This window comes from Triturus cristatus, chromosome 12 (genome assembly GCF_964204655.1).
Source record: "Triturus cristatus chromosome 12, aTriCri1.1, whole genome shotgun sequence".
Taxonomy (NCBI): domain Eukaryota; kingdom Metazoa; phylum Chordata; class Amphibia; order Caudata; family Salamandridae; genus Triturus; species Triturus cristatus.
Window position 1 is genome coordinate 708,101,905 of NC_140595.1, and position 72,089 is coordinate 708,173,993.

Below are 72,089 nucleotides of genomic sequence, written 5' to 3' on the forward strand. Positions count from 1 at the left end.
GCCTTCTTGAGTCTTCTTCTTCTGTGAAGCCTGACCCCCACCCTCTTTGGTTTGTTGGGGACCTGTCGAAGACTTCTGGTCATTTTGTTCGTTCTTGTTACCCTTTTGGTCTGCTTTCTTCTGACCACCCTGGTTCTGATTCTGGTTCTGCTTGACCCTTGTTCTGACCCATCTGTCCGCCTTCTTTCCCAATTCTTGGGGAGAGGTCAGATCCGAGTCGACAAGGTGCTGATGCAACAATTGGTTCTGACAGTTATTTAAAATCTGTTCTCGCATGATAAGATTGTACAATCCTGTGTAATCAGTAACCTTGCTACCCAGCAACCAGCCTTCCAAAGCCTTAGTGGCACAATCGACAAAGTCAGCCCAATCCTGAGACTGAATTTTCTGGGTGTCCCGGAACAGCACCCGGTACTGTTCCGTGGTTAAGCCGAACCCATCAATCAGTGTGTTCTTCAGGACTTGGTAGTTGTTAGCATCCTCAGCTCTTGTAGTGAGGAGCTTGTCCCTTCCTTTACCTTCAAAGGAAAGCCACAGTATAGCTGCCCACTGACTTGGGGGGACGCACTGGACAGTGCAGGCCCTCTCCAAGGCAGTTATCCACTTGTGGATGTCGTCCCCTTGTTTAAAGGGGGGCACTATTTTACTCAGGTGTCTAGTGTCTATACCCCTGTCTTTCTCTCTATTGAGAATGCTGCCACCAGCGGGATCTAACCCACTTAATTTCTGCTCTCGGGCCAAGGCAAGTCTTTCTTTGGCGAGGGCAAGTTCTTCCCGCTCGATCCTCAGATTGACCTCCCGCATCTTCGCTTCATGCTCCCTCCTCTGAGGGGAAGTCATTCCTCTCTGAGAAGATGCCTGAGAGACATGTGTATGAACCGATCTGCCAGAGCCTCTGGAGAGAGACCTAGCTCGTCCGTTCCCAAGGTTAAGCCTGCTTGAGCGTGGGCCCGGGGCTCCCCCAGCTCCATTCTCATGCCTGCTTAAGTTGGTCCTTGTAAGCCTGCCGACTACCACTGGACCTTTGTCTGCCTCGTCTCCCGACAACTCGTCCTCGTCCTCTGTGCGGAGGTCGAGGTCTGGGTCACCGAGGGTTCCCTCTAAGGGCGGCATGTTCCCATCTGCACTGGGGGGACCTGTGTTAGAGGACCTCCTAGCATCGTACGCCTCTAAGAGACCTATCAGAATTGCGATGGTAGGGTTAGAACCCTGGTTTAGCTTCCTGGAGGCACACAGTTGTCGCATCTCCTTGAAGCTAAGAGTTGCATATCGTGACACGACCTGTGGAGGGTCACTGACCACTAAGGGAGTCTGCGAAGACTCTCCGTGGATCGACATGCTTTTCTAGTGAGGTGTAAGTGTTGCACCTACCTACACTATGGGTTTACCTACTGATCCCTTGCTAAGAGTTGTAGTCAGGGTGTGCTAAGCCCTGTTACACTACAACAGCCGGTTCAGCAGAACTCGGAGTATTCTAAGTTAAGTTATATGTACCTGGGTACTTATGTGATCTTTCACTGCGATATTCTTAGGATACGTGTGTGGTAAAACAACAGCAAGCTCAAATCCCAACCGCTGCTCACCAATGTGAGAAGTTGGCCTGATATGTAGTGCTCACTATTCTAGTGATCACTGTGTATCATTCCAAACGACCCTTATTGATGATTGGTTGTAAGTCAACCTTTTAGACCAGCTATCCTAGTAGCGTGGATACGAGCAGTCTTTAGGCTAAACTCTAGAGGGCGTGTTAAGCCAGCTGTTTACCATCACATATACCCCTTGAACACCAAGTGAAAGGACACCACACAAGTTGTTATGAAAATAAAAGGATATTTATTTATAACAAGACTACCCTGGCTCTTTATGAGTCAGGGAGCTAAGCACACTACAAAACTCTTAGGAAAATACTTCAGTTGCACAATTTACACAAATGCCCGAGGGGCACGAGAAACCATCTACACTAACAGTGAAATGCGAATGGTTTGAGTCTGGAGGTCCTGATTCCGGAGTGATCCGATCAGTGGGACTAAACGAAGAAGGAACTGGACACTTGTAGAGCGAACCTGCGATGGAGCACCGAGATGCTCGAGTTACCTAGCCCGGAGGCTGCGGCTGCGTGAAGTTCGGCAAGATGTCGGGAGTCCTCGTGTAGTCTCAGGAGCCTGAAAGAAGCAGTTGCTGGCAGGCGACCAGTGACGATGTTCAGAGCGATCCACGCCTGGATCGGTGATGAAGGAAACCTGAAAGCAGAGGGGACTCAGTTCTCAACCGCTAGCCAGCGATCGTGTGGGTACCAGGAGGGTACCGGCTGAAGTCACCTCGACCAGGTGAGTGGGTGACGTCGGACTCGGCTGTTCCTCGGGCCAGGAGGCGCGGCGGCGACCAGGATGGAGGGCGAGCTGTCCCACGAAGGTGTCTGCTGTCGATGATGCTGGGCCCAGGCAGGGGCAGCGGATCTTGGCAGTGGCAACCCAAGCGGGGGAGTCAAGATGGCGTCGGGAGTGGACCAGGAGGGTCCGTGGTACTCCTCTGTTGAAGGGGAGCAAGAGCCAGTCTGGAGCAACCAGACTAGTGATGAAACAATCGTGGTGCGTCGTGAAGAGGGCCACAAGCCGGTCGGCAAGTGGTCGAACAACGCGGTGAACAACAAGGAGCGGAAGGGCCCCCACGCAGATCTCGGGGATGCTGGGGAGGCAGACTTCGATGCTGGAGCTGCTCAGGGTTAGGGCTTCTCAAACCCTAGGTGCACTCACTCGAGGGTCCCTCGGTGGGCGTGCTAGATAAGCATCGTGCAGGTCCTGAAGATGGCCGGTCCCGCGGGTCTCGTCACACCTACGTCTCTCAGCTGGGCTGATGAGGTAGGTAAAAGGTCAGAGATGGCAGGGTACTCGGGTCTCGTCGAGCTGGGCAGTCTTGATCCGTAGGAGAGACTTACAGCAAACCGCAAGCGCTTAGGTGGTGCCTGCTGGTGCAGGGTGGCTACTCCTTAGCCACAAGGGAGAGTCTTCAGAAATAGTCAAGAGTTCCTTTCGTGGAAAGTGGTTCGTGATTCGGAGTTATCCGATTATCTGATTATCCAATTTGGGAAGGGGACTCGCTCCTACCTTTATTCTAAGAAAAGGGGCTGGCCCATGACTAGGTTCTACCTATGGGTGGAGCCAGGAGGGGGGTGGTTACACCCCTAACCTTTGTCCGGCTTCGCGCCAGCTCAGGGGCTGGTGTGCCCCCGAAACTGGTTTGAGCCGGGCTATGCACAGTGAGCACCGGGGTGCCACTTGCAATCACCTTCCTTTCAGCCCTGCCTACCTGGGATACACAAACCCTGTCTGGGACGGTGCTAACACCGCCCTCGACAGGAAACCCTTTGTCCAAGCTCCCCTTGCCGGAAGGTCCCCCAGCAGCAGGAGGTCAGACTTGTGTCTGGTGGCAGCATCCATTTTGTGATGCTGAGGCTTGAGTCAACTTTAACCGGGGTTCAAGGTTACTTCCATGTCGTGTCCCTCTAAAAGGGGGGAATGCTAACCCCGTCACCAGGACTGGCGAGGGGTTCGTATTCCCATTCGTATGACACCTTACTCGACATGTATAGGTGAGGTGAGGCCAAAGTTAGCAATTGCATTAAAAGTAGTTGGCCCGCGTCACCATGGAACGGCTATTAGGACTTGGTTCCGCAAGCCGTCGACGGGCTCAGCTCGCGCCAGAGCACCGTCCCACATGATCCCCTGCACTCTGCCTTCAGGATTGATAAGGCCTGCTATAGGAGTGACTGATAGGAATCCATGTGTCCATTTTAGGGTTTAGGTGTAGGAATACTACACCTACAGCAACGGGTGATTACACCACGTGGCCCCAGCTGTCGTGCAGCCAGTTGTGTCAGATTTGGGCGGCCATTCCAGGGGTGGCATAATACATGCTTCAGCCCCTGGTAGGCCCTGGGTACACCGATGCCCTGGATACCTGTGGTATGCTGAGACAGGGACTGACAAGGCGGCCCAGTTCCAATTAGTGGATGCACCTAACGTACAGGTGTGTTAATTTCGAGAGAGAACAGCTAGGCTGTGGGTCTGATTGGCAGGCCCACAGCCGGAGAAAGTCGTAAACCAATGAAGCAAAAGCAAAAAATCTGGGTGATCATAGGATTGCAGACCCTACTCTCCTACATGACCCCCCCCCAAACTTCGGGACAATAAGCTAACCTTGACCAGGTGAGTCTTCTTGCTCTAAGTGGAAATACCTGGAGAGCCCATCTGCATTGCCATGATCAGTGCCAGGTCTATGCTCCACTGTGAAGTCCATCCCCTGTAGGGAAATGGACCACCTAAGTAGTTTGGGGTTTTCACCCTTCATTTGATTTAGCCACAAGAGGGGCTTATGGTCGGTCTGAATCTTGAAGTGAGTGCCAAACAAGTATGGCCTCAACTTCTTCAGGGCCCAAACCACAGCAAAGGCCTCCCTCTCAATAGCTGACCAATTCTTCTCTCTGGGGGTCAGCCTCCTGCTAATAAAAGCTATGGGCTGGTCATGACCATCAAAATTCAGTTGCGATAGAACAGCTCCCACACCCAGCTCCGAAGCGTCTGTTTGGACAATGAATGGTTTGGAGTAGTCTGGACTCTTTAGGATAGGTGCTGTGCACATGGCCTGCTTTAGGTCATCGAATGCCTTCTGACAGCTTGCTGTCCACTGAACTTTTTTTGGCATCTTTTTACTTGTGAGGTCGTTTAGCGGGGTCACAATGGATCCATAATTTCTGACAAATTTCCGGTAATAACCAGTCAGGCCCAAGAAAGCTCGAACCTGAGTCTGGGTGGTTGGAGGAGCCCAGTCCTGGATGGCCTGTATTTTGCTCTCCAATGGTTGAACCTGGCCTCCACCTACAAGGTGGCCCAGGTATACAACCTGTGTCTGCCCTATCTGGCACTTGGTGGCCTTGATAGTGAGGCCTGCCTTCTGCAGGGCCTCTAACACTTTCCTCAGGTGGACCAGGTGATCCTCCCAGGTGGAGCTAAAGACAGCGATATCGTCCAGATACGCCGCACAGAGGTCGTCCAACCCAGTGAGAACTCGATTCACCAGCCTTTGGAAGGTGCATTTTTCAAACCAAAGGGCATTACCACGAACTGATAATGCCCACCCGGGGTAGAAAATGCTGTTTTGGGCTTGGCCTCCTCAGCTAACCTGATTTGCCAATACCCAGCTGTCAGGTCAAACGTACTTAAGTAGTTGGCCGAGGCCAACCGGTCGATAAGTTCGTCTGCTCTTGGTATCGGGTGGGCGTCGGTCTTAGTGACCGCATTGAGACCTCTGTAGTCCACGCAAAACCTCATCTCTTTCTTACCGCCCTGGGTGTGAGGTTTCGGCACGAGCACTACGGGACTAGCCCAGGGGCTGTCCGAGGGTTCAATGACTCCCAGCTCCAACATTTTCTGCACCTCTGTCTTGATGCAGTCTCTGACATGATCAGGTTGCCGATAGATTTTACTCTTTACGGGCAGACTGTCCCCAGTGTCGACCTCGTGGGTACACCACTTGGTCTGACTGGGTGTCAGAGAGAACATATGTCGAAAGGATTGAAGAACCTGTTTACAATCCTCTTGTTGATGTCCAGAGAGGCTGCCACAAAAGACAACACCATCTACTGATCCATCGTCAGGGTTCTGAGAGAGCAGGTCTGGGAGAGGGTCACTCTCCTCCTCCTGTCCCTCATCTGTGGCCATGAGCAAGCCCATGCCCTCCCTGTCGACATATGCCTTGAGCCTGTTTACATGGAGCACCCTGTGGGGGCTCCGGGGAGTTCCCAGGTCTACCAAGTAGGTGACCTCTCCCTTTTGCTCAATGATCGTGTGGGGCCCAGACCATTTGTCTTTGAGTGCTGCTGGGGCCACTGGCTCCAGCACCCACACCTTCTGTCCAGTCTGGTACACAGTCAGGACAGCCTTTTGGTCGTGCCAAGCTTTCTGTAATTCTTGGCTCGCCTCCAGGTTTTTAGACGCCTTTTCCATGTACTCCGCCATCCGCGAGCGGAGACCGAGCACATAGTCCACAATGTTTGATGCCGGCTTTCTGAGAGGTCTCTCCCATCCTTCCTTTACCAAACAAAGGGGTCCCCTTACAGGATGTCCGAACAGAAGCTCGAAAGGGCTGTAGCCAACCCCCTTCTGCGGGACCTCTCTGTAGGCGAACAAGAGGCAGGGTATCAGGACATCCCATCTCCGCCGAAGCTTTTCAGGTAGTCCGTGAATCATCCCTTTTAGGGTCCTGTTGAATCTCTCAACAAGCCCATTGCATTGTGGGTGATAGGGTGTGGTGAACTTGTAGTTGACACCACATTCCTTCCACATAGCAGTCAGATATCCCGACATGAAGTTTGCACCTCTGTCTGAGACGACCTCCTTAGGGAAGCCCACTCTGGAGAACACTCCAAGTAGGGCCCGTGCCACCACAGGTGCCGTAGTGGTCCTAAGGGGAATAGCTTCAGGATACCTGGTGGCGTGGTCCACCACCACCAGTATGAACTTGTGCCCTGATGCTGTCTGGGGTTCCATTGGTCCGACAATGTCGATCCCCACTCGTTCAAAGGGTACCCCCACCACTGGTAGTGGTATGAGGGGGGCCTTTGTCGTGCCACCTGACTTACCACTGGCTTGGCAAGTGACACAGGAGCGGCAAAACTCCTTCGTATCTTCGGACATGTGGGGCCAGTGAAAGTGTGGAACAATTCTGTACCAAGTCTTATTCTGGCCTAAGTGACCTGCAAGGGGAATCTCGTGGGCCAAGGTGAGAAGGAAACCTCTCAGAGACAAGGGGATGACCAGCCTCCTGGTCGCACCAGGTTTGGGGTCTCTTGCCTCAGAGTACAGGAGTCCATCGTCCCAGTACACTCTGTGGGTACCTGTGGCGTTCCCTGCAGCCTCAGCAGCGGCCTGCTGTCTGAGGGGTTCAAGTGAGGGGCAGTCTAACTGTGCCTTCCCCAGGTCTTCCCTGGAGGGTCCCCCTGAGCCCAGAAACTCAACCTGACCAGGTTCAAGCTCTTGCGGCTCAGTTTCCCTCAGTTCTTTAAGGTCAGCCTCCTCGGAGACTTGATCCATGACCTGGGGCAAGGGGGAAGGCGAAGCCTTACCCTTACTGCTCCTTTTCTTGGAAGGTGTCTGGTCCGTTCTTCCAGGATCCAGCACCTGTTCAGTGGGGCATCTTTTGGCCTGTGACCTGGTCACAGCAAGGACATGTGCTGGCAAACCTAACATTTCCATGTGAGTCCTCTGCTCCACTTCTGACCATTGTGACGTTTCCAAATCATTGCCCAACAGACATTCTACGGGGAGGTCTGAACTAACCACAACCTTTTTCGGGCCACTTACCCCTCCCCAGGAGAAATCAACAACTGCCATACTGTGATTGGTAGTGACGTTGCTGGCATTGGTCACTAGGTAACTGGTACCTAGCATGATCTGTCCAGGGTCCACGAAGTTAGGCGTCACCATGGTGACACTGGCACACGTGTCCCTGTAGGCCTGAGCCACTCTTCCATTTATCAAAGGTGTCTGCCTGTATTTGCCCAAAGTATTGGGACTGGCATCAGGGGACATATCCATATCCCCTGTACAGACAAGGACGGCCTGAGTGAGCGTGCCGACTAAGTCGTCACTCCCCTCGGTTCCCAAGGTTAACCCAACTAATGCCTTGGGAGGCGCACTACCACTGCTGACTGTACTAGGGGGCGCAGGTGCCTTAGGGGCTGCAGTGGTAGGAGTTTGCCCTCCTTTCTTGGTGCACTCACTAAACCAGTGAGTCTTACTTTTACAGTATTGGCACCACCTTTTTGACTGGCCTTCTTGAGTCTTCTTCTTCTGTGAAGCCTGACCCCCACCCTCTTTGGTTTGTTGGGGACCTGTCGAAGACTTCTGGTCATTTTGTTCGTTCTTGTTACCCTTTTGGTCTGCTTTCTTCTGACCACCCTGGTTCTGATTCTGGTTCTGCTTGACCCTTGTTCTGACCCATCTGTCCGCCTTCTTTCCCAATTCTTGGGGAGAGGTCAGATCCGAGTCGACAAGGTGCTGATGCAACAATTGGTTCTGACAGTTATTTAAAATCTGTTCTCGCATGATAAGATTGTACAATCCTGTGTAATCAGTAACCTTGCTACCCAGCAACCAGCCTTCCAAAGCCTTAGTGGCACAATCGACAAAGTCAGCCCAATCCTGAGACTGAATTTTCTGGGTGTCCCGGAACAGCACCCGGTACTGTTCCGTGGTTAAGCCGAACCCATCAATCAGTGTGTTCTTCAGGACTTGGTAGTTGTTAGCATCCTCAGCTCTTGTAGTGAGGAGCTTGTCCCTTCCTTTACCTTCAAAGGAAAGCCACAGTATAGCTGCCCACTGACTTGGGGGGACGCACTGGACAGTGCAGGCCCTCTCCAAGGCAGTTATCCACTTGTGGATGTCGTCCCCTTGTTTAAAGGGGGGCACTATTTTACTCAGGTGTCTAGTGTCTATACCCCTGTCTTTCTCTCTATTGAGAATGCTGCCACCAGCGGGATCTAACCCACTTAATTTCTGCTCTCGGGCCAAGGCAAGTCTTTCTTTGGCGAGGGCAAGTTCTTCCCGCTCGATCCTCAGATTGACCTCCCGCATCTTCGCTTCATGCTCCCTCCTCTGAGGGGAAGTCATTCCTCTCTGAGAAGATGCCTGAGAGACATGTGTATGAACCGATCTGCCAGAGCCTCTGGAGAGAGACCTAGCTCGTCCGTTCCCAAGGTTAAGCCTGCTTGAGCGTGGGCCCGGGGCTCCCCCAGCTCCATTCTCATGCCTGCTTAAGTTGGTCCTTGTAAGCCTGCCGACTACCACTGGACCTTTGTCTGCCTCGTCTCCCGACAACTCGTCCTCGTCCTCTGTGCGGAGGTCGAGGTCTGGGTCACCGAGGGTTCCCTCTAAGGGCGGCATGTTCCCATCTGCACTGGGGGGACCTGTGTTAGAGGACCTCCTAGCATCGTACGCCTCTAAGAGACCTATCAGAATTGCGATGGTAGGGTTAGAACCCTGGTTTAGCTTCCTGGAGGCACACAGTTGTCGCATCTCCTTGAAGCTAAGATTGCATATCGTGACACGACCTGTGGAGGGTCACTGACCACTAAGGGAGTCTGCGAGGACTCTCCGTGGATCGACATGCTTTTCTAGTGAGGTGTAAGTGTTGCACCTACCTACACTATGGGTTTACCTACTGATCCCTTGCTAAGAGTTGTAGTCAGGGTGTGCTAAGCCCTGTTACACTACAACAGCCGGTTCAGCAGAACTCGGAGTATTCTAAGTTAAGTTATATGTACCTGGGTACTTATGTGATCTTTCACTGCGATATTCTTAGGATACGTGTGTGGTAAAACAACAGCAAGCTCAAATCCCAACCGCTGCTCACCAATGTGAGAAGTTGGCCTGATATGTAGTGCTCACTATTCTAGTGATCACTGTGTATCATTCCAAACGACCCTTATTGATGATTGGTTGTAAGTCAATGTAGGAGAGTAGGGTCTGCTATCCTATGGTCACCCCAAATTTTTGCTTTTTGCTTCACTGGTTTTTGACATATTGAGGCTGTGGGCCTGCCAATCAGACCCCCAGCCTGCTGTTCTCTCTACTAAATTAAAACTATGCACCCTAGGTGCATAACCAATTGGAAGTGGATCACCCTGTCAGCCCCTGTACCAGTGTACACTAGGTACCCAGGGCATTGGTGTACCCAAGGCCTGCCAGGGGCTGCAGCATGTATTATGCCACCCCAGGCTTGGCCTAACAATCTGACACAACTGGCTGATCACTCAGCTGGGGTAAGTTGGTGTAATCACCTCTTACTTAGGTGTAGTATACCTATACCTAACCTTAAATGGGACACCTGGTAACCTATGAGTCACTCCTATGGCAGGCCTTAACAATCCTGAAGGCAGAGTGCTTGGTTCCATGTGAGATGGTGCTCTGGCATGAGCTGAGCCTGTCTGCAGTGGTCGGAACAACTTCCTTCTACTGTTTCCAGATATCGTCATACCATATACTCTTAAGTGCATTATGAACCTCGCGGTTAAATGCTATCTTTGGTTTGGCTTTATCAAAACATGTCGAGTAAGGTGTCATACGAATTGGAATACTAACCCCTCGCCAATTCTGGCGACGGGGTTAGCATTCCACCCTTCTAGAGGGACACGACATGTACAGTACCTGAAACCCGGGTAAAATCAGACATAGCCTCAGCTCCACAAAATGGATGCTGCCACCACAGACACAAGTCTGCCCTCCTGCTGCTGGGAGTCCTTCCAGCTTGGGAGGTGTGGACAAAGGGTTTCCTGCCAGGGGAGGTGCATGCACCACCCCAGACAGGATTTTGTGTATTGGTCAGGTAGGGCTTGAAAGAAACCAGACATGCCTGTGGCTCACAAGGAGCCTCGGTGCATATGCCAGTTCAAACCGGTCCTGGGGCACACCAGTCCCGGGCCTGGGGCGAGCTGGACAAAGGATTGGGGGTGTAACCACCCCCCTTCCTGGTCCCACCCATAGGGAGGGACCTAGCAGGTAGTCCGGCCCCTAGAATCCGCTTAAAGGTAGGAGCTGTGTCCTAAGACTTCAGACATCCTGGAATCAACTTGAAACTAAGAAGAAGACGGGAACTTCGACATTCTGCTGCACAGAAGACTGAAGAAAATCTCCCCTGTGGTCAGGGAGTGACCACCTTGCTAACGCAAGCACCATCCAGCGAATCACCGTCTGCTTTGCCGCCGCCTCCCGCCGGAGCCCGAGCCCAGAGACTGACAAGACCTGGACCTCCAGACCTCTCACCGCCCGATCCACAGTCCCTGAAAAGAGGAGACCCGTGGAGGCACCGAGACACGTGGAGCCAGCCATCTTGGAACGACTACGACAAGCTGACCAGTGCAACAACCGAGGCTCCCTCCAAGTTGTGCTTTGGGTCCTGAGAAGCCCAACCCTCGAGCAGCATCTGCACCAAAGGTGAGCCCTCCAGCATCTCCACGATCTGCGTGGGGCCCTTCTGCATTTTGCCACTCGACGCGCCTAACCGGTTGCTGGCCCGCTGGCTAGTGGCCATCTTGGCGACGAAATCTACGACAAACACCGCTGGTCTGGTTGCTCCAGACTGGCCCTTGCTCCCCTCCAAAGGAGCAATCCCTCTGACCTGGCTGGTCAGAACCAACAGCTGATTTCCGAATCCTCCTGCAATTGCTTTTGCCAAGGCTTGTTTGCTTCGATCAAGTCGCCGACACCGCCGACAGCGAGAGCCTGCGTGGGACAGCTCGTGAGCCGACTCCTGGACGTCGTCGACCTTCAGGGACCACGTGGCTGCGGAGACAAGCTACCCCTCATCACCTGTTTGCACCCGACATCGCCTGGTACCCACCTGGTGCCACGCTGGTCACTGGCTAGTGACTGTGAACACTGTCCCCTCTGCTTACAGGTCTGCAACATCTCCGATCCACTCTTGGATCCACTGCATCTCTTCCCGACCGACCGCCTGCAGCATCTTTGTCCCAGGCTCAACGGAACAGATAGAAGAAACCCGACGCACTTTGAGGCCTATGCACCCGCTTCCTGTGGGTGAGGTAAAGCTGGTACTCCGGTGCCCATGTGTAGTAATACATCTCTAGTGCCTGTGTTCCAAATCTTAAGTTCCTAGGTCATCCGGAAGATTCCTTTTGCAGTAACTTTGTACTTTTTACGCACCCATTGAAACCTATGGGAGCCCGCGTGTGACTATTTGCTCTGCACACGCCACCCGTGGACCTCCTGGTCACTAACTGACGTTAGCTCCTTGTAGGCCCAGCGATTCTAGAGGCCCTAGGCCTTTTCCCTTTTCTGTTCGTGGTACTTATACCACTATTTTAGTATATGGTTCGAGTGGCCACCAGGGCCTATCCATATAAAGTGCAACTTCTGTGTATTCTGTGATAATCTTGTTTGACGATTTGTGCTCCTGTGCTCATAAAGAGACTAGGGGTTACTTTGATAAATAAATACATATATATTTTGAATATATATCTGTGTGGTGTCCTTTCATTGGTATAAAAGGGGGTTACTATTGGTAAAACAGCTTGCTTAACACGCTTCACGAGTTTAGCCTCAAAGACTGCTTAGCCTACGCTACCACTAGGGCAGCTAGTCCGAAAAGGTTGACTTACAACCACACCATAAGGGTTGCTTGGCATGGTACAAGGTGGTCACTAGAACTAGTGAACAGCATATACCAGGCCAACTTCTCACATTGGTGAGCAGCGGTTGGATTTGAGCTTGCTGTGTTTTACCATTGTAATCTCTTGGTTACCAATTGAAAGATCACATAGGTACCTGTAGGTACATATAAAACAAGATTAGATATACTTAAGTTCTACTGAACTTAGTTGTTGTAGAGCAAAGGGAGTAGCACACCCTGACTACAACTACTAGATAGGTTTAGTAGGTAAACCCAAGTGTAGGTAGATTGCAACACATCCACCCACACTTAAGAGCAATGGCTGGGGCAGAGGGGTCCACTGTACCCATCTCTGTTGAGAGTGACCCCCCGAGGGCACCATCCATCTATGCTACCCTTAATCAGAATGAGCTCAGGCATTTGGCAACTCTTAGAGGCCTTAAACAGCCCAAGAACCCAAACTCTGCTGAGCTCAGAGAGCTCTTACAGAATGATGAGAATCAGAGAGCACTCAAGAAAGCTTCCCAGTTAGCCCCCTTAGGGACAGGAACAGGAGGCCCCCCTTCTAAAGATGCCACTGAAGTACCCCTTCCCAATAGTCACCCCTTAGATGGGATGCCTACCACAGAGGATGAGAGTGAAAAGGATACTGACAGTAGTGAGGATGAAGGGAGAACTAGCCCAGTGCCAAGTATTATACTTGGCCCAGCTAAACCAAGGCTATTGGGGACTGACAGTGGGTTCAACCCACTGGATCTCCCCAGTGGACTTAACACAGGGCTTGGAAGGCAAAGGAATCGCTCAGGTGACTCCAATGCTTCCCATGGCTCTAGAGGCTCTCAAGGTCACTCCAGGAGAAGGATGACCACCCCTCAGAGGAGGGAACATGAGGCCAAGATGCAAGAGGCCCAGCTGAGGATCAGGAAGCAGGAGCTAGAAGTAGCCCTGATGGAAGAGAAACTTAGCAAGGCTAGACAGCATAAAGAGAGTGGGTCTATACCCACTGGTGGCAGCATTGTCCCTAAGGACAAAGATAGGGTTTTCGACAATAGAAACCTGTCTAAGGTTGTGCCCCCCTACAAAAGTGGGGATGACATCCACAAGTGGATAACTGCTCTTGAGAGAGCCTGCAAAGTACAGCAGGTTCCTGAAGATCAGTGGGCAGCAATCCTCTGGCTCTCCTTTGAAGGAAGAGGCAGAGACAGACTCCTCACTGTTAGAGAAGAGGATGTCAGAAACTACAGAGTCCTGAAGAGTGTTCTAGTTGATGGGTTAGGCTTAACCACTGAGCAGTACAGGTTAATGTTCAGAGACACCCAAAAGACACAGACTCAGGACTGGTCTGAATACATTGAATGTGCCACTAAGGCTTTGGAGGGTTGGTTGCTGGGAAGTAAGGTATCTGATTTTACAGGATTGTATAATTTGATGATGAGAGAACAGATTTTAAATAACTGTCAAAACCAGCAACTGCATCAACACTTGGTTGACTCTGATCTGACCTCTCCCCAAGAATTGGGAAAGAAGGCAGACAAATGGGTCAGAACCAGGGTTAAGCAAAAGAACCAGAACCAGGGCCAAGGGGGTGATCAGAAGAAAACAGACCAAAAGGGTGGAGATCAGAAACCTAAAGACCAGAAGTCTTCAACAGGGCCCCAAACTACTGCTAAGGAGGGTGGGTCCCAACAGTCCAAGAAGAAGAAAGAAGGTCAGAAGAAACCCTGGTGCAATCATTGTAAAAATACAACTCACTGGACTAGTGATTGCAAAAAGGGTGGAGCCCCCAACACTGTTGCCCCTAAGGCACCTGCTCCCAGTACTACTGTTAGCAGTGTTGGTCCCCAGACAAAGGGTGTAGTGGGAATCACTATGGGAACTGAAGGAGATTCTGACTTAGACAGAACCCTTACACAGGCAGTCTTGATCTGTGATGGGGACATTGATTTGTCCCTGACTGTGAGCCCCAGTAACCTGGGCAAGTACAGACAGACTCCTTTAATTAATGACAAAGTGGCTCAAGCCTACAGGGACACATGTGCCAGTGTCACTATGGTGACACCAGGCTTTGTGGACCCTGGACAGTACATACCAGGTGAGAACTACCTGGTGACCAATGCCAGCAATGCCACTACTTCACATAGTGTGGCAGTTGTTAACTTCTCATGGGGAGGGGTAACTGGCCTCAAAAGGGTTGTGGTTAGTGCAGACCTCCCAGTAGAATGTTTGTTGGGCAATGACCTAGAGAGTTCTCTATGGTCAGAAGTGGAGTACAGGACTCATGCAGAGATGTTAGGTATATCATCACATGTCCTTGCTGTGACCAGGTCACAGGCCAAAAAGTGCCTCACTGAACCACAGGTCTTGGATCCTGGAACAATGGACCAAGCACCTACCAAGAAGAAGAACAGGAGGGTCAAGGCTGTGCCTTCCCCCCTGCCTCAGAGTGATGATCAGCCTTCCCAGGAAGCTGATCTAGAGGACCCTGAAGGAACTGTCCCTGAAGAGCTTGAACCTGACCAGGTTGAGTTTCTGGGGACAGGGGGACCTTCAAGGGCTGACTTGAGGCAGGCTCAGTTATCCTGTCCCTCTCTTGAACCCCTCAGACAGCTGGCTGCTGCTGAGGCTGCTGGGAATGCTCAAGGTACCCATAAAGTGTATTGGGATGAAGGGCTCCTTTATTCAGAGGCTAGAGACCCCAAGCCTGGTGCAACCAGGAGGTTGGTTATACCTCTGCAATTTAGGGGCTTCCTTCTTACCTTGGCCCATGATATTCCTTTAGCAGGACACTTAGGCCAGAACAAGACTTGGGACAGGCTTGTCCCTCACTTTCACTGGCCCCATATGAATGAAGATACAAAGGAGTTTTGTCGCTCCTGTGTTACCTGCCAAGCCAGTGGCAAATCAGGTGGCACAACAAAGGCCCCCCTGATACCACTACCTGTGGTGGGGGTTCCCTTTGAAAGAGTGGGAATAGACATAGTGGGTCCCATGGATCCTCCCACTGCATCTGGGCACAGATTTATACTGGTGGTAGTGGATCATGCCACCAGGTATCCAGAGGCAATTCCCCTTAGGACCACTACAGCTCCTGTTGTGGCCAGGGCCCTGCTGGGAGTATTCTCCAGAGTGGGGTTTCCTAAGGAGGTAGTATCTGACAGAGGTACCAACTTTATGTCAGGATACTTGACAGCTATGTGGAAGGAATGTGGTGTCAACTACAAGTTCACCACCCCTTATCACCCACAATGCAATGGGCTTGTTGAGAGATTCAACAAGACCCTAAAGGGTATGATCAAAGGATTACCTGAAAAGCTCAGGCGAAGATGGGATATCCTTCTACCCTGCCTTCTGTTTGCTTACAGAGAGGTCCCACAAAAAGGAGTTGGCTACAGCCCCTTTGAATTGTTGTTTGGGCACCCTGTGAGAGGCCCACTGTGTTTGGTGAAGGAAGGATGGGAGTTACCTCTCAAAAAGCCTAAGCTAGACATAGTGGACTATGTACTTGGTCTCCGCTCCAGGATGGCTGAGTATATGGAGAAGGCATCTAAAAACCTTGAGGCAAGCCAGGCCTTACAGAAAGCTTGGCATGACCAAAAGGCTGTCTTGGTTGAGTATCAGCCAGGACAGAAGGTATGGGTGTTGGAGCCAGTGGCCCCAGCAGCACTCCAAGACAAATGGTCTGGACCCCATACAATCCTGGAAAAGAAGGGAGAGGTCACCTACTTGGTCGACCTAGGAACTCCCAGGAGTCCCCACAGGGTACTCCATGTTAACAGGCTTAAAGCATATGTTGACAGGGCAGACATGGGCTTGCTCATGGCTACAGATGAGGGACAGGAGGAAGAGAGTGACCCTCTCCCAGACCTGTTGTCTCAGAACCCTGAAGATGGCTCAGTTGAAGGAGTGACCCTTGGAGGCAACCTCACTGCCCATCAGCAGACTGAATGTAGACAGGTTCTACAATCATTTTCACATATGTTTTCCTTGATACCTAGTCAAACTGACTGGTGTACCCATGTTGTGGACACTGGTGACAGTCTGCCTGTAAAGAACAAACTTTACAGACAACCTGACCACGTCAGGGACTGTATAAAGGCTGAGGTACATAAAATGCTGGAATTAGGTGTCATTGAACCCTCAGAGAGCCCCTGGGCTAGCCCAGTGGTTCTGGTCCCCAAACCTCACACCAAAGATGGCAAGAGAGAGATGAGGTTCTGTGTGGATTACAGAGGACTCAATGCTGTCACCAGGACAGATGCACACCCTATTCCAAGGGCAGATGAGCTCATAGACAAACTAGCTTCTGCAAAGTTTTTGAGCACATTTGACTTAACAGCTGGCTATTGGCAAATCAGATTAGCTGAGGAGTCTAAGGCCAAAACAGCCTTCTCAACCCCAGGTGGGCATTATCAGTTTGTGGTGATGCCCTTTGGTCTGAAGAATGCACCTGCCACCTTCCAAAGGCTGGTGAACCAAGTCCTTACTGGGTTGGATGACTTTTGCGCAGCATATCTTGATGACATTGCTGTCTTTAGTTCCACCTGGGAGGATCACCTGATCCACCTGAAGAAGGCTCTTGAGGCTCTGCAAAGGGCAGGCCTCACTATCAAGGCTACTAAGTGCCAGATAGGGCAGAGTAAGGTTGTGTATTTGGGCCACCTTGTAGGTGGGGGCCAAGTTCAACCACTGGAGAGTAAGATACAGTCCATCAAGGATTGGTCCCCTCCAACCACCCAGACTCAAGTTCGAGCTTTCTTGGGCTTGACTGGGTATTACAGGAAGTTTGTTAAGAACTATGGGTCCATTGTGACTCCTCTTAATGATCTGACATCCAAGAAGATGCCCAAAAAGGTTCAGTGGACAGTAAGCTGTCAAAAGGCATTTGATGACCTGAAGGAGGCCATGTGCTCTGCACCTATCCTGAAAAGTCCTGACTACTCCAAAGAGTTTATTGTCCAAACAGATGCTTCTGAGTTGGGTGTGGGAGCTGTGCTGTCACAACTTAATGTAGATGGTCAAGACCAACCCATTGCTTTTATTAGCAGAAGGTTGACCCCCAGAGAGAAGAATTGGTCAGCTATTGAGAGGGAGGCCTTTGCTGTGGTGTGGGCCCTGAAGAAGCTGAGGCCATACTTGTTTGGCACTCACTTCAAGATTCAGACCGACCATAAGCCCCTCTTGTGGCTAAATCAGATGAAGGGTGAAAACCCCAAACTGCTTAGGTGGTCCATTTCCCTACAGGGGATGGACTTTACAGTGGAGCACCGGCCAGGTACTGACCATGGGAATGCAGATGGTCTCTCCAGGTACTTCCACTTAGGACATGAAGACGAGACTGGTCAAGGCTAGTTTAATGTCCCAGCGTTTGGGGGGGGGTTGTGTAGGAGAGTAGGGTCTGCTATCCTATGGTCACCCCAAATTTTTGCTTTTTGCTTCACTGGTTTTTGACATATTGAGGCTGTGGGCCTGCCAATCAGACCCCCAGCCTGCTGTTCTCTCTACTAAATTAAAACTATGCACCCTAGGTGCATAACCAATTGGAAGTGGATCACCCTGTCAGCCCCTGTACCAGTGTACACTAGGTACCCAGGGCATTGGTGTACCCAAGGCCTGCCAGGGGCTGCAGCATGTATTATGCCACCCCAGGCTTGGCCTAACAATCTGACACAACTGGCTGATCACTCAGCTGGGGTAAGTTGGTGTAATCACCTCTTACTTAGGTGTAGTATACCTATACCTAACCTTAAATGGGACACCTGGTAACCTATGAGTCACTCCTATGGCAGGCCTTAACAATCCTGAAGGCAGAGTGCTTGGTTCCATGTGAGATGGTGCTCTGGCATGAGCTGAGCCTGTCTGCAGTGGTCGGAACAACTTCCTTCTACTGTTTCCAGATATCGTCATACCATATACTCTTAAGTGCATTATGAACCTCGCGGTTAAATGCTATCTTTGGTTTGGCTTTATCAAAACATGTCGAGTAAGGTGTCATACGAATTGGAATACTAACCCCTCGCCAATTCTGGCGACGGGGTTAGCATTCCACCCTTCTAGAGGGACACGACATGTACAGTACCTGAAACCCGGGTAAAATCAGACATAGCCTCAGCTCCACAAAATGGATGCTGCCACCACAGACACAAGTCTGCCCTCCTGCTGCTGGGAGTCCTTCCAGCTTGGGAGGTGTGGACAAAGGGTTTCCTGCCAGGGGAGGTGCATGCACCACCCCAGACAGGATTTTGTGTATTGGTCAGGTAGGGCTTGAAAGAAACCAGACATGCCTGTGGCTCACAAGGAGCCTCGGTGCATATGCCAGTTCAAACCGGTCCTGGGGCACACCAGTCCCGGGCCTGGGGCGAGCTGGACAAAGGATTGGGGGTGTAACCACCCCCCTTCCTGGTCCCACCCATAGGGAGGGACCTAGCAGGTAGTCCGGCCCCTAGAATCCGCTTAAAGGTAGGAGCTGTGTCCTAAGACTTCAGACATCCTGGAATCAACTTGAAACTAAGAAGAAGACGGGAACTTCGACATTCTGCTGCACAGAAGACTGAAGAAAATCTCCCCTGTGGTCAGGGAGTGACCACCTTGCTAACGCAAGCACCATCCAGCGAATCACCGTCTGCTTTGCCGCCGCCTCCCGCCGGAGCCCGAGCCCAGAGACTGACAAGACCTGGACCTCCAGACCTCTCACCGCCCGATCCACAGTCCCTGAAAAGAGGAGACCCGTGGAGGCACCGAGACACGTGGAGCCAGCCATCTTGGAACGACTACGACAAGCTGACCAGTGCAACAACCGAGGCTCCCTCCAAGTTGTGCTTTGGGTCCTGAGAAGCCCAACCCTCGAGCAGCATCTGCACCAAAGGTGAGCCCTCCAGCATCTCCACGATCTGCGTGGGGCCCTTCTGCATTTTGCCACTCGACGCGCCTAACCGGTTGCTGGCCCGCTGGCTAGTGGCCATCTTGGCGACGAAATCTACGACAAACACCGCTGGTCTGGTTGCTCCAGACTGGCCCTTGCTCCCCTCCAAAGGAGCAATCCCTCTGACCTGGCTGGTCAGAACCAACAGCTGATTTCCGAATCCTCCTGCAATTGCTTTTGCCAAGGCTTGTTTGCTTCGATCAAGTCGCCGACACCGCCGACAGCGAGAGCCTGCGTGGGACAGCTCGTGAGCCGACTCCTGGACGTCGTCGACCTTCAGGGACCACGTGGCTGCGGAGACAAGCTACCCCTCATCACCTGTTTGCACCCGACATCGCCTGGTACCCACCTGGTGCCACGCTGGTCACTGGCTAGTGACTGTGAACACTGTCCCCTCTGCTTACAGGTCTGCAACATCTCCGATCCACTCTTGGATCCACTGCATCTCTTCCCGACCGACCGCCTGCAGCATCTTTGTCCCAGGCTCAACGGAACAGATAGAAGAAACCCGACGCACTTTGAGGCCTATGCACCCGCTTCCTGTGGGTGAGGTAAAGCTGGTACTCCGGTGCCCATGTGTAGTAATACATCTCTAGTGCCTGTGTTCCAAATCTTAAGTTCCTAGGTCATCCGGAAGATTCCTTTTGCAGTAACTTTGTACTTTTTACGCACCCATTGAAACCTATGGGAGCCCGCGTGTGACTATTTGCTCTGCACACGCCACCCGTGGACCTCCTGGTCACTAACTGACGTTAGCTCCTTGTAGGCCCAGCGATTCTAGAGGCCCTAGGCCTTTTCCCTTTTCTGTTCGTGGTACTTATACCACTATTTTAGTATATGGTTCGAGTGGCCACCAGGGCCTATCCATATAAAGTGCAACTTCTGTGTATTCTGTGATAATCTTGTTTGACGATTTGTGCTCCTGTGCTCATAAAGAGACTAGGGGTTACTTTGATAAATAAATACATATATATTTTGAATATATATCTGTGTGGTGTCCTTTCATTGGTATAAAAGGGGGTTACTATTGGTAAAACAGCTTGCTTAACACGCTTCACGAGTTTAGCCTCAAAGACTGCTTAGCCTACGCTACCACTAGGGCAGCTAGTCCGAAAAGGTTGACTTACAACCACACCATAAGGGTTGCTTGGCATGGTACAAGGTGGTCACTAGAACTAGTGAACAGCATATACCAGGCCAACTTCTCACAGTCAACCTTTTAGACCAGCTATCCTAGTAGCGTGGATACGAGCAGTCTTTAGGCTAAACTCTAGAGGGCGTGTTAAGCCAGCTGTTTACCATCACATATACCCCTTGAACACCAAGTGAAAGGACACCACACAAGTTGTTATGAAAATAAAAGGATATTTATTTATAACAAGACTACCCTGGCTCTTTATGAGTCAGGGAGCTAAGCACACTACAAAACTCTTAGGAAAATACTTCAGTTGCACAATTTACACAAATGCCCGAGGGGCACGAGAAACCATCTACACTAACAGTGAAATGCGAATGGTTTGAGTCTGGAGGTCCTGATTCCGGAGTGATCCGATCAGTGGGACTAAACGAAGAAGGAACTGGACACTTGTAGAGCGAACCTGCGATGGAGCACCGAGATGCTCGAGTTACCTAGCCCGGAGGCTGCGGCTGCGTGAAGTTCGGCAAGATGTCGGGAGTCCTCGTGTAGTCTCAGGAGCCTGAAAGAAGCAGTTGCTGGCAGGCGACCAGTGACGATGTTCAGAGCGATCCACGCCTGGATCGGTGATGAAGGAAACCTGAAAGCAGAGGGGACTCAGTTCTCAACCGCTAGCCAGCGATCGTGTGGGTACCAGGAGGGTACCGGCTGAAGTCACCTCGACCAGGTGAGTGGGTGACGTCGGACTCGGCTGTTCCTCGGGCCAGGAGGCGCGGCGGCGACCAGGATGGAGGGCGAGCTGTCCCACGAAGGTGTCTGCTGTCGATGATGCTGGGCCCAGGCAGGGGCAGCGGATCTTGGCAGTGGCAACCCAAGCGGGGGAGTCAAGATGGCGTCGGGAGTGGACCAGGAGGGTCCGTGGTACTCCTCTGTTGAAGGGGAGCAAGAGCCAGTCTGGAGCAACCAGACTAGTGATGAAACAATCGTGGTGCGTCGTGAAGAGGGCCACAAGCCGGTCGGCAAGTGGTCGAACAACGCGGTGAACAACAAGGAGCGGAAGGGCCCCCACGCAGATCTCGGGGATGCTGGGGAGGCAGACTTCGATGCTGGAGCTGCTCAGGGTTAGGGCTTCTCAAACCCTAGGTGCACTCACTCGAGGGTCCCTCGGTGGGCGTGCTAGATAAGCGTCGTGCAGGTCCTGAAGATGGCCGGTCCCGCGGGTCTCGTCACACCTACGTCTCTCAGCTGGGCTGATGAGGTAGGTAAAAGGTCAGAGATGGCAGGGTACTCGGGTCTCGTCGAGCTGGGCAGTCTTGATCCGTAGGAGAGACTTACAGCAAACCGCAAGCGCTTAGGTGGTGCCTGCTGGTGCAGGGTGGCTACTCCTTAGCCACAAGGGAGAGTCTTCAGAAATAGTCAAGAGTTCCTTTCGTGGAAAGTGGTTCGTGATTCGGAGTTATCCGATTATCTGATTATCCAATTTGGGAAGGGGACTCGCTCCTACCTTTATTCTAAGAAAAGGGGCTGGCCCATGACTAGGTTCTACCTATGGGTGGAGCCAGGAGGGGGGTGGTTACACCCCTAACCTTTGTCCGGCTTCGCGCCAGCTCAGGGGCTGGTGTGCCCCCGAAACTGGTTTGAGCCGGGCTATGCACAGTGAGCACCGGGGTGCCACTTGCAATCACCTTCCTTTCAGCCCTGCCTACCTGGGATACACAAACCCTGTCTGGGACGGTGCTAACACCGCCCTCGACAGGAAACCCTTTGTCCAAGCTCCCCTTGCTGGAAGGTCCCCCAGCAGCAGGAGGTCAGACTTGTGTCTGGTGGCAGCATCCATTTTGTGATGCTGAGGCTTGAGTCAACTTTAACCGGGGTTCAAGGTTACTTCCATGTCGTGTCCCTCTAAAAGGGGGGAATGCTAACCCCGTCACCAGGACTGGCGAGGGGTTCGTATTCCCATTCGTATGACACCTTACTCGACATGTATAGGTGAGGTGAGGCCAAAGTTAGCAATTGCATTAAAAGTAGTTGGCCCGCGTCACCATGGAACGGCTATTAGGACTTGGTTCCGCAAGCCGTCGACGGGCTCAGCTCGCGCCAGAGCACCGTCCCACATGATCCCCTGCACTCTGCCTTCAGGATTGATAAGGCCTGCTATAGGAGTGACTGATAGGAATCCATGTGTCCATTTTAGGGTTTAGGTGTAGGAATACTACACCTACAGCAACGGGTGATTACACCACGTGGCCCCAGCTGTCGTGCAGCCAGTTGTGTCAGATTTGGGCGGCCATTCCAGGGGTGGCATAATACATGCTTCAGCCCCTGGTAGGCCCTGGGTACACCGATGCCCTGGATACCTGTGGTATGCTGAGACAGGGACTGACAAGGCGGCCCAGTTCCAATTAGTGGATGCACCTAACGTACAGGTGTGTTAAGTTCGAGAGAGAACAGCTAGGCTGTGGGTCTGATTGGCAGGCCCACAGCCGGAGAAAGTCGTAAACCAATGAAGCAAAAGCAAAAAATCTGGGTGATCATAGGATTGCAGACCCTACTCTCCTACAGCCCCCTCTCTGCCCTTCCCATTATCCGCTCCTCATTCATCTGCTCCTTTAAATTCAGGCATTTCCTTGTGCAAAACTCCAACACAGGCCGGGATTACCCAGCAGCTGGGAAATGAAAGCAGACACTGTAGAAAAGTCCTTCTTTTAACGTTAGCTGCACAGGTCATCCGGCCTGGCCCTTTATCAAAGGTGGACGCGTCTGTCGCTTAGTATATATCCCAGAATGCATTAAAATTTAACACGGAATAATAATTACCAATAGGACTTCAGGTTTGTTAAATACTTTTTTCAAAATTAGTATTTTTTTGCCTTTTTACCCTCAACTTCATATATGTTAGTATTCCTCTCCTAGCACACTTACAAACAGTTTGCTCTTTTCTTATTATAAAGTTTCCGTCTTCCTTCTATCATAATGGGATTCCCTTTCACTGCTCCTATAAAACAGAACACCGCCTACAACTGTAGCAATCACCACAAACGGGATCTAAGGTTCAAAGCAACATAGCAGTGTTTGTGGGATACTTCTTACCTATGGGTCACCAGACATCAATCATTCGGTGCTCTCAAACAGATAACAATCTCAAAGTCAGGCTGTGTGGGTTTTATTTGCTGCCACAGCCTCCTATAAAAGAACAATTGGAAGATTTCCCACCATGCCAGACTTCTTGGCGCTGGGAAGAAATGAAGACCGGAGCGCTCATTCCTACGTCATGGCACAGAGTTCGCTCTGTTGATAACAGTTACCAGTTGTTTAATAACTTAAAGCCCCCACGTTACATCAAAGGTCACACCAAAACAACGTCCAGCTTTCTCACTTCCTACAGGCGGACACTTTTAAGTGTGATGCCACAGTCGCGAAATTACAATATAAAAGAAAAAAGATTTTGTATACCAGCAAAATAGTAAAGATCTTTTAAATACTGTACATCTACAAATTGCATAAAAAGTTACCTTGTAAATGGAAAAGCTTTTTTTTTTTAACCACTTTATCAACATTCAAAAATATACATTACTTTACAATATTTACTGTCCGTTTCTGTTTTACAAAGAAATATATACTTCTTTTTCCTCACTCTGGTGTGTTTATTTCAGCATTTCACATTGTTGGCCTTATATTAGGGTTTATAGCCAATTGAACAATTGCTAAAAAGAAAGTTAAAATTAATTACTGCCAGACAATGTAAAAGAGTTTTGGGAGATGCTTTTGTGAGCTCTATCGGCGCTGATTTTACACATCACACACTCCACTACCTTATTGTCTCGCAACTTCTCTCTCTTTTCCCACTACATAACTCTCTATACATCACTACTCCCCTCTATCTATATCACTACCTCACTATCTCACTACTTCTCTCTCTAAAAAGATCACTACCTCACTCTCTCACTACCTCACTCTCTATATCACAACTTCACTCTCTCTCTAACTCACTACATCACTCACTCTCTATCTCTCTACCTCACTCTTTCTATTTCACTAACTAACTTTCACTGTCTCTTTCACTACCTCTCTCTATCTCACTACATCACAACACCACTCTGCTTACATCTCACTACATCCCTCTCCCTCACTACATCACTGTTTTACTACCTCACTCTCTCTCACTACATAACTCTCTCTACCTCACTACTCCACTCTATCTCACTATCTCACAACTTCTCTCTCTCAAAACATCACTACCTCACTCTCTAGCTCCCAATCTCACAACTTCACTCTCTCTCACTCACTACCTCAATCACTCTCTATCTCACTACCTCACTCTTTATATCTCACTAACTCACTTTCACTCTCTCTTTCACTACCTCTCTATCTCACTACATCACAACATCACTCTATGCTTATATATCACTACCTCACAACATCCCTCTCCCTCACTACCTCACTCTTTCACTACCTCACTCTCTCTATCTCACTACCTCACTCTCTATCTACCTCACTCTCTCTCACTACCTCACTCTCTATTTTAATACCTCACTCTCTTTCTCTATCTCACTACCTCACTCTCTCTCTGCTAATGCAATAGGTATCACATATGCAAAAAAAAAGCTAATGCCAATAGAAATGACAATGCCATTTATTTAGGGATACAAAAATGATAAAAAAATAATGAGCAATACCAATAGCTCTACCTATAATATTGCTGAGACCATTGCATTGTAAATGCTTGTTTTTTTTTGTGTCCTCATGTCGGCCATGGCGTTCTGCAAATATTGGACCATTTGCCCAAACCGTTTGGGGGATACATATAGCTTCCCAGCGGGACGTATCACCTCCAAAGTTGCCACGGTCTGGTATAATAATATATATATATATATTTTGGGTGGGCTCTCGGCTGATCTGCGTGACACTGTTTGATCTTGTGATGATGGAAGAAATGCTTCTTTTTCGCAGTCTACGTCACACTTGACCGGACCATCAGGCAGCAGCACCAGCAGAAAAGTAAGTTTAGGGGTAACAGGAAAGGCTCGGGGGTATACAACGCAGGAGCTTCAGTTAGCCTTCTAGCCCGAATGAATCGTCCTGGCCAGCCTGATTTATTCAGTAATTTGTACATTTCTATGGTAAAAACACTTGGCTGAGGGTCCCTAACAGAATAACGTAATTCATCCCAAGCCCTTATTTCCTGTTGGAAAAGCAACAAATTGAAATCTCAGTGGCAGTCCCTCAGTGACCTTCATGTTTACTTGTCCATCATTCTGCAACCGGGCTCCCAGGTGATCTCGTGGCGCAACGGTAGCGCGTCTGACTCCAGATTAGAAGGTTGCGTGTTCAAATCACGTCGGGATCACAACGAGAGTTTGTATTTTGCACTTGTCATGAAATGTAATAGCGTGTTTTAGATAATGTTCTTAATAAAAGTAGAAAAAAATATTAATAAATACCATTTTAATGAATAAATAAATGTAGATCAAGTTCATATGGATTGAAGTGGAACAAACCTTCTCCTCACAAATTGCTAAGGCACCTGGAAGTCACGAATAATTTGCATTGTTTTTATACGTTTCGACAAATATATATATATATATATATATATATCTTTAAACAAAGATTCCTCAGTTCGGTGATGCACTCGAAACCAGATCCTTAAAGGCAGACAAGCATTCCTGACCTCGGACCTTTTCTCTTTGCCTAACGCGTTTCGGAGTAATGAACTCCTTGATCACAGGCATACAGGTATCGGAGCAGTTCTGTCGAAAAAGGCATTCTCACCAGCATGTATTTTTATAGCATCCTTAATTGAAAACAGGTGAGTCCAGTAAGTACTGCATGCTGGGAAACGTAGTGTATAGTACAAAACTCTTTTTTTTATTTTAGTGATTTTTGCCATGCCTTTTACAAATTATTTCTTTAGTAAGTCCTGCACACACATACCAAATTCGTAAATTGTCTCGGCCCTCCAGTGGGCCTCCGAGATCAGAAGTGCCATTTAATTATGCCATCCGGTTTCCACTAGGAGATTCTTAGACAGTCTATGTCTCCGTGGCCCCCTTCTCATCAGCTTGTGGAGTGGTGCAACTCCGCGGCTGGAATGCCGCAAGTATATTTTTAAACAAAGATTCCTCAGTTCGGTGATGCACTCGAAACCAGATCCTTAAAGGCAGACAAGCATTCCTGACCTCGGACCTTTTCTCTTTGCCTAACGCGTTTCGGAGTAATGAACTCCTTGATCACAGGCATACAGGTATCGGAGCAGTTCTGTCGAAAAAGGCATTCTCACCAGCATGTATTTTTATAGCATCCTTAATTGAAAACAGGTGAGTCCAGTAAGTACTGCATGCTGGGAAACGTAGTGTATAGTACAAAACTCTTTTTTTTATTTTAGTGATTTTTGCCATGCCTTTTACAAATTATTTCTTTAGTAAGTCCTGCACACACATACCAAATTCGTAAATTGTCTCGGCCCTCCAGTGGGCCTCCGAGATCAGAAGTGCCATTTAATTATGCCATCCGGTTTCCACTAGGAGATTCTTAGACAGTCTATGTCTCCGTGGCCCCCTTCTCATCAGCTTGTGGGGTGGTGCAACTCCGCGGCTGGAATGCCGCAAGTATATTTTTAAACAAAGATTCCTCAGTTCGGTGATGCACTCGAAACCAGATCCTTAAAGGCAGACAAGCATTCCTGACCTCGGACCTTTTCTCTTTGCCTAACGCGTTTCGGAGTAATGAACTCCTTGATCACAGGCATACAGGTATCGGAGCAGTTCTGTCGAAAAAGGCATTCTCACCAGCATGTATTTTTATAGCATCCTTAATTGAAAACAGGTGAGTCCAGTAAGTACTGCATGCTGGGAAACGTAGTGTATAGTACAAAACTCTTTTTTTTATTTTAGTGATTTTTGCCATGCCTTTTACAAATTATTTCTTTAGTAAGTCCTGCACACACATACTGTAGGACTTGGCCCTTTTTCCCTCAGTTGTTTTCATTTTTCGTGTTGCTACAGATTCAGGGAGCCATGTTAGCTACCCCTGAAACTTCTGTCTGAGGGCCTGGAGCACAAAATGGTGGCCACCTGTGACATCACCAGCATCCACTGGAACCTACCAGCACCTTCCAGAACATTCCAGGAGATTCCAGAACTCTGTGACAGTTGGAGACCGTTTAGAATGTTGGGAGGATAAGAGAGGCAGTTGGCAGTTGGAGCTGGCAGTTGGCACCTGACTGGTGAAGAGAGAGGAGCACAACAGTGAAGGAGGAAGGAGTGAAGCAGCAGGGGTGGAAACTTGTGCCTGGAGTGGGGTCCATAAACCCACCCTTGATACTTGTCCCTACTGATGGATCCCAGCCTATAGCCCTGTGTGGGAAGAAGACAGAAGAAACTTATCCTAAGGACCTGGACAGCAGGAACAGGCCTTAGAACCAAGAAAACAGCAAGATTCTGACCTGAGAACTGGTTTCCCTGGAGTCCGGCGTCGAGTAGCCTGAAGACCTGGAGCCCGAGGTGGAGAAGCGGCGCTGACTGAAGTAGCAGACGTCGTACCCGGAGCCGCCTGAGGTCGTAAGAGGGCGCCGACGGAGGTCGTGAGGAATACCAGAGGTCGAGGAGGAAGTGAACCGAGGTCGAGCGAGCGGCGTCATCGGAGGAGTGAAGTCCGCCCTCCGGAGTCGTCGGAGACCGAGGTAGAGGAGCACCGGAGGTCGGGAGTGAGGATCGCACTCCGGAGTCGCCCGGAGCCTGTGAGGAGGAGCACCGGAGGTCGGGGGTGAGGATCGCACCCCGGAGTCGCCGGAAGTCGACATCGAGGCCAGGCCGGCTGACGTCATCGGAGCCGAGAGCGCCATCGGACCGGAGCCGCCCGAAGTTGACATCGTGAGGAGACTGCCCGACGCCGTCGAATCGGAGGTCGAGATCGAACCGAGGCCACCGACATCGGACCGGAACCGCCTACCGGCGTCGTCAAAGAACTGACATTGTGCCGAGGCCGCCGAGACCGAACCGGAACCGCCTCACGGCGTCGACACGACTCCAGCGGCGTCGGAACATCAGAAAAAGGGCAGTAAGTGGAGTAGAGGGCGCCTAAGGCCCTGTGGAGACCTGAGAGACTGCTCTAAGGGGCTAGGGAGGTGCTGACACCAACCTGACTGTGCAAGGGGTGAACTGGGACTAACCTAGAGAGGTTGTGTGGAGAGAGAAAGCCAGGGCACTGGTATTCCCCCCTTTGATCTACCTCAGCTTAGGCCTCAGCCTTGTCCCAGCCAGGGAGTAGCCCCCCACAAGCCTTCCACAACCCTACAAGCTGTGCCTGGGCCAAATCAGCCCTTAAGAATTGAAGTGTCATCTGATCACATGAGTGTTGCTGTATACTTTTAATTATTTATTGGGGGTACTGTATTTATTGAATTTTTACCTATTTATTGCTGCACTATATTTATAGGTCCACAGGACTTGATGGTGTACAATATTTATTGGTACAGTATTTATTGCCTCAAAGTATTTAATTGTCTGTATATATTGCACTTGTATTTATGCCCTGTTATTTATGATCACCCCTATTTATTTCATCAAACAGCCAATATTTATTTGACCTGCACTAATTGAAACTTGTATATTGTGATTGACCTATTTATTTTTTCCAAACAGCAACTAAGAGAAAAAGATAAAGAAAGAATATTTTCATAATTTTTACGGTGTAGAGTCGTTTTTGGAACGGATGCACGCATGGTTATTGTATGGGTATATTGTATGCTTAGCACGGCGCCTGTTTCCTGACCACTCGAGCCAAGCTACCACAGTGTGTCCGGAAGACCACCACCACCCTTTCTAGTGTGGGAGTGGTTTTCCAACATAAATTGGTGTTCAGCGGTGGGATAGAGCTGTGCCTACATATACTCAACAATAACTGTGGGTAGTCCATAGGCCTACACCGGGAGTTTTCTCACAGCGGCCTTCCTAATTGTGGGTTTTTGTTTTTTCCAAATTTACTCTGGTGGTGGGAGGAGGTATTACTAAAGGTACCACCCTGCATTGTTACTGCACAAAACCTGTCCTCTAACCTGAGTGGGCGAGATGTACCAACCTGAGGTGGGGAACCTGTCAGCAGGGCCCAGGACACTTTCTAGGAAGGGCAGCAGTGCCTCTAGCGGTGGCTTGTCTAAAGTGAAGTTAACAGACCGGAGGGAGGAAAGACAGCTCACATGGGACTTAGCAAGGCTGGAGAAAGAGATGGAGGAGAAAAGGATGGCTCATGAGACGGAGAAACAGAGGATGGCTCATGAGATAAGACTGAAAGAGATGAAGCTGCGTGCCCTCCAGATGAGTGTGTCCAGCGAGGACACTGGTGGCAGCATACCAGAAGCTCCACAGGAGCTAGAAGGTTATTTACCCCAGGATGACATCACCAGGGTGTCTGAGGAGGCATTGGGGTGTGAACCTGAAGGGGGTAGTGCAGGGATCTCCCAACCCAGCGAGGTGGGAGAAGGGGCAGATAGCCCAGCTAGGTCCCAGGGAGAGAGGGTTGTAGGGCCTCACGACCTATCTGTAGGAAGGCGTGAGACGGGGAGGTGTCCCGAGGTGCCCCAACCGAAGTCTCAGGGCCTGGAGAGTTCCGCAAGGGAGCCCCAGGTTGGGAGCCTAGGCTGTCCCGAAGTGCCATCCAGTGCAGGGGAGCCCCTAGTGTCAGGAGGACCCAGGGCGACTGTAACCAGCGCGCCTGAGGTTCTGGGGTTGGCTCAGTTTCAGGGTTTAGGTCCTGGGCTGGGATGCCAGGCTCAGGGGTTGCCTGACCTGGCGGGTGGGGCCTCGGTTAACCGGGTCCCCCCGAAATTGACTTCCAGGGGTACTTTTCCCGTTAGGAGGGTGCTGAAATGTGGAAGGGGGTGCAGAGGGAGGAAGGTCTCGCCTCGGGCACCGACTCAGCCTAAGGGTTTAGACCCTAGGTTGAAGGATCAGTTGAGGGGTCAAGGCCCTAGACTGAGGAGGAAGTGTTGGTCTGAGGGTGCCTCGCAGGGTAGGATGAGGAACCCCAGAAGGAGAGTTAGGGGGAGGAGAGCCTCGCCCCGGAAGGCTGGTCAGCCTAAGGGTGTGAACCCCAGGAAGAAGGACCAGAGGCAGTTTAGGACTGCAAGGAGGAGGACCGGAGTGGTCAACGGGCACTACAGGCCTGGGGCTACTGCCCCCCACTCCGCGAGATCACCCGGGCCAGAGACATCTGGATGGCCCAGGGGCCGGTCCTGGCCACAACTAGCTAGGGAGCCCCCGTGGGGTGGTTTTGTTGGTCCAGGGAGGTTTGTTAGGGAGCCATTGGGTTCCAGAGCGGAGGAGAACTTGCGGGTGCTCCTGCCGTTGCGGGCCTGCGTCCACCTTTTCTCGCCCCAAGCAGGGAAGACCATCAAGGCATTGATCGGTCTACCCTGGCTTTTGGCTGGAAGGGGGTTATGTAGGACTTGGCCCTTTTTCCCTCAGTTGTTTTCATTTTTCGTGTTGCTACAGATTCAGGGAGCCATGTTAGCTACCCCTGAAACTTCTGTCTGAGGGCCTGGAGCACAAAATGGTGGCCACCTGTGACATCACCAGCATCCACTGGAACCTACCAGCACCTTCCAGAACATTCCAGGTGATTCCAGAACTCTGTGACAGTTGGAGACCGTTTAGAATGTTGGGAGGATAAGAGAGGCAGTTGGCAGTTGGAGCTGGCAGTTGGCACCTGACTGGTGAAGAGAGAGGAGCACAACAGTGAAGGAGGAAGGAGTGAAGCAGCAGGGGTGGAAACTTGTGCCTGGAGTGGGGTCCATAAACCCACCCTTGATACTTGTCCCTACTGATGGATCCCAGCCTATAGCCCTGTGTGGGAAGAAGACAGAAGAAACTTATCCTAAGGACCTGGACAGCAGGAACAGGCCTTAGAACCAAGAAAACAGCAAGATTCTGACCTGAGAACTGGTTTCCCTGGAGTCCGGCGTCGAGTAGCCTAAGACCTGGAGCCCGAGGTGGAGAAGCGGCGCTGACTGAAGTAGCAGACGTCGTACCCGGAGCCGCCTGAGGTCGTAAGAGGGCGCCGACGGAGGTCGTGAGGAATACCAGAGGTCGAGGAGGAAGTGAACCGAGGTCGAGCGAGCGGCGTCATCGGAGGAGTGAAGTCCGCCCTCCGGAGTCGTCGGAGACCGAGGTAGAGGAGCACCGGAGGTCGGGAGTGAGGATCGCACTCCGGAGTCGCCCGGAGCCTGTGAGGAGGAGCACCGGAGGTCGGGGGTGAGGATCGCACCCCGGAGTCGCCGGAAGTCGACATCGAGGCCAGGCCGGCTGACGTCATCGGAGCCGAGAGCGCCATCGGACCGGAGCCGCCCGAAGTCGACATCGTGAGGAGACTGCCCGACGCCGTCGAATCGGAGGTCGAGATCGAACCGAGGCCACCGACATCGGACCGGAACCGCCTACCGGCGTCGTCAAAGAACTGACATTGTGCCGAGGCCGCCGAGACCGAACCGGAACCGCCTCACGGCGTCGACACGACTCCAGCGGCGTCGGAACATCAGAAAAAGGGCAGTAAGTGGAGTAGAGGGCGCCTAAGGCCCTGTGGAGACCTGAGAGACTGCTCTAAGGGGCTAGGGAGGTGCTGACACCAACCTGACTGTGCAAGGGGTGAACTGGGACTAACCTAGAGAGGTTGTGTGGAGAGAGAAAGCCAGGGCACTGGTATTCCCCCCTTTGATCTACCTCAGCTTAGGCCTCAGCCTTGTCCCAGCCAGGGAGTAGCCCCCCACAAGCCTTCCACAACCCTACAAGCTGTGCCTGGGCCAAATCAGCCCTTAAGAATTGAAGTGTCATCTGATTACATGAGTGTTGCTGTATACTTTTAATTATTTATTGGGGGTACTGTATTTATTGAATTTTTACCTATTTATTGCTGCACTATATTTATAGGTCCACAGGACTTGATGGTGTACAATATTTATTGGTACAGTATTTATTGCCTCAAAGTATTTAATTGTCTGTATATATTGCACTTGTATTTATGCCCTGTTATTTATGATCACCCCTATTTATTTCATCAAACAGCCAATATTTATTTGACCTGCACTAATTGAAACTTGTATATTGTGATTGACCTATTTATTTTTTCCAAACAGCAACTAAGAGAAAAAGATAAAGAAAGAATATTTTCATAATTTTTACGGTGTAGAGTCGTTTTTGGAACGGATGCACGCATGGTTATTGTATGGGTATATTGTATGCTTAGCACGGCGCCTGTTTCCTGACCACTCGAGCCAAGCTACCACAGTGTGTCCGGAAGACCACCACCACCCTTTCTAGTGTGGGAGTGGTTTTCCAACACATACCAAATTCGTAAATTGTCTCGGCCCTCCAGTGGGCCTCCGAGATCAGAAGTGCCATTTAATTATGCCATCCGGTTTCCACTAGGAGATTCTTAGACAGTCTATGTCTCCGTGGCCCCCTTCTCATCAGCTTGTGGGATGGTGCAACTCCGCGGCTGGAATGCCGCAAGTATATTTTTAAACAAAGATTCCTCAGTTCGGTGATGCACTCGAAACCAGATCCTTAAAGGCAGACAAGCATTCCTGACCTCGGACCTTTTCTCTTTGCCTAACGCGTTTCGGAGTAATGAACTCCTTGATCACAGGCATACAGGTATCGGAGCAGTTCTGTCGAAAAAGGCATTCTCACCAGCATGTATTTTTATAGCATCCTTAATTGAAAACAGGTGAGTCCAGTAAGTACTGCATGCTGGGAAACGTAGTGTATAGTACAAAACTCTTTTTTTTATTTTAGTGATTTTTGCCATGCCTTTTACAAATTATTTCTTTAGTAAGTCCTGCACACACATACCAAATTCGTAAATTGTCTCGGCCCTCCAGTGGGCCTCCGAGATCAGAAGTGCCATTTAATTATGCCATCCGGTTTCCACTAGGAGATTCTTAGACAGTCTATGTCTCCGTGGCCCCCTTCTCATCAGCTTGTGGGGTGGTGCAACTCCGCGGCTGGAATGCCGCAAGTATATTTTTAAACAAAGATTCCTCAGTTCGGTGATGCACTCGAAACCAGATCCTTAAAGGCAGACAAGCATTCCTGACCTCGGACCTTTTCTCTTTGCCTAACGCGTTTCGGAGTAATGAACTCCTTGATCACAGGCATACAGGTATCGGAGCAGTTCTGTCGAAAAAGGCATTCTCACCAGCATGTATTTTTATAGCATCCTTAATTGAAAACAGGTGAGTCCAGTAAGTACTGCATGCTGGGAAACGTAGTGTATAGTACAAAACTCTTTTTTTTATTTTAGTGATTTTTGCCATGCCTTTTACAAATTATTTCTTTAGTAAGTCCTGCACACACATACCAAATTCGTAAATTGTCTCGGCCCTCCAGTGGGCCTCCGAGATCAGAAGTGCCATTTAATTATGCCATCCGGTTTCCACTAGGAGATTCTTAGACAGTCTATGTCTCCGTGGCCCCCTTCTCATCAGGTAAGGCTAAGGAACTAATTCTGTGCTGGAATAAATGCTGTTTTACTCGTGGAAAGAAGCTGGTTTTGAGTGCATTTTCATTCCGGGGATGTTTGTGTTAAAAAATATATATATATCTATATACTTTTTTTAAGCGCTTATAATATTAACAGGAACTATCACCAGTCGTAGTCCAGCCTTCACACTAGTCCTTCTTATATATTAACTCTGGGCTGAGCGGAATTTTAGTTATGATGGAGTATTTGGAGTAATTTCAATAATTCCGTGTTACCCTTTCTTGCAGAGTTACAGATAATTACGCAATTACTCTTCAACGCGTAATTAATAATAATTTTTGGGGGAAATCATAACGCGTGGGTACTCGCAATCATTTCCTTGGGGGCCAGAAAGTACTGATAGAGCGGATATCGCATTTTATTTGTAGGGGTGCATTATAATCACGTGTAGACCACACCCGCATATAATCCTTTGTTGTAATAATGTAAAGTACCAGGCGAATCAAGTAGAAAGTGAATGTAACTATCACAAAACATTAACGTGAACAACTCGTGTTGTCAATCTGACAATTATTAATTTACTAAATGTGCTCATCAATTGTGACGCTTTATCTGTAGGTAAATGCGTTAATTGAAAGTGCCTTATTTCCATGCCAGTTCGTAAAGTTCATATGATGCTTTCTTATATTAGCTGAGCCTCTTAGGCGCCGATGCAATACCCTGGAAAACTCTCGCTTTAGAATTATCGGTTTGAATTTCATGCATGCTGTGGACTCTGTTCTTTCTCATATTTTGTGTTGCAGGTAAAAGAAGCGCTCTCGTTAGCTAAGAATAATGCCTTTGTTTAACTAGTAAGACAAGGAGAGAAGAAGTTACAATTGTGTTGCTTTAGTCGATAAAGGAAGGTCGTTGTGCTTCGCACAGGCGAAGGCCTGGGAACCAAGGACAAAAAGTATCAAGGAAAAGAACACCGTTGTCCCATGGAAAACCACCTTCAGGATCGTATCCACTGTAGATGGTGAGACTCACACTAAATTCTGGGAAATTGATCCACAAATAATGTGTTGTTGGGAGTAGGGAAAGTGCCCACTTCTTCCTTGCCTTCGGAGAGAGAGCCTCTTAGACTAAGCTCTGTCTTGGTAGCTTTATGCTACATGACCCATTGATTGTGGAGAGACTTCTTAGGAAGACTCCGCATACTGTCAACGTTTACTCCTTCATCTGAAAATGCTATAGTAGGGATGTCACTTTAGTGCTAGAGTAGGGATGGATTTAATGCTATTCACTCTCCAACTCTCGATGCATGGACACTTGAACTCATGCTTTCTGATCTTTTGCATCTTACTTCTTGAACTAATTGTATTACTCATGTTGCATCATCTAAATTGGATATGCAGATTTGGCTTCATGCTAATTCAGATGTTATTTTACACTCTCGTATTGTGGTGTCTTTGTGTTCAGTTATTGTTTGCTTTTTAATAAATCAAATTAACCTTAAGTAGTTGTGTGTGGCTACTATGTGTGTAGGAGAATGATTGACTCATTGATTGGCCATCTAATGACTTTTCTTCCCTATACACTTTTATGCTGTGAAAAAGAACCATTGAATTTTTATTCTAGAACAGGGATAGAATTTATGGGCCCTTTCAGTTGGTAGCAGTGTAGGATGGTTCGCATGTGAAGTAAGGGGAGCATCCAGAAATAGTCTAGGCTAAGTGGAACCTAGAACCCCAAGGCCCTGAAATAGAGCCCAATGATCGAAAACAGAAGGTGATAGACTCTGGCAGAGACTGACAGAGTTTGAAGATGCGACAAAATCAGCGAGGGACGGATGAGTGAGTATTAACAGGGTGTATCCTGTGTGTTAGATTGCGGGAATTACATGCCCTCGAGGAGTGTGACATATTAATAAAAAGTCTGTCCGCCCAGTTTATAGGATCTCGACTGACGTGCATGACAAATGTCAGACATTGTGATATGAGAACAGTTTTTTTCACAGCCTATGTCGCACTTGACGGGACTATGAACTAGCAGCGCCAGCAGCCAAGCAAGTATATGGGTGTTGCGAAAATAAAGTAGTACATACAAAATCGTAGTTCGATTTAACTTTCAAACCAATTGAGTGCTGTTGATTAATTTGTGTTATTGAAATGTTTACTTTAGGAACACTTGCTTGAGTGTCCCGCCAGTAGAGTTAGCCAAGCATCTTAATCTTGTAAATCCCACAGAACATTCTGAAAACAAGAAAACACCTCAGCAACACTTCATGACCGTCTATGTACAGTAGTCCTATCCAACCTTCCTGAAGAAGCACAACAGACCTCGTGGCGCAACAGTAGCACGTCTGACTCCAGATCAGAAGGTTGCGTGTTCAAATCATGGCAGTGTCACAAATAAATACTTTTTCACTTAAAATTAAAAAATGGGAGTAGAGGCTACTTTCTAAAACAAATATGTAATTGAATTTAAAAACGCTTGTTTGATGTAAACATAAATGCTGATCAAGCTCACATGGATTTAAGGAACAAACCTGCTCCTCATAAATTGCTATGCGTATTTAGAAGCTGTCATGCATCAGTTATACTGCCTTTACACGTTTCTGCACTAATCTTCATTTTTGAAAAAAACGCGTTTTACATGCAATGAGTCACAAAAATATTGAGGGGCAGATTATCAAGGACAGTGTTCAAAATTATCGCTGGTTTAGCGGCAGAAAACTGCTGCTAAAGTGGCGATAATGGGCTTGATAATATGCCCTTGAAAATTCCAATAGAAGCCCATGTTCTGGTGTGAAAATGGACTTCTATTGGAATTCTCCAGGGCATATTATCAAGCCCAGTATCGCCGCATCAGCGGCAGTTTTCTGCCGCTCAACCAGCGATAATTTTAACGCTGTCCTTGATAATATGCCCCCGAGTGCTGTCCGTTTCGTTAACTGTGCAGTTATGTCACAATTCTGTAATTATTAACAGGAAATACCGCAGTCTTACTCCACCCAGCTTACTGTTTGTTATACCTTAACTCTGTGTTGGACACTTCAGTTGCAGGGCAAGAGAGGGCGCTGTGGTATTACTATAAGGTTGCTCATGATGAATCATTCTTTCCTGTTTTGGAACGGAAAACAAATTATTCCATTCCATTTTAAACCCAGCAATATGCAAATCAGTCTTGACCCTGCTCCCCATGTGAACAGTCCATCCCGAACTGCCCGGCCAGGTCCTCCCTGGACTAGAAACAAGCATCCTGGGACCAGTTTCGGGGCATCACCCCTCATCAGCGAGGCTAGCTTGACTCCAGTGGCATGGAGAGCTGCTTCAATTATTGATCATTTCCCTGCTTGTTCTAATTGTGAGATTATGTCTTGATGTTTAGGGGTTTGACTGGTCACACCAAATCTAGCAATATGACGAGCCAGCAATTTTGAATACGTGCTACTGAGTCAATGAGTCCACCTCAGAATGCAGGGTTACAATATGGTGGTTTATGAGTCAGTATAACTGGAAGGAGGGCCTTGCATTCCTTGATGCAGTGTAGGTAAAGGTGTTCAGTCTGAGACGCTTTTCATTGGAATGATGCCTATGCGGATGACCATGACCTGTGTGATGTGATTAAGACGATTTTAGAAATTAACTGTGTAGAACTTGTTTGTCTTAGGACGTATACTTCACTGTGAGTAAGAGTAGGTTGATGATTCATTGGGAGGATGAGGAGATTATAGAATATCTAAATGCCGATGTTTGCTGGCGCGTGTGCCTATGTAGCTCTGCACGTGTTTCGGCCAGGTTTTAGGGGGTAGTGACCTTCAGCAGGTGATGTCGGTCTCTACACATATCAGTGCACCTGCATGGGTTTGCTGGTCAGGATTTGCTTCAGGTGAGGTTGTGTTAGTGAGTAGCATACTGTTGATGGGTGAGGGTGGATTGTTTGGGTGGATACTATGGTGAATCATGGCATGGAGGCTTGTAGGGTTAGACACGTGTCATTTGACTATGTTGCATAGTTTTATTCATGCAGGGTTATGATATGTTAATAAACATTTATAAAGCACGTGTACACCCCATGTGGCTAGTGTTCGTTTTTTATTGCTGTGGTTGATCATCTTATTTACTTTACTTAACAGTAACATTTACAAATTAGCAAAAATGAAGGGAAACATTCTCCACCCCCCTCCACCACCACCACCATCCCCTTTCTCCTCACCAGAGACAAGCCACTTAAATGGTTCTTCTCAGAAATCGACCCCTTTGTGCTGGTCAGAATGAACTGACCGAAGCTCAGCCGCCCCTTCCTTGAATTCCATCTCTCCTTCATGTAGTAGGCTACAGTAGTAGCAGCCGTGGTGCCCTTTGGCATCTGAGCCCTCTGTGGACTTTTGCAAAATAATGTCAGGAGCAGGGCCCATGCTGGTGGAAATAAATTATCCACACCCTTGACTGGATGAGTGAGGTTTCCCATCCTCAGAACACACCACACTTGGTGGTACCAGCCTTCCACTGTGGCACCTGGACCGGTCACCATTTAGGTAGTGGGTTTGGCCATTAATTAGTGTGTATTTATCGTCCTCCACCATTCTTTTATTCCCCCACCCCATGTGTATTCAGCATCCACCCAAGTAGGGTGCATTGTGGGGTCTCTGGCAACTGAACCCCAGTGATTTGTTTCACCGCCTCAAAAACCCCCAACGAGAAGGGGTGTATTAAAGGTCACCCCATAGAACGGGAGATGGGTCTCAGCTGCCCGTAGCCTCCTCGGCACAGGTCCTGTCTGGTTCCGTCCAGCGCGTGACGTCGATATGGGGACCCACGTCGCCTCAGAAGGATTTTGCTACATTGTGCCTCCGATAGGCCTGTGCGATCACTTAAATGCAATGGTGAGTTTGGTGGCCCTTCTCCCCGTGCCCTTGCACACCACAGTGGTGAGTCTGGTGTCCCTTGTCACCTGTGTCCTCGTGATGCCCTTAAACACCACAGTGGTGAGTTTGGTGGCCCTTCTCCCCGTGCCCTTGTGATGCCACCGTGGTGAGTTTGGTGTCCCTTCTCCCTGTGCCCTTGTGATACCACAGTGGTGAGTCTGGTGTCCCTTCTCCCCTGTGCCCTTGTGATGCCCTTACACACAGTGGTGAGTTTGGTGTCCCTTCTCCCCGTGCGCTTGTGATGCCCTTACACACCATGATGAGTTTGGTGTCCCTTCTCCCTCTGCCCTTGTGATGCCACCGTGGCGAGTTTGGTGTCCCTTCTCCCTGTGCCCTTGTGATGCCACCGTGGTGCGTGTGGTGTCCCTTCTCCCTGTGCCCTCGTGATGCCCTTACACACAGTTGTGAGTCTGCCGTCCCTTTGCACTTCCATACACTGAAGGTTGACCTCTCTCCGGCTCTTCTACAGACACCCCTTCTGTGCCGCTCTCTTTTCTAGTTCAATGTGGACATTCTTGCAGTGATTGGGGGGGGGGTCCGCCATCACTTCCCTTAACCCCTTCAGTGCCCGCCCCTTTCCCCGCCCAGTGCCGGCCGTTGCATTAGCGGGCGGGGTCTATGACGAGCTGGACTCGTCATGGGCACAGCGCCACCGCGGCCCATGACGAGTCCAGCTCGTCATGGGCACTGAAGGGGTTAAAGCGGAATGTCTGGAGCGGAACAATCCCTTCGAGACACCCCCAATCTATGCCCTGCAGGTGCCTTACCCTGTACCCGCCCCTCGAGACAGCTCGAATCCACAGTTCCAGGCAACGTGGGCGTAGCTTACATCGTTGCAGCATGTGCAGTGGCACCGGGGCCCGGAGGCCCATAGGGCTTATGATACTAAGGCTACTGCTAGAACAGGGTTGAAGCCGACGTCAGCATGCGGGCACTTGCGGGGGTTGGGTGAATGATGCAGCTGGTTTCCCCTGAGTGAAGATGAGGGCTCCAGTCAGCGGGGCTACGCCTGAGGAGGGGCTGCCAGAAGTGGCCAGACTGAGGGTCTTACAAGGGTCATTAGAGTGATAATGTCTGTGCGGATATTGTGCCGTTAATTTAAGAAATATCACTCTACGAGAGTGTAGCTCGTCTCATGCTCCTTGATATAAAGAATGCAGCGGAAAGGGTGTGCATCAAGCGTTGGTGGTATAGTGGTGAGCATAGCTGCCTTCCAAGCAGTTGACCTGGGTTCGATTCCCGGCCAACGCAGCATGTGTTTTTCTTACCTAAAGATAAAATGTAATATTGTTATGTTTTTAATCGCAAATTATTCATCCCCCCACAGTACTATAACATTGTGCGGGACCCTTCTCTTACAAAGAGCCACTGGGCGAGGACTGCAGCTCTTACTGTGACTCAGATGAAAAGCGCGTGGGGAGAGGAGAAGGAATTGGGAGGACCCAGAACCAAGAAGACAAGGAGGGAATGATGTAAGAGAGGGGAGTGACTTTGATTGCATTATTATCCATGGCTTTGTGTTAGAGCTCTCCTCCTGCAGGGCTGTGCTGGTGTCTAACACACTGGCCGCAAAGAAAAAGAAAAGTGCTTTCAGGCGGTTCTGGAAAGAATCGTGAAATATTAAAATAATTCATGTTCTACCACCATATCAAGAACTATTATTTGTTTGCAGCTCAAATCCTGTACATGACTGCCCGAAATATAAAGTCAATTTCTCAAATCTTTTTTTCTGTTGGGGAGAGGACTGCGCATCATCAGCCCTTTCAGTGCAAGAAGCCCCTCCAGGCTCTACCCACCGGGGATTCACCCCACGTCTGCTGTGACCACGTCTGCTGTGACCAGTCCAGCTAGAGCCATGGACAGTCCGCTGAAGAGTGATGGTGCACCCTGGGGGCTCCGGAGGGCTTCCCTCATCACTCATGGACTGAGCTACAGAGTAGAGCGCTCTCTTCCAGGGGAGACGCGGAGATGCTCAGAGCCGTGGTTTCCATCTTGGTACAGCAGTGCGCCTTGGATGAGGATGGGAAGCAGGGGTAGGAGGTCAGTCCTGTTGGTGTCTACCCCTCCCCCCCCCCCCCCCCCGCCCATTGCAAGCAGCCGAGCCCAGTTGTTTTTTAGATTAATTTGAATTTAAGTGTACTTTAAGAAGATGAGCAAAACCATTAGAATCAGAAAAATCACAAAAAAATAAAACTAGGAGACTACATTCATGATAGATTAATTTAGATTTCACAAGCTAGACTTAAATCCACCGCACATTCAGCACGAAGGCCAGTCATGACTTCACACAAAGGTAATGGTTCTACACAGAATCTGTCAATTCTCAGAGTTTCCTTGTAACTGTATTCAATCTTTCAGGTGTGTGCCCCTTTTGCCAGAATTATTCTCTGGAAGCCCAATCTTGTTTAATAGTGCCCTATAAGTACATATAAAATACAAATGAACGAATCATCTTCTTTCGTGCCAAGCCTTCAGAATGTGTTGCATTTATTATGAAACTATAGTCTCCTCTAAACTTCCATAGAGCAGTCTAATGATGTCATGTCCTACAGTTTATTACAGATTTAGCCTATTCTGAAAGAGGGCAAGGGACAGTCCAGTGTGAAAGTCCACTAGATCCCTCATTAAATAAACACTCTTTAGACTTCTGTTTGTTAGTCCATTAAAAGTTGGTTGGTGTGGTCAGGTTCGGCCAGCACTAGATAACGTGATATGTGTATTTGTAAAGCGCAGGTTCACCCCTAACGGGGTATCTTGGCGCTGAATAACAGATGTTTATTGTTACCCAATTACATTTTATCGACCTCAGATGGATAATAGGGTGAGTGAACCCGGAGGTATTTGAACCTGTGACGAGGAGGTCAGGCACAGGCCCCTACAGTGGATGCATTAGTCAACTGAGCGCCTAAACCCCGCTCGAGGGGTGGATGTTTCTTTTTGGCATTTAAGGTGAGGTGAAGGACAGCAGGTGCAGGGAGCGGTGGTATAGGAGAAGGGAAAAGAGCAGAGAGCAGGGAATGCAAACTTTGAATAAAAGAACCCGTCCCTGGGTGGGCTCGAACCACCAACCTTTCGGTTAACAGCCGAACGCGCTAACCGATTGCGCCACAGAGACCTGCTTACTACAGTAGTTTGAGGCAGAATTCCAGCTGAGTCTAGAGCACTGGGCTATGGAAAACTATGTTTAAAAAAATATCGGATTATCATTATGCCTTACAAGCGCCAAGCTAGCACTTCATTTCACTTAGCGCTTTCTGCCTGCATTTAAGCCGCCCTCAGATCGCAGCACATCTCTCACAATACTCTTGCTTTAAAAGCTCTCAGTCTCACTTCAGAACCAGCTGGCACAGCCTGCCGGGGCCCGGGGTCTGCCTCGGTTCCATGGACAGGCTTCATGGTTTAGGGTGACCAACCGTCCGTAAATTTCACGGACAGTCCGTAATTTCGGCCGTCTGTCCGTTGTCCGTGAAGGATTCTTTAACGGACGCCATTTGTCCGTAATTGTAACCGGGCACCAATCGCACCACCCTCAAGCTGGCACAGCTTCCACCCACCTCCCTGCTTGACTCCGATGCTGTTGAGGTCGGGTGTAACAGACTCCGATACAGTACCAAACCTCAGATCCCCAGCAGCATTGGAGAGGCACAGCGGGATGGCAACCCTCACACCTTCCGCCCTTGATGAGCTGTTCCGAGGTGCTTGAAGGTGACTGAGAGGGAGGGGCTGTAGCTTTAGGAGCAGGGGTGTTAGAAATGGCGATTTCTGGTTGGCTAGGGCTTGCGCTAAAGCCAGGCAGAAACCACCACTCTAGTCAGGGCAAGGAAGTTACACGCCAAAGATAACCCCTGCTCACCCCCTTGGTAGCTTGGCACGAGCAGTCAGGCTTATCTCTGAGGCGATGTGTAAAGCGTTTGCGCGCGCACCCAGCAACAACACCCAAGGCCCACCACAAAGGAAACTCCACACAAGGTATTCTATAAAAATAGCCTTTGTATTATAGTAAAACACATCAGATGAAAACACACACTTTACAATGTGCCAACAGGCACGGGCAGAATTTACAAGGGATATGTACAAGACAGGGCCACCTGGACCACTGTCAGGAATTAGCACTTTTAGAACTTAGCACATAAAATATATAAAATTACTGTAGCACAAAAATAATATGTATAGCACACAACCAGTACTTACTGGTATCAGGTAAGTACCACCTACGCAACCCTAACTACCTTAGGAAACTGTCACGCAGGGGACTGGAACCTCACTAGCACCACCTGTACTAGGAGAAAGCAAACAACCACCTAAGTATAACAATACCTGTAGGGGTAATAGAACGTTACACATGATGCATCACATTCAGAGGTGTAGGGAAGGAAAACACATGATGCATCAAAACACATTCAGAGGTGTAAAGCAAGGCACATGACGCACTGAAACACATTCAGAGGTGCACGGAAAGGAACAATTGCGCAAGAACTCATATGCCACCACCTGTGGCAATTCCTAGGCCAACTGGCCTCGTCAGGGCTAGGACGCCCTGTGTTCGACAAAGTCAGGGGCAAGGCTGCGCAGGAGGCACAGTCCAAAACTCCGAGGGCCACAACCTAAACGATGCAGCTGCCCACTAAGTGCTGGGCAGCTGGAGACAAATGAGCGTGGGCACTGCTGTGCCTGTGGAGCCCCCTCTGGACCACAACAATAGGGGCGCCTCGTGGGCTCAACCAAACAAATGCGCCGTCGTTGGAGTCCCTCTCGGGGGACTCGCGATTGCCAAATAATTGCCCCCGTAACGTTGGAGTCACACTGGACTCTGAGGAAATATAGTGCCCCTCGTTGGAGCCTCAACCGGCTCTGAAATCCATGCGCCTTATGGGAGCCTCACAGGCTCTACTACATCCAGCCCCCGTCGTTGGAGCCTCGGCGCGAGGCTCTCAGTAACATGGGCCCGCGCCGGAGGCGGGGGCTGCTCACAAGATTAACCGGTCTGGGACCGGCACCCACGTTACTCGTGCGGAGTCCCCGAGCCCTTCCCCACTCACCGGGCTGTCCTCGGGGACTCCGCTCCTCGGGGCCGTACTTCCTGGTCGCCGGAGCGCGGGGTGGGCTCCCGCCTGCTCCCTTTCTCAGCGTGACGTCTCTCGGGGCTGGGAACACGTGGGTCACACCCCCTCCCGCTGAACCAATCACAGCGCGGCAGGGGGATGACGCGGCCGGGACTCCGGGCTGCGGCGGTGATCGTCTCGGTGATTAGAGGGGTGGGCTCCCTCGGTAACCACTACCCATAAGCGGGGTAGGCACCCGCCAACGAAAGGATCAGATAAGCGGGGTGGGCACCCGCCAACGAACCCACAATGCGGGGTGGGCTCCCGCTCGATCCGATACCCAAGGGGGGGAATCCCTACGCCGGGGATTCCCTCGGTTGTGACGGGGCGACACCGGAGCGCGCTGGCAGCGCCCGGGCATCAAAATGAAGCGCTCCTAGCGCTATGCAGTAAATCACAGCGCTCCCAGGCGCTACAAGCAAAAGGGTCTAGCAATAAAGTTTTCAAAAGCCAGGGGGGCAAAGACTGGGCCCAGAGCCAGCTCACAGGGCCCTCCAGCAGGGAGGCAATCCCCAGTGGCGGTCTCTCCTGGCGCCCAGCAGCAGCAGGCCCCCCCTCAAGTGGATCCTGCAAGAGAACAAATTGTAAGGGGACACAGCCCCTTTTTATACAGTAAAAGTCTTTGTCTAAAGGTGCAGGGAAGGGGCGAACCAGTTCCAACAGGTTCCTGAGCACTTTGTTTTGCTCAGCCCCTCTCCCTATTCACTGGCAGGGCTAGGGTCATTAGACGCACCACAGGGGCCGGCGCCAGCATTGTGTGGGGAAAGCCCTGTCCTATTCAGGACCCAGGTATACTCCTCCCCAGCCATCAGCATGCTAACTCCCCATTCACCACTGGGTGACTCCTCCTGACTCTGGGGATTTCCCTAACCCGTCACATGACCCCCACCAGCCAATCGCCAGACAAGCCACACATTTCATACTGCACACTGAAGTGCCCACTTCTAGAAGTGGCACTTCCACACTACGTACATGCACGCTGCACACATCATCGCGCAGCATTCACTCACACGAGTCCGCACATACCAAACTCGGGCCTGCACACCCCACGCATCAGGAACTACCAGGACACATACATTCCCCCATGCATTCCTATGGGAGGGCAGGCCAACCTCAACACACGCACGCACTTTACCCTGGGACACAGCGGTAAAGTGCGCCTAAACCAAAAATCATTACACCAAGTCACCCATAAAAAGCAAAAAGTCCCGGGGGTGAACCTGCCAGAAGGGCCAAGTCCAACAAGGGGCATCTATTCAGATGCAAACAGCCCTGAATGCGTCATGTCTCTGCAATTTAGAGGGGCCTCACACATACCCTTTCTGCCCAGGGCCCCAGACATCCTAGAACCGGCCCTGAGTACACCAAGGCACCACGTGGTTCTCTTCACAGAGCTTAATTACTGTTACTAAATTGTAAGCAAACATTGGTTCTTCAAACATGCAGTCTATAATGTAATAAAATAAAGATGGCACAATCGCACCCACACTGATTAACAAAGTATGGAGGACAATCAGTTAAATCAGTTCTCTTGGAGTATCTCCTTTAAGTACTGTACATCACAGTGGGGGGATGGCATAACTAAAATTTTAGAAAGAGCCTGTCTTCTCGTTGTTTTGTCCAGGAGGGGGTGAGGAGCCCTACCCCACCCTGGAAGAGACCGAGATGATACTAGAATACTGCATGCCCACCCCTGTGCCCACCCTGGTGGATCCTGTTCCCCCTCCTGTGATGGCTCCTGCGCCCCCCAGTGATGGCTCCGGTCCCCCCATGTGGTGGCTCCTGGCCCCCCCGCCTGTGATGGCTCCTGTCCCCCCCTCCCCCCCTGTGGTGGATCCTGTCCCCGCCCTGGTTGGCTTCTGTCCCAGTCCTGGAATGGCTCCTGCAGCGAGGGTGAAGTTCTTGATGGGCCTCTTCTCAAAAAGGCTCAGCTCAAAATTAATACGAAAAGGTGGGTGAGTGAGTAAGTGAAGGGATGGATGGATGGCTGGATGAATTAGTGAAAGGGTGAATGGAGGAATGAAAGATTGAATAGATGGATAATGCGAGAGGATGGATGGATGGATGGATGGATTGATGAGTGAGTGGAAGGATGGACGGGAGAAAAGGTAAATAGCTGGATGTATGGGTGGAAGGGTAGCTGGATGGGTAAAAGGGTGAATGGATGAGTGAAAGGATGGATGAGTGAAAAGGTGGATGATGAGTGAGTGGATGGATGAGTGAAATGACGGATGGATTGATGAATTGATAAGTGCAAGGGTGAATGGATGGACGGATGAGTGAAAGGGTGGATGTAAGGATGAGTGAGTGAGTGAAAGGGAGGGTAGGTGGACAAACAGATGAGTAGATGAGTGAAGGAGTGAAAGGATAAATGGATGAGAGAAAGGATGGATAAGTGATAGGGTCAATGTATGGATTCATGAGTGGATGAGTAGATGGATGGATGGGTGGGTGGATGGCTGGAAGGAAGGATGGCCAAGTGAAAGGGTCGATGGAGAGAGAAAGGGAGGATGGGTGGATGGCTGAAAGAGTGGATGGGTGGAAGGATGAGTGACTGGGTGGATGGATAAGTGAAAGGATGGCTGGATGGGTGAAAGAGTAAATGGCTGGATGGATGAGTGAATGGATGGATGGGTAGAAGAGTGGATGGATAAGTGTACAGATGGATAGGGTGAAAGGGTGGATGGATGGATAATGGATGGATGAGTGAAAGGATGGATGAAGGGATGGATGAGTGAAATGATAGATGGAAAGATACATGATGGATAGGTTTTCAAATGGTTGAATATGTTTGGATATGGCTGGGCTTACTTATATACTATTGCGCGACCTCCTCTGATGTGTCTGTAAAACTTACCTATTGTCCTGAAGTTTTGTCCTGAATTTTGACCTCCTGTCCTGAATTTGTGTCCTGAATTTTGACCCTTTGTCCTGAATTTTTACACTCACCGTCCTGAATTTGCACCAATGCCAGTTGGTCACCCTAGGTTTAACTGCCCCGCGGGAGGGGCTCTGGCGGCGGCTCACGAGCTCTCTCCGCTGCTCTCTCTCACGCGGCTACATTTACAGCATTGGCCTCTCTCTCCGGAGCATCGGGCGTCCTTACCCACCCGAGGCCGGGCCTGGCTGGAGATAGACCTTAGGACAGCGTCATATAGAATGACGTCACTGGGAGGAAGGGAGCGGAAAGTTTCCCCCAAAGCCACCTCTTATTTACCAAAGGGTCAAGCGGCGCCTGCCGCACCCAGAGGAGGGGCCCTGGGTGCAGCTGGGAGGGGGCGGCAAACAGACAACAAGACTGCGGGGCTGGGATAGAGCATGGGTCGGTACTCGGTAGTAAGGTGCAAGACCAGTCTTCTCTCCAACCCTCACCCCCAGGGGTGTTGCTGTCCTGCAGTGATGTGCTGGAAGTGATGGCGCCCCTTGGCTTCTTTCTAGAGGTGCAGAACCCAGGGTCAGATGTCTGAAGGCTGGTGAATGGAAACAAACACTGCCCTGGAGCTTGAGACCACCAGGAGGACTCTGTAGACATCACCAGGGCTGGTGCCCCTACTCTGCAAAAGAACATGGCCGCCTCCAGGTTCACTCAGAGTATGTATGACAAGCCCAGGCGGCCTCTACTAGAGAAGAGAGACCCCACCCCATCCCCTCCATAGCCCCCTGGGGTGTCCACCCAGACCTTGACTCTTCACGTTGACAGTGGCCCTTGCCGCCTCTTCCCTCTCTTTGAAGGGCCGGGGATGGTTTTCATTTCTCGACTCTCGTTGCCTCATCTGTTCTCCGAAGTGTTTTCAGGTGATTTCTGCTCAGTGGTTATTTATGAGACCCACACATGGAACAGTGTGCTCCTTGCTCTATTTGCATCATCTGCCTTCTTTATTTCTTTGTATTTTTACCAGGCCTGGGGGATTTGTCTTTGTTTTTTGAGAAAAATGTGCCATTCTATTTTGTTTTCTCAATTTTTATTAAATGTTTCCAATTGTTGTTGATGGTTGGTAATTCATGGCGCAAACCCCACAAAACAAGTTAAAAAATAAAACAATAGTTGAATAAAAATGTGCATAGTGGCAAATTAAATCCGCCTTGTTATGTGTGAAATTCGTGTTTCGCTTTTGGTCACCACCAATCGCAACCATCTAAATTATTCTTAATAATTCTTTTTATGAATTGTGAAAATCCAGGTCCTTGCACCACTTCCTCCCCGGTTTACACATTAGCACAATCCCTCGCACAGGCGACCTTGGCCCCTGGTGCAGTGAGGGTACCTGGTGCCCTCACACAATCAAGGGAATGCACCCATGCCTCTAGCCAAGTAGTAAACGACAACAGTAGTTGGGGTGTGGTGGGCCTCTCAAACCCAACGACCCCGGTGCAACTGCACCTGCTGCACTGTTGATAGATACCTTTCTGATGCTCCTGGAGCCACGCACTACATACAACAGAAGAGTTATATGGGACTGTAAAGTTCAGGACATTTGCATAGCGCAAGTAGCGACCCCAACGTGGTACCCCTGTGCACAGGGGTTTGGGGGGGCAGCATTGTCTGGCGCTGTTTCAGGGCTCTCAGTGTACAGCTGAGTAATGCCAACTGACACAGATCACCCCAGAGCCATCTCTCCGCTAGAACTCATGCGTGACATTCTAACTAATTGCGGAAAAAAAGGTGATCTCCAAAACACAGCTCCTCCCAATGATGGTCCGAGAGGCGGAGCTGAAAGGTCTTCCCGCTGAGCTCGTGGGATCTCTTTTTTCTTTTTTTTTTTGTCCTCATGTCGGCCATGGCGTTCTGCAAATATTGGACCATTTGCCCAAACCGTTTGGGGGATACATATAGCTTCCCAGTATCACCTCCAAAGTTGCCACGGTCTGGAATAATAATATTTTGTGTGGGCTCTCGGCTGATCTGCGTGACACTGTTTGATCTTGTGATGATGGAAGAAATGCTTCTTTTTTGCAGTCTACGTCACACTTGACCGGACCATCAGGCAGCAGCACCAGCAGAAAAGTAAGTTTAGGGGTAACAGGAAAGGCTCGGGGGTATACAACGCAGGAGCTTCAGTTAGCCTTCTAGCCCGAATGAATCGTCCTGGCCAGCCCGATTTATTCAGTAATTTGTACATTTCTACGGTAAAAACACTTGGCTGAGGGTCCGCTAACAGAATAACGTAATTCATCCCAAGCCTTTATTTCCTGTTGGAAAAGCAACAAATTAATATCTCAGTGGCAGTCCCTCAGTGACCTTCATGTTTACTTGTCGATCATTCTGCACCCGGGCTCCCAGGTGATCTCGTGGCGCAACGGTAGCGCGTCTGACTCCAGATCAGAAGGTTGCGTGTTCAAATCACGTCTGGATCACAACGGGAGTTTGTATTTTGCACTTGTCATGAAATGTAATAGCGTGTTTTAGATAATGTTCTTAATAAAAGTAGAAAAAAATATTAATAAATACCATTTTAATGAATAAATAAATGTAGATCAAGTTCATATGGATTGAAGTGGAACAAACCTGCTCCTCACAAATTGCTAAGGCACCTGGAAGTCACGAATAATTTGCATTGTTTTTATATGTTTCTACAAATATATATATATATATATCTATTGAACACAAAACATCCCCGGAATGAAAGTGCACTCAAAACCAGCTCTTTTCCACAGGCAGAACAGCATTTATTCAAACACAGAGTTGATTCCTTCGCCTTACGCGTTTCGGGGCTTAAATCCCCTTGATCACAGGCATCGACATGTAATGGGATAGAAAGAAAGCATTTTGCAGCATGTGACTTTTAAAACCCTCCAATGGGCGTCAGGTGAGTACAACATGGTGTTGCATGCTGGAAAAGGAAGTCCGTAATTATTTGCTGTTTAGTACATTTAAATACCTTCTGCATAATTATTTCCTTAGTAGGCTCTGTCCCATTACAGCATTTCGTCAGTTTCATAAACCCTCCGATGGGCCTCCAGAATGAAAGCTGTTCGTGTTTGAAGCCAGCTGGTAATCCAAAGGGAAACTCTGATTAGTTCATCAGTCTCCATGGCTCCCAGACATCAGGGACGGTGCACTTTCGCGGCTGGACTGCCGACTTAAATTTTTTGAATAAATGCTGTTCTGCCTGTGGAAAAGAGCTGGTTTTGAGTGCACTTTCATTCCGGGGATGTTTTGTGTTCAAAAAATATATATATCTATATACTTTTTTTAAGCGCTTATAATATTAACAGGAACTATCACCAGTCGTAGTCCAGCCTTCACACTGGTCCTTCTTATATATTAACTCTGGGCTGAGCGGAATTTTAGTTATGATGGAGTATTTGGAGTAATTTCAATAATTCTGTGTTACCCTTTCTTGCAGAGTTACAGATAATTACGCAATTACTCTTCAACGCGTAATTAATAATAATTTTTGGGGGAAATCCTAACGCGTGGGTACTCGCAATCATTTCCTTGGGGGCCAGAAAGTACTGATAGAGCAGATATCGCATTTTATTTGTAGGGGTGCATTATAATCACGTGTAGACCACACCCGCATATAATCCTTTGTTGTAATAATGTAAAGTACCAGGCGAATCAAGTAGAAAGTGAATGTAACTAGCACAAAACATTAACGTGAACAACTCGTGTTGTGCATCTGACAATTATCAATTTACTAAATGTGCTCATCAATTGTGACGCTTTATCTGTAGGTAAATGCATTCATTGAAAGTGCCTTATTTCCATGCCAGTTCGTAAAGCTCATATGATGCTTTCTTATATTAGCTGAGCCTCTTAGGCGCCGATGCAATACCCTGGAAAACTCTCGCTTTAGAATTATCGGTTTGAATTTCATGCATGCTGTGGACTCTGTTCTTTCTCATATTTTGTGTTGCAGGTAAAAGAAGCGCTCTCGTTAGCTAAGAATAATGCCTTTGTTTAACTAGTAAGACAAGGAGAGAAGAAGTTACAATTGTGTTGCTTGAGTCGATAAAGGAAGGTCGTTGTGCTTCGCACAGGAGAAGGCCTGGAACCGAGGGCAAAAGGTATCAAGGAAAAGAACACCGTTGTCCCATGGAAAACCACCTTCAGGATCGTACCCACTGTAGATGGCGCAACAGTACTGTACTGGCCAACTTAGCCAGTAATGCAGCCACCGACGCTAAAATACTAGCTGTGGAATGTGTGTCTCCCCGTGGCTGCACTGTGGGTTGGCTAGTAACTACTAATGGCAGCGCCTCCCTTGCTCCTTCTGGGGCGCAGGTATAATTACCAGTGGTTCTGTTGGCACTGCAGGACACTCAGAACTAGGTGCAGGCGCTAATGCTTTCAATGCACCCCTGATTTCTGCCAGTATTGTCCCACCCTCATCTCACACCCCATTTTTTGGGCCTATTTGCATTGGTTGACACGGGGTGGTGTTATGGGGGTCTCTGGCTGGGGGGGGCGGCTGCTCCGGTTCAACTGCCCCTTGCCCACTTTTCTTATTCTTGTCTTGCCTCGTGGCCTTAATGCTCTTCTCTTTTGCTTTCCCTGACTGTGTCTTGGGCCTCTTCTCTAATGGAGGGAAAGCTGCCCTGGGAGGGACCTTGGATCTGTGCGGGCGCTCTACCACATCTGCCTCTGGGACAGGCTCTGGGTCCTGGCCCCTGTCCGGTTCGGTGACTCCCAGCTCGTCTTCACTACTCTCATCGTCCCCCAATTTTGCTAAAACAAGCTTTAATAGCTGAGCCAGGTTGGGGTCAACACCCCTTTGCGCTTTTTACTGGGCTCTCTTGCTGGCATTCTCCCCCTTGGTAACTGCCTACACCTCCAGCACCCAGTAATCCCTTCTTCCTCAAAAAGCGCGCTGCCCTGTGCTCACAAAGCTAACAAGTGCTCACAACCCCGCCTTCAGCGCGATCAAGTGATCCTACTAATCGCGCTACACCAAGCAAGAATATCTGGGCACCTTTACTGTGCAACAAACAGTCCCTTCCTATTCAGTGGAGAGCTTTAACACTCAGGGCCACTATGTATGCGAATCAAGTAGAAAGTGAATGTAACTAGCACAAAACATTAACGTGAACAACTCGTGTTGTGCATCTGACAATTATCAATTTACTAAATGTGCTCATCAATTGTGACATTTTACCTGTAGGTAAATGCGTTAATTGAAAGTGCCTTATTTCCATGCCAGTTCGTAAAGCTCATATGATGCTTTCTTATATTAGCTGAGCCTCTTAGGCGCCGATGCAATACCCTGGAAAACTCTCGCCTTAGAATTATCGGTTTGAATTTCATGCATGCTGTGCACTCTGTTCTTTCTCATATTTTGTGTTGCAGGTAAAAGAAGCGCTCTCGTTAGCTAAGAATAATGCCTTTGTTTAACTAGTAAGACAAGGAGAGAAGAAGTTACAATTGTGTTGCTTTAGTCGATAAAGGAAGGTCGTTGTGCTTCGCACAGGCGAAGGCCTGGGAACCAAGGACGAAAGGTATCAAGGAAAAGAACACCGTTGTCCCATGGAAAACCACCTTCAGGATCGTATCCACTGTAGATGGTGAGACTCACACTAAATTCTGGGAAATTGATCCACGAATAATGTGTTGTTGGGAGTAGGGAAAGTGCCCACTTCTTCCTTGCCTTCGGAGAGAGAGCCTCTTAGACTAAGCTCTGTCTTGGTAGCTTTATGCTACACGACTCATTGATTGTGGAGAGACTTCTTAGGAAGACTCCGCATACTGTCAACGTTTACTCCTTCATCTGAAAATGCTATAGTAGGGAAGTCACTTTAGTGCTAGAGTAGGGATGGATTTAATGCTATTCACTCTCCAACCCTCGATGCAGGACACTTGAACTCATGCTTTCTGATCTTTTGCATCTTACTTCTTGAACTAATTGTATTGCTCATGTTGCATCATCTAAATTGGATATGCAGATTTGGCTTCATGCTAATTCAGATGTTATTTTACACTCTCGTATTGTGGTGTCTTTGTGTTCAGTTATTGTTTACTTTTTAATAAATCAAATTAACCTTAAGTAGTTGTGTGTGGCTACTATGTGTGTAGGAGAATGATTGACTCATTGATTGGCCATCTAATGACTTTTCTTCCCTATACACTTTTATGCTGTGAAAAAGAACCATTGAATTTTTATTCTAGAACAGGGCTAGAATTTATGGGCCCTTTCAGTTGGTAGCAGTGTAGGATGGTTCGCATGTGAAGTAAGGGGAGCATCCAGAAATAGTCTAGGCTAAGTGGAACCTAGAACCCCAAGGCCCTGAAATAGAGCCCAATGATCGAAAACAGAAGGTGATAGACTCTGGCAGAGACTGACAGAGTTTGACGATGCGACAAAATCAGCGAGGGACGGATGAGTGAGTATTAACAGGGTGTATCCTGTGTGTTAGATTGCAGGAATGACGTGCCCTCGAGGAGTGTGACATTTTAACAAAAAGTCTGTCCGCCCAGTTTATAGGATCTCGACTGACGTGCATGACAAATGTCAAACATTGTGATATGAGAACAGTTTTTTTCCCAGCCTATGTCGCACTTGACGGGACTATGAACTAGCAGCGCCAGCAGCCAAGCAAGTATATGGGTGTTGCGAAAATAAAGTAGTACATACAAAATCGTAGTTCGATTTAACTTTCAAACCAATTGAGTGCTGTTGATTAATTTGTGTTATTGAAATGTTTACTTTAGGAACACTTGCTTGAGTGTCCCGCCAGTAGAGTTAGCCAAGCATCTTAATCTTGTAAATCCCACAGAACATTCTGAAAACAAGAAAACACCTCAGCAACACTTCATGACCGTCTATGTACAGTAGTCCTATCCAACCTTCCTGAAGAAGCACAACAGACCTCGTGGCGCAACAGTAGCACGTCTGACTCCAGATCAGAAGGTTGCGTGTTCAAATCATGTCGGGGTCATAAATATATGCTTTTTCAATTGAAAAATGGGAGTAGAGGCTACTTTCTAAATCAAATAAGTAATTGCATTTAAAAAGGCTCGTTTGATGTAAACGGATGCGGATCGAGCTCACATGGATTCAAGCGGAACAAACCTGCTCCTCATAAATTGCTATGCGTATTTAGAAGTCTTCATGCCTCAGCTATACTGCCTTCACACGTTTCCGCACAAACCTTACTTTTTGAAAAAAACGCGTCTTTTACATGCAATGAGTAACAACAATATTGAGTGCTGTCCGTTTCGTGAAATGTAGCTATGTCACAATTCTGTAATTATTAACAGGAAATACCGCAGTCTTACTCCTGCCCACACGGCTTAATGTTATACCTTAACTCTGTGTTGGACACTTCAGTTGCAGGGCAAGAGAGAGCGCTGTGGTATTACTATAAGGCCGCTCATGATGAATCATTCTTTCCAGTTTTGGAACGGAAAACAAATGATTCCATTCCATTTTAAACCCAGCAATATGCAAATTAGTCTTGACCCTGCTCCCCATGTGAACAGTCCATCCCGAACTGCCCGGCCAGGTCCTCCCTGGACTAGAAACAAGAATCCTGGGATCAGTTTCGGGGCATCACCCCTCATCAGCCAGGCTAGCTTGACTCCAGTGGCACCACCATCCCCTTTCTCCTCACCAGAGACAAGCCACTTAAATGGTTCTTCTCAGAAATCGACCCCTTTGTGCTGGTCAGAATGAACTGACCGAAGCTCAGCCGCCCCTTCCTTGAATTCCATCTCTCCTTCATGTAGTAGGCTACAGTAGTAGCAGCCGTGGTGCCCTTTGGCATCTGAGCCCTCAGTGGACTTTTGCAAAATAATGTCAGGAGCAGGGCCCATGCTGGTGGAAATAAATTATCCACACCCTTGACTGGATGAGTGAGGTTTCCCATCCTCAGAACACACCACACTTGGTGGTACCAGCCTTCCACTGTGGCACCTGGACCGGTCACCATTTAGGTAGTGGGTTTGGCCATTAATTAGTGTGTATTTATCGTCCTCCATCATTCTTTTATTCCCCCACCCCATGTGTATTCAGCATCCACCCAAGTAGGGTGCATTGTGGGGTCTCTGGCAACTGAACCCCAGTGATTTGTTTCACCTCCTCAAAAACCCCTAACGAGAAGGGGTGTATTAAAGGTCACCCCATAGAACAGGAGATGGGTCTCAGCCGCATAGCCTCCCCGGCACAGGTCGCGTCTGGTTCCGTCCAGCGCGTGACGTCGATATGGGGACCCAGGTCGCCTCAGAAGGATGTTGCTACATTGTGCCTCCGATAGGCCCGTGTGATCACTTAAATGCAATGGTGAGTTTGGTGCCCCTTCTCACTGTGCCCTTCTGATGCCCTTGCACACCACAGTGGTGAGTTTGGTGTCTCTTTTCCTCGTGCCCTTGTGATGCCCTGACACACAGTGGTGAGTTCAGGGTCCCTTCTCCCTGTGCTCCTGTGATACCACAGTGGTGAGTTTGGTGTCCCTTGTCCCCTGTGTCCTCGTGATGCCCTGACACACAGTGGTGAGTTTGGTGTCCCTTGTCCCCTGTGTCCTCGTGATGGCCTTACACCCAGTGGTGAGTTTGGTGTCCCATCTCCCCGTGCCCTCGTGATGCCCTTACACACAGTGGTGAGTTTGGTGTCCCATTGCACTTCTATACACTGAAGGCTGACCTCTCTCCGGCTCTTCTGCAGACACCCCTTCCGGGCCGCTCTCTTTTCTAGTTCATTGTGGACATTCTTGCAGTGATGGGGGGAGGGGGTGAGAGGGAGGGGGGGGAGGGGTCCTCCATCACTTCCCTTAGAGCTGAATGTCTGGAGCGGGACAATCCCTTAGGGACCACGCGATCTATGCCCTGCAGGTGGCACGCACCCGCCCCTCGAGACAGCTCGAATCCACAATTCCAGGGCGCGTGGGCGTAGCTTGTATCAGTGCAGCATGTGCAGCGACACCAGGCCAGGAGGCCCATTAGGGCTTATGATACTAAGGCTACTGCTAGAACAGGATTGAAGCCAAAGTCAGCATACGGGCACCTGCGGGTCTGGGTGAATGACGCAGCTGGTTACCCCTGAGTAAAGATGAGGGCTCCAGTCAGCGCTGCTCCGCCTGCGGAGGGGCTGCCAGAAGCGGCCAGACTGGGGGACTTACAAGGGTCATGATTAGAGCTGTAATGTCCGTGCGGAAATGGTGCCGTTAACCTAAAAAATATCACCCTGCGAGAGTGTAACGCGTCTTATGCCCCTTCATATAAAGAGGGCAGGGGCGAGTGAGTACACCAAGCGTTGGTGGTATAGTGGTGAGCATAGCTGCCTTCCAAGCAGTTGACCCGGGTTCGATTCCCGGCCAACGCAGTGCAAGTTTTTTCTTAATTAAATATACAATGTAATATTGCTATGTATGTTTTTAATAGAAAATTATTCATCCCCCCCACAGTACTAACATTGTGCGGGACCCTTCTCTTTAATAGTAGCCACTGGGAGAGACGTGCAGCTCTTACTGTGACTCAGATGGAAAGCGTGTGGGGGGAGGAGAAGGTATTGGGAGGACCCAGAACCAAGAAGACAAGGAGGGAATGATGTAAGAGAGGGGAGTGACTTTGATTGCATTATTATCCATGGCTTTGTGTTAGAGGTCTCCTCCTGCAGGGCTGTGCTGGTGTCTAACACACAGGCCGCAAACAAAAAGAAAAGTGCTTGCAGGCAGTTCTGGAGAGAATCGTGAAATATTAAAATAATTCATGTTCTCACACCATATCAAGAACTATTATTTGTTTGCAGCTCAAATCCTGTACATGACTGCACGGGAATATAAAGTCAATTTCTCAATTCTTTTTTGCTGTTGGGGAGAGGACTGCGCATCATCAGCCCTTTCAGTGCAAGAAGCCCCTCCAGGCTCTACCCACCGGGGATTCACCCCACGTCTGCTGTGACCAGTCCGGCTAGAGCCGTGGACAGTCCGCTGAAGAGTGATGGTGCACCCTGGGGGCTCCGGAGAGCTTCCCTCATTACTCGTGGACTGAGCTACAGAGTAGAGCGCTCTCTTCCAGGGGAGACGCGGAGATGCTCAGAGCCGTGGTTTCCATCTTGGTACAGCAGTGCGCCTTGGATGGGGTCTCCCCCCCCCCCCATGACTGCAAGTAGCCGAGCCCAGTTGTTTTTTAGATGCATTTGAATTTAAGTGTACTTTAAGAAGATGAGCAAAACCATTAGAATCAGAAAAATCACAAAAAATAAAACGAGGAGACTAAATTCATGATACATTAATTTAGATTTCACAAGCTAGACTTAAATCCACCGCACATTCAGCACGAAGGCCAGTCATGACTTCACACAAAGGTAATGGTTCTACGCAGAATCTGTCAATTCTCAGAGTTTCCTTGTAACTTTATTCAATCTTTCAGGTGTGTGCCCCTTTTGCTAGAATTATTCTCTGAAAGCACAATCTTGTTTAATGGTGCCCTATAAATACATATCAAATACAAATAAACGAATCATCTTCCTTGGTGCCAAGCCTTCAGAATGTGTTTCATTTATTATGAAAATATAGTCTCCTCTAAACTTCCATAGAGCAGTCTAATGATGTCATGTCCTACAGTCTATTACAGATTTAGCCTATTCTGAAAGAGGGCAAGAGACAGTCCAGTGTGAAAGTCCACTAGATCCCTCATTAAATAAACACTCTTTAGACTTCTGTTCGTTAGTCCATTAAATGTTCGGGGCATTATATCAAGCCCACTTTCGCCGCTTTAGCGGCCGTTTTCGGCCGAAAAGCGGCGATTTAAATATCGCTCTATTATCAAGGACACGCTAATGCGTGTTTCTTTGAGTTTGCAGCCGTCTTTTCTCCACTTTGCATGTCAGCGATTATTATCGCTAATGACATGCAAAGTGGGCGTTCCTCACACAACAACATGGGTAAACATCGCTACAACTGTATCGCGATATTTACAAGGATGCCCCAGGCTCCCGAATCGATGATCAAAGTCGCGCTAAGGCCCCTTTATCGCAGGATTTTAACTCCTGCTATTAATCCGACTTAGACATCTGTAACATGGGAGGTGGATCTCAGGGCTAAGTCCACACCTGCCTATTATCAAGGTTTACATTATTGCAGGTAATTTTTTGCTGCTTTTCTCACGCTAATGCATATTATCACCCTCTATCGTTGGATTTCACATCGCCTGGGTGAAAAGCGTTAGTAATACGTCGCTAACCCGGCGATGAAATCCAGCGACAGACGGCGATAATGAAAATCGCGCTATGCGCGATTTGCGATACTTATCGCATGTGCTTGATAATATGTCCCTTCGTTCCTGCTGTCAGACTCAGCCCGCACTAGATAACATGCTATGTGTATTTGTAAAGCGCAGGTACACCCCTAACGGGGTATCTTGGCGCTGAATAACAGATGTTTGTTACCCAACTAAGGGGCATAGGATCAAGAAACGGCGTTAAATTATCGCCGCTTTTATGGCAGAAAACTGTGGCTAAAGCGGCGATAATGGGCTTAATAATATGCCACAGAGAATTCCCATAGAAGCCCATGTTCTGGTGTCAACATGGGTGTCTATTGGAATTAAAAAATTTCACAAAAAATACTCCAATAGACCACACTGTGGTCGGTGGTGCTAATGAACTAGCTATACCCGAAGTTGGGGGCCAAAGGAATTGAGGGGAAAAAAAGGAAATAAGGGGACTCTCTAGTGAAAGGTTGTACCTAACCCAACCATGAATGTGGGGAAAAAACTATTTTTCTTTATATTACCCTCACACACCCTAGTGGTGTCATGCTTCATCATCGGGTCACCCCGACCCCTAAAAGTCAGGGTGAGCTCAACCACAGTGTTGGGAGCTCTTTTGATATACAGGAGACAAGGGGGTTTTAAATAAAATACCTCAGGCAGATCCCCAGTTTCCCTTTATTCTTGGGTCTGTCTGGGTAATTAAAATATTTAAAAGCGGGTCTTTGTTGGAGTGTTATGGTCCTAAGACCCTAGTGCCGACATGTTTCAGTCCGAAGTGGCCGTAAAGGTCCAGGACTTTCTTCAGGGTAAGAGTGACCCCCCTATATGAGTGTAGTTACTAGGATGGGAAGTCCCTATCCTGTCAGTAGAGTGGGGGCAGAGTAGCTGCTCCTCGTGGAAAGTTTAAAGAAAAGTGTGTCAACTGCCAGGCTCCATCTGAAAAGAGAAACAGGGGCAAACACCATGTAAAATATCACAGGCAGAATTGCTGCCGTGCTCACTGCCCCTGTGGGGTGTGGTGGAATCCACAAGGTGAGCATGCCTGAATTAATATGCATGCTTTTGTTTAGAGGAATTTCTCCTCAATGTGCCACTCAGATCCAAATCACTGTAACATATTGGTTTGTATGTGACATGCATTCTGTGGTAGTGGCAAATTTAATCGCATCCTAGCATTAGTCTATTGGAATTCTCTGCGGCATATTATCAAGCCCATTATCGCCGCGGCAGTTTTCTGCCGCTAAAGCGTCGATAATTTTAACGCCATGCTTGATAATATGCCCCCCAATGGTACTCATTTTATCGACCTCAGATGGATAATAGGGTGAGTGAACCCTGAGGTATTTGAACCTGTGACGAGGAGGTCAGGCACAGGCCCCTCCAGTGGATGCACTAGTCAAGTGAGCGACTAAACCCTGCTCGAGGGGTGGATGTGTTTCTTTTTGGCATTTGAGAGCTGAGGTGAAGGACAGCAGGTGCAGGGAGCGGAGGGGTAAGAGAAGGAAAATGAGCAAAGAGCAGGGAATGCAAACTTTGAATAAAAGAACTCGTCCACCCAACCTTTCGGTTAACAGCCCAACGCGCTAACCAATTGCGCCACAGAGACCTGCTTAGTACAATTGTTTGAGGCAGAATTCCAGCTGAGTCTGGAGCAATGGGCTATGGAAGGCAACGTTTAAAAAACACATTGGATTATGCCTTACAAGCGCCAAGCTAGCACGACATTTTACTTAGCGCTTTCTGCTGCACTTAACCCGCCCTCAGATCGCAGCACATCCCTCACAATACTCTTGCTTTAAAAGCTCTCAGTCTCACTTCAGAACCAGCTGGCACCGCCTGCCAGGGCCCGGGGTCTGCCTCGGTTCCACGGACAGCCTTCATGGTTTCACTGCCCCGCAGGAGGGGCTCTGGCGGTGGCTCACGAGCTCTCTCCGCTGCTCACTCTCACGCGGCTACATTTACAGCATCGGCCTTTCTCTCCGGAGCATCCGGCGTCCTTACCCATCCGAGGACGGGCCTGCCAGGAGATAGGTCTTCGGATAGCCTCATATAGAATGACGTCACTGGGAGGGAGGGAGCGGAAAGTTTGCTCCAAAATGTGCCCCAAAGCCCCCTCCTATATTCCAAAGCGTCAAGCGGCGCCTGCCACGCCTAGTGGAGGGGCCCTGGGTGCAGCTGGGAGAGGGGGCGGCAAACTGACAGCAAGACTGCGGGGCTTGGAGAGTGCGAGGTCGGTAGTAAGGTGCCAGACCAGTCTTTTCTCCAACCCTCACCCCCAGGGGCGTTGCTGTCCTGCAGAGATGTGCTGGAAGTGATGGAGGACCCCCCCCCTCCACCCCCGATTACTTCAAGAATGCCGCTGCCCGCGTCCCACGCAGGGGGACATTCAGCAGGGCAGCCTTCTAGTGGCCGCCCGTTGGAGCCTCCCCCCTCTTCCCCCCCCCTGCTCCGCCTCTTTAGTTAGGCCGTGCCTTGGGGAGGGGAGGCCCCCAATGGGTTTGTCCTGGGGAGGCGTGCCACAAGGATGGGCGAGGCTAGCCCCCCCTTTTAGGCGCCTCACCCCCTCAGTTCTCCCTCTGAAGTTTGGGAGTGCAAGCCTCCACCTGGGGGGTGGCTGGCTGAATTTGATGAACTACTTCAAACGTTTCACAGCACTGCACATGGGAGAGTGTCAATTACCTGTGCATACTTCAACCAGACACCCCAGAATGAGTGTCAATTACCTGTGCATACTTCAACCGGACACCCCAGAATGGCATGCCCTCATCTACATGGTAATAATTGAGAGAGCAGAGAGCGACCATACCTCTTGAATTTTGCACTTAAACTTTCTAGTAATGGGAAGGGCTTCACACCTTCTGGAATGAGCATGACCAGAGATGTGCTGCTTTCCAATGACATTTGACAGGTTAAATGGGCAAAGCTAGCGAAAAAGCCAGATGTATTGTCATCATTTAAAGCAGACGTGACAAAGGGATTGGCAAGATAGAGACACTGCCAACTTGCCGCAATAAAGTCTAAAAGGCTAGCTTCTATTCAACAAGCAAGGAAATTGGATACGCTGTCCCAGTGGAGAGCAAGAAAAGATTGGTATGAACAGCGGGACTAGTATAAGACTCTATCGTCCAAGTTAATGTAACTTAATTTGCAAGTAGAAAGGCTAAAACGGGGAGATGTTGCTAAGATACGGGTCAGTTTGTAGTAAACAATAGGATAATACAATGTGAAAGGAAGCAAACTTGTGGCAGTAACCATTCAGAGACAGTGACATGAAGCAGCCAGGAACAGTGAGCATATGTTTCCCGTGTGCTGGGGAGAGTACATAGACAGAGGCTGTCGCCCCCCATACTGTCTGATGCTCACAGCTTTTAAGGGCCCATCCCCTCATTAGATATTCGTGATGTCAGCTTGTGTTTATATACATAGGGAAAGTGGTTGACTCACACATTACCTTCACCCTGCTTATTGTGCTGTAGCTGTTAGGAACACACTTTTAAGCCAGGAAGGCCCCTAATTGGGCCAATTGAAAAATCTTAATAGGATTGCAGGTCGATAAGTGCCTATTTCACCAATGCCTTGTTACCCATGCCATATTTTCCAGCCTGAGAAACAGATTTAGGTGTTGCTCTTCTCGCTCAGCCTTTCCTTGGAGCCAGGGAGCTGAGAAACGTTCACAAATTCGGGTCCTCGAGCTGAGAGATGTATTCTTCGCCAGCACAGTCAGTCATATTGGCTTTATCCGGAGTCATGATAAAAGGCGTCCATATAGCAGTTACGTTAAATGTTTTGCCCTGCCGAGAAATCATGCAATCCTCGTAGCAGCAGCAATTCGGGAACCATGACGCTATCAATACATCGCCTTTGTAGACAAAGTGGAAATTAAAACCTTTTCGTGCTAGGATATGAAGGGAATCGATGGATTGAAGAATTTCAGCCATGGTTCAGTTCTGGCTCCATATGTAGGTGCTAGATCTTCCCATAATTACGTTAGGAAGATCTGCAGTGGCACCGCTAAGAAAGTTAGGAACACCATTCACGAATTCATGAATTTTGCACTTAAACTTTCTAGTAATGGGAAGGGCTTCACACCTTCTGGAATGAGCATGACCAGAGATGTGCTGCTTTCCAATGACATTTGACAGGTTAAATGGGCAAAGCTAGCGGAAAAGCCAGATGTATTGTCATCATTTAAAGCAGACGTGACAAAGGGATTGGCAAGATAGAGACTGCCAACTTGCCGCAATAAAGTCTAAAAGGCTAGCTTCTATTCAACAAGCAAGGAAATTGGATACGCTGTCCCAGTGGAGAGCAAGAAAAGATTGGTATGAACAGCGGGACTAGTATAAGACTCTATCGTCCAAGTTAATGTAACTTAATTTGCAAGTAGAAAGGCTAAAACGGGGAGATGTTGCTAAGATACGGGTCAGTTTGTAGTAAACAATAGGATAATACAATGTGAAAGGAAGCAAACTTGTGGCAGTAACCATTCAGAGACAGTGACATGAAGCAGCCAGGAACAGTGAGCATATGTTTCCCGTGTGCTGGGGAGAGTACATAGACAGAGGCTTTCGCCCCCCATACTGTCTGATGCTCACAGCTTTTAAGGGCCCATCCCCTCATTAGATATTCGTGATGTCAGCTTGTGTTTATATACATAGGGAAAGTGGTTGACTCACACATTACCTTCACCCTGCTTATTGTGCTGTAGCTGTTAGGAACACACTTTTAAGCCAGGAAGGCCCCTAATTGGGCCAATTGAAAAATCTTAATAGGATTGCAGGTCGATAAGTGCCTATTTCACCAATGCCTTGTTACCCATGCCATATTTTCCAGCCTGAGAAACAGATTTAGGTGTTGCTCTTCTCGCTCAGCCTTTCCTTGGAGCCAGGGAGCTGAGAAACGTTCACAAATTCGGGTCCTCGAGCTGAGAGATGTATTCTTCGCCAGCACAGTCAGTCATATTGGCTTTATCCGGAGTCATGATAAAAGGCGTCCATATAGCAGTTACGTTAAATGTTTTGCCCTGCCGAGAAATCATGCAATCCTCGTAGCAGCAGCAATTCGGGAACCATGACGCTATCAATACATCGCCTTTGTAGACAAAGTGGAAATTAAAACCTTTTCGTGCTAGGATATGAAGGGAATCGATGGATTGAAGAATTTCAGCCATGGTTCAGTTCTGGCTCCATATGTAGGTGCTAGATCTTCCCATAATTACGTTAGGAAGATCTGCAGTGGCACCGCTAAGAAAGTTAGGAACACCATTCACGTCTAAGCTGAACGGCAGTGGGGCCAAAAGACATCCTCTGTTAGTCTGCCCCGGGCTTCTGAGTAATGTTGCAAATTAATGCTGTCATTTACGGGTTACAGAACAGGACCCATAATTTAGCCCACCAAAGCTAGCTCGCAGGGGCAGGGCACCCATGACAGCGAAGGGAGGAAGGGGGGCTCTGGCAGCGACGGAAGCCTCCCCAGAGCTGTGGCGGAGTTACAGGGCGATCTGGAGGCAGAAGGGTACAGTAAGGGTACCTCTGCGACAGGCGGTACAGTAAGGGTACCCCTGTCAGGCACAGTAAGGGTGCCCGAGCCAAGGTCCGGGAGCCGAAGGAGGTTCTGGGAAGACCGCGACGGCGCCCCGTTAGTCCTTCGGGCGGTTGGGGGGCCTGACCAACCGGGGGTGTGCCACAACACGCTCCGCCCCCGTTAAAAGGAGCGGGAGTATGAGACTGATCCAAAGGAGGATCTGGAAAAAATGTGCCGCACTGCCGGGCATCGACCCACTGTGCGTGCTGGCTCGCCAGGCGGGCGGAGCAGCGAGGGGCTGCTTGCCCTGGATCGCCCGTAAGATAACCCACTTATCGTCATACTTATGTTGTATGAAATAAACCTGCAGCAGTTCTTCACCCATAATGAAAGTGTCAGTGTAATCTTTGGGTGACGTCTGTGCTTGCGTGTTGAGTGGAGCGGATGACGGTGTGGTCACTATGTCCACATAGAGCTCTCAAGCTTCCCAGGTCCAGGGGTGAGTCGCTCACCCAGCCCAGGCTTGTACTTTCGGTTCTGGGACTCGTTGCCTGGGGTTATAATGAGGCAAACGGAACACAAACCCCAGAGGCACAGAAAAGCATGGACTGGGTGAGCTCCTCGTGCATCGACTGGGTGAGCTCCTGAGAGCGGTGGAGTGTAACGAGAATCACCCTGTATGTGGAATAAACGCCCCCTCACGTCCCCCCACCATTGCCATTAGCTCTCCATTGATTCCTGGATGTGTCTATGCTTCATGAATTCCAGCACATATAGACACACATTTACACATGCATACCGGAAAGATGCCTAGAATGTGAGGATGGCAACAGGAAATATGAAAAATGCGAGGAGAATGCATATGGAATCTCTGCTACAGATGGACAGACTGTTGCATTAAAGTGACACAAAGGCGTCTCCTTCTGCCACACCTTTAACCCCTTCAGGGTTTTTAAAGTACCGTAGGTTTTATTCTGGGCCTTCTACTTTCATTGTTCCCATTAAAACCATGTGCCAAGAAGTCTTAACGTTCAAAGTGCTGCTGGATAAAAACTTGAACTGAGTATTGGTGCCACAGGTGACTTGGCGCCCCTTGACCACTTTCTAGAGGTGCAGAACCCAGGGTGAGATGTCTGAAGACTGGTGAACAGAAACAAACACTGCCCTGGAGCTTGAGACCACCAGGAGGACTCTGTAGACATCACCAGGGCTGGTGCCCCTACTCTGCAAAAGAACATGGCCGCCTCCAGGTTCACTCAGAGTATGTATGACAAGCCCAGGCGGCCTCTACTAGAGAAGAGAGACCCCACTCCATCCCCTCCATGGCCCCCTGGGGTGTCCACCCAGACCTTGACTCTTCCAGTTGACAGTGGCCCTTGCAGCCGCTTCCCTCTCTTTGAAGGGCTGGGGATGGTTTTCATTTCTCGACTCTCGTTGCCTCATCTGTTCTCCGAAGGGTTTTCAGGTGATTTCTGCTCAGTGGTTATTTATGAGACCCACACATGGAACAGTGTGCTCCTTACTATATTTGCATCATCTGCCTTCTTTATTTCTTTGTATTTTTACCAGGCCTGGGGGATTTGTCTTTGTGTTTTTGAGAAAAATGTGCCATTCTATTTTATTTTCTCCAGTTTTATTAAATGTTTCCAATTTGTGTTGATGGTTGGTGATTCATGGCGCAAACCCCACAAAACAAGTTAAAAAATAAAACAATACTTGAATAAAAATGTGCATAGTGGCAAATTCAATCTGCCAGTGATTTATTTGTCATGGGTGAAATTCGTGTTTCGCTTTTGGTCACCATCAATCGCAACCATCTAAATTATTCTTAATAATTCTTTTTATGAATTGTGAAAATCCAGGTCCTTGCACCACTTCCTCCCCCGATTTTCACTTTAGCACAATCCCTCGCACAGGCGACCTTGGCCACTGGTGCAGTGAGGGTACCTGGTGCCCTCACACAATCAAGGGAATGCACCCATGCCTCTATCCAAGTAGTAAACGACAACAGTAGTTGGGGTGTGGTGGGCCTCTGAAACCCAACGACCCCGGTGCAACTGCACCTGCTGCACTTTTGATAGATACCTCTCTGATGCTTCTGGAGCCACGCCCTACATACAACAGAAGAGTTTTATGGGACTGAAAAGTTCAGGACATTTGCATAGCGCGAGTAGCGACTCATCGAGGTACCCCTGTGCACAGGGGTTTGGGGGGGCAGCATTGTCTGCCGCTGTTTCAGGGCTCTCAGTGTACAGCTGAGTAATGCCAACTCACACAGTTCACTCCAGAACCATCTCTCGGCTTCAACTCATGCGTGACATTCTAACTAATTGCGGAAAAAAGGTGATCCTCAAAACACAGCTCCTCCCGATGATGGTCAGAGAGGCGGAGCTGAAAGGCCTTCCCGCTGAGCTCGTGGGATCTCTTTTTTAGGTCTCGCTTGACCCAGCGCATGCGCTGGTCTGGCGAGACTTTTTGTGAGGGCTAAAAAATGCTACCATGGCCAGCCTAGAGCTACAGTGCATGTGCGCGGGCGTGCGCTTAGAAGCAGAGGCTGGCAAACCTCGTCATGCTCACTAAGCGCCCGCGATCACTTTTGCCCGCAATCACTTTCGTTGCGCCCCTTTGATGTTCTCGTTCAAAGAACATCAAACATCAAAGAACATGTTGTGTTAATGCTTTGCTGCACCCATTTGACTTACAACGTGCTTTCTCTTTCCACAAACTCGATGTTTGTGTTCCTTTATTTTGAGATGCTTTTAGTATTACTGTTTTGTGACTTAAAGAACATTAAGGAAATGTTACTGTGGAACTGGACAACGTTCACAGTGTTTATTTCTGATCGCAGCGGCTGCTTCATGTCCGTTGCACCATTCAAGGAGTCCTTTTGTTGGCACTTTCATGAGGACATGATGAGGAAGCTGGAAACTTTTGGCACATTCTCTTTAAAAGCACAGCATGTTGGCGACTGGTTAATCGATTAGACCTATGTAACTCTTTAGATCTCAAAGCGCTATGGTGGGTGCAGCAGTTACAACTCATGAAATATGGGGTGCAACTCACATGGAGGGGGCAGGTTTGAGTGCACATTGGCTGCAATCAAACTCTTAAGATGATTGCTGTGTGTATCCATTATCAGCACTCAGTCTTCGCTAAGTGATCTTGTTTGTTTTGTTGTTGTGTTAATGCTTTGCTGCGCCCGTTTGACTTGCAACGTGCTTTCTCTTTCCACAAACTCGATGTTTGTGTTCCTATATTTTGAGATGCTTTTAGTATTACTGTCACACCCACAACCACACACACAACCACATGCACAACCACACACAACCCCACACACACAACCCCACACACAACCACACACACAACCACACACACACAACCACACCCAACCACACAACCACACACACATCCACAACCACACACACAACCACCCACACACACAATCACCCACACACACAACCACAACCACAAACACAACTACACACACACACAACCACACACACAACCACAACCACAACCACACACACACACACACAACCACACACACACACACACCCAACCACACACACACAACCACACACACACACCAACACACACAATCACACACATAACCACACACACACAACCACACACACAACCACACACAACCACACATCCACACACACCCCCACAACTGCACCCACACACAACCACACACACACACAACCACATACATACAACCACACACAACCACACACACAACCACACACACACACAACCACACACACAACCACACACACTCACACACAACCAAACACACAACCATACATGCACACAACCACACACACAACCACACACACACAACCACACACACAACTACACACACAACCACACACATAACCACACACACACACACCCACACACACACACAACCACACACGCACACAACCACACACACAACCACACACACACAACCTCACACACACAACCACACACACACAACCACATAGACACACACAACCACACACACAACCACACACACACAACCACACCAAGCATTGGCATAGCCAATAGGTCTCGCCTTTGGGGCCTTATAAGTGTTGATGTGGTTGCACCAAGGCTATTGTGCTGCATAACTAAATACTTAGAAGGTCCCAAAAGCGAGACCTATGGGCTATGCCAATGCTTGTTTTGTTTTTGTCCTCATGTCGGCCATGGCGTTCTGCAAATATTGGACCATTTTGGAGCCCTTGTGTTGTATGGAGCATTGCATTCTCTTGCCCAGGCCGTTTGTGGGATACATATAGCTTCCGAGTGGGATGTATCATCTCCAAAGTTGCCACGGTCTGGAATAATAATTATCTACTGGCGGTCGCCAGTAGATAGTTATAGTTAGGACCGTGTTTCCATAGGAAATCCGCAACATTCTATTTGGAATAACTTTGGCGCCGATTGACGAATCCTCGCGAAATTTTCAAAATAGATGGGGCGCTCCGCTCCGCTCCTTCCCTGAAAGTCTCGGGGGGATTTGTCAAGCGGGGGCTGAGAAAAAGGGAGGGTCCCAAAACACGTTTTCCCCATGCATTTTTCCATAGGACCTTTAGTCCAAGCTACAGCCCGAACGGCTGAACAGAATTACTTGAAATTTGGCAGAGAGGTAGTCCTCAGGTCAGGGATGTGCCTTTTGCAGGTCTGGTGTAAATCTGTTCAGTATTTCCTGAGAAAATAGCATTTAAAAGCATATATATATCTGTAAGCGCGCTCCGTGCGCGTACAGTTAAATTTACCGTACGCGCACGCTGCCGTGCGCGAGCGCGATTCTGATTGGTTGTTAGATCTTAGTAAACATTCGAATCGGTCGAAACCAGGAAGTGTCGGCAGCCATTTTGTCTCTCGCAGTCTGAGGGGGTGAAAAACAAAGGTGGAGAACGTGAAAAGGGGCAAGGTGGACAGTTCCTGACCCCCTAGCCTTAGTCAGGGGGTCCCAGAAGGACCCCCAAGGGCCAAAATTTCCTTGAATTTTTTTGCGAAAAATCGCAGAGTACGCGTAGCGTGCGCGTACGGTAGAAACGGAAAAAATACGCGAACTGCGTAACGTGGGCGCGCGGTGCGTGAAGCACACCACGCGCGTACGGTACGCGTACGTTGAAAAACCTTAAAAAAATAAATAAATAAATACATAACTTAGCATTTAAAAAAACGTACAAATTCACTGAAAAACCCATAGGTTTCACACACGTTATAGTTAGGAATTAGCATTTAAAAAATCTTGCAAATTCACTTAAAAAACCATAGGTTTCACACATGTTATAGTTAGCTGGACATTTCACTCGTGAAAAACCATTGAAATTCCCCCGTTATAGTTAGTGCAGGCAACTATAACTCACGCGACCGCAATCCTCTGCTGATGACGTCAGATATTACATCACTGATGACATATGTGTCTTTCTGAAAAAAAAATATTTGTAATATATGTATAGCTAAAACTTAATGGAAAAAGACATGGGTAAATAAGTGTCTAAATACAGTGATGTAATATCTGACGTCATCAGCAGAGGATTGCGGTCGCGTGAGTTATAGTTGCCTGCACTAACTATAACGGGGGAATTTCAATGGTTTTTCACGAGTGAAATGTCCAGCTAACTATAACATGTGTGAAACCTATGGTTTTTTAAGTGAATATATATATATATATTTTTTGTGTGGGCTCTCGGCTGATCTGCGTGACACTGTTTGATCTTGTGATGATGGAAGAAATGCTTCTTTTTTGCAGTCTACGTCACACTTGACCGGACCATAAGGCAGCAGCACCAGCAGAAAAGTAAGTTTAGGGGTAACCGGTAAGGCTCGGGGGTATACAACGCGGGAGCTTCAGTTAGCCTTCTAGCGGGAATTAATCGTCCTGGCCAGCCCGATTTATTCACTAATTTGTACATTTCTACGGTAAAAACACTTGGCAGAGGGTCCGCTAACAGAATAACGTAATTCGTCCCAACCCCTTATTTCCTGTTGGAAAAGCAACAAATTAATATCTCAGTGGCAGTCCATCACTCACGTCACTACTTACTGGTCTATCATTCTCCAATAATGCACGCAGCTGATCTCGTGGCGCAACGGTAGCGCGTCTGACTCCAGATCAGAAGGTTGCGTGTTCAAATCACGTCGGGATCACACCAAGGCTTTGTATTTTGCACTTGTCATGAAATGTTATAGGGTGTTTCAGATAATGTTCTAAACAAAAGTAGAAAAAAATATTTAATAAATAACATTTTAATGAATAAATAAATGTAGTTCAAGTTCATATGGATTGAAGTGGAACAAACTTGCTCCTCACACATTGCTATGGCACCTGGAAGTCACGGATAATTTGCATTGTTTTTATACGTTTCTACAAAAATATATATATATCTCTATATGCATTTTTTAGCGCTTATCATATTAACAGGAACTATCGCCAGTCGTAGTCCAGCCTTCACATCGGTTCTTCTTATATATTAACTCTGGGCTGGGCGGAATTTTAGTTATGATGGAGTATTTGGAGTTATTTCGATAATTCCGTGTTACCCTTTCTTGCAGAGTTACAGATAATTACGCAATTACTCTTCAATGGGTAATTAATTTTAATTTTGTGGGGAAATCCTGACGCGTGGGTACTCGCAATCATTTCCTTGGGGGGTCCATAATGTACTGATAGAGTGGATATCACATTTTATTTGTAGGGGTGCATTATAATCACATGTAGACCACACCCCATATAATCCTTTGTTGTAATAATGTAAGCTGTTAGAATTGTGAAATGTACTAACATGAAAACGTGACGTGTTCAGGCCATTGAAAAGTACCAGGTGAATCAAGTAGAAATTGAATGTAACTAGCACAAAACATTAACGTGAACAACTCATGTTGTGCATCTGACAATTATTAATTTACTGAATGTGCTCATCAATTGTGACATTTTACCTGTAGGTAAATGCGTTAATTGAAAGTGCCTTATTTCCATGCCAGTTCGTAAAGCTCATATGATGCTTTCTTATATTAGCTGAGCCTCTTAGGCGCCGATGCAATACCCTGGAAAACTCTCGCTTTAGAATTATCGGTTTGAATTTCATGCATGCTGTGGACTCTGTTCTTTCTCATATTTTGTGTTGCAGGTAAAAGAAGCGCTCTCGCTAGCTAAGAATAATGCCTTTGTTTAACTAGTAAGACAAGGAGAGAAGAAGTTACAATTGTGTTGCTTGAGTCGATAAAGGAAGGTCGTTGTGCTTCGCACAGGAGAAGGCCTGGAACCGAGGGCAAAAGGTATCAAGGAAAAGAACACCGTTGTCCCATGGAAAACCACCTTCAGGATCGTACCCACTGTAGATGGCGCAACAGTACTGTACTGGCCAACTTAGCCAGTAATGCAGCCACCGACGCTAAAATACTAGCTGTGGAATGTGTGTCTCCCCGTGGCTGCACTGTGGGTTGGCTAGTAACTACTAATGGCAGCGCCTCCCTTGCTCCTTCTGGGGCGCAGGTATAATTACCAGTGGTTCTGTTGGCACTGCAGGACACTCAGAACTAGGTGCAGGCGCTAATGCTTTCAATGCACCCCTGATTTCTGCCAGTATTGTCCCACCCTCATCTCACACCCCATTTTTTGGGCCTATTTGCATTGGTTGACACGGGGTGGTGTTATGGGGGTCTCTGGCTGGGGGGGGCGGCTGCTCCGGTTCAACTGCCCCTTGCCCACTTTTCTTATTCTTGTCTTGCCTCGTGGCCTTAATGCTCTTCTCTTTTGCTTTCCCTGACTGTGTCTTGGGCCTCTTCTCTAATGGAGGGAAAGCTGCCCTGGGAGGGACCTTGGATCTGCGCGGGCGCTCTACCACATCTGCCTCTGGGACAGGCTCTGGGTCCTGGCCCCTGTCCGGTTCGGTGACTCCCAGCTCGTCTTCACTACTCTCATCGTCCCCCAATTTTGCTAAAACAAGCTTTAATAGCTGAGCCAGGTTGGGGTCAACACCCCTTTGCGCTTTTTACTGGGCTCTCTTGCTGGCATTCTCCCCCTTGGTAACTGCCTACACCTCCAGCACCCAGTAATCCCTTCTTCCTCAAAAAGAGCGCTGCCCTGTGCTCACAAAGCTAACAAGTGCTCACAACCCCGCCTTCAGCGCGATCAAGTGATCCTACTAATCGCGCTACACCAAGCAAGAATATCTGGGCACCTTTACTGTGCAACAAACAGTCCCTTCCTATTCAGTGGAGAGCTTTAACACTCAGGGCCACTATGTATGCCCTCGCTATGCACCACTCGCGACCGCTGTACGCACCGATATACCTCGTGCACACAACTGATCGCAAGGCGGGAAATAAAAAAAAACACCACTCGACTGTTACTGCCGGTACACTTTTTACAGTGCGGTTTCCTAACTCCACAACGCAACTCTGCTCAAGGCGGCCGCGCCTAACACCTGCCGATCCCTCAATGCAGTCGGAAGGATGGATCGAGCCCTCGAGCAGTTCCCCAGGCAGCCCCCGAGGATCGACTGTGCACTACCCACGTAAGATTCCTGGGTCAAAATTCGCACACTCCACCCCGCGGGGGCTGCCCAACAGACCCGCCCAAGCCCCAACACCTCACCTCCGTCCACAAGGGCACCAGCCTGATAACCCCAGCACTGCACGGCTCTCTCTCGGGCTGACGACGCGAAGTCCGGCGGCGAGTCCCATCCTTG

At 48.9% G+C, this 72,089-nt stretch overlaps 6 non-coding genes across 6 annotated transcripts; 5 read left to right on the forward strand and 1 right to left on the reverse strand.

The window, feature by feature from the left end:
- Nucleotides 1-25,512: 25,512 nt before the first annotated feature.
- Nucleotides 25,513-25,584, forward strand: TRNAW-CCA (transfer RNA tryptophan (anticodon CCA)). The gene has a single exon. It is a non-coding gene; the product is annotated as a tRNA-Trp (tRNA).
- A 14,217-nt stretch (nt 25,585-39,801) lies between these two features.
- Nucleotides 39,802-39,873, forward strand: TRNAG-UCC (transfer RNA glycine (anticodon UCC)). Its single transcript has one exon. It is a non-coding gene; the product is annotated as a tRNA-Gly (tRNA).
- A 1,790-nt stretch (nt 39,874-41,663) lies between these two features.
- Nucleotides 41,664-41,737, reverse strand: TRNAN-GUU (transfer RNA asparagine (anticodon GUU)). Its single transcript has one exon. It is a non-coding gene; the product is annotated as a tRNA-Asn (tRNA).
- A 7,270-nt stretch (nt 41,738-49,007) lies between these two features.
- Nucleotides 49,008-49,079, forward strand: TRNAW-CCA (transfer RNA tryptophan (anticodon CCA)). The gene has a single exon. It is a non-coding gene; the product is annotated as a tRNA-Trp (tRNA).
- Nucleotides 49,080-55,909: 6,830 nt separating this feature from the next.
- On the forward strand, nt 55,910-55,981 carry TRNAG-UCC (transfer RNA glycine (anticodon UCC)). The gene has a single exon. It is a non-coding gene; the product is annotated as a tRNA-Gly (tRNA).
- A 13,493-nt stretch (nt 55,982-69,474) lies between these two features.
- TRNAW-CCA (transfer RNA tryptophan (anticodon CCA)) lies at nt 69,475-69,546 on the forward strand. The gene has a single exon. It is a non-coding gene; the product is annotated as a tRNA-Trp (tRNA).
- Nucleotides 69,547-72,089: the final 2,543 nt, after the last annotated feature.